Here is a 72089-nt window from a genome sequence, read left to right as displayed (position 1 = left end):
CGAAACAGAAATTATGAAGTGAAAGATTGTTTTACTCTCTTAAGACAGTAAGTGGAAATGATATGAATTTATAGTACTCATAACTTATATATGAAACTAAATAATTCTATGCACTAACAGTTAAAACAATATGAGAAAGAAGAAGAAGAAAGCAACAGAGATCTGCTTCTGAAGTGACAGCCTACTTCTGGAGACACATATATAATATGTATATGAACTTGATGTTAAAAAAATGTTCATGACACTTTATCTAAAGAGATTAGGGAAGATTTCATTCAAGACAAACTACTGCAATGAGGGTTCTTCATTTGAGGAGAGAGAGTGGGCTCAACTCTGAATACAATAAAGACAAGCAGGGATTTACATTCAAGGAGCAAGATAGAGGTCAGTGGATAGAACACATTAGGGATAAGGGAAATTCCTGCTGAAGACTGGCCCTAAAATATCAAGAATGCAGGATGAGGAATTTGATCTGATACAAGGTGATCAGATACCAAAGGTGGAGGACTTTCACTAAACCAATTCAGCAGGATTCTTTGGAAAACTAGACTAAGTGGCCAAGGACTGAGCCCAAAGTCGATTTAGGCTTGGTCAAAGACAGAGTCTTTGGCAGTAGCTGGAATGTTTGTCTCTCAACTGGATGGTTGAAATACCAGCTTTTTCTAGCCTCACACTGAGAAAATCTAAGGTTGCTTCATGTTAACTCACCTTGTTAACCTGAACCAGCAACAATTAAAATTACAGAGTTCAAATTACAGTGTTGAAGCCTAAGATCCAATGTTTGCACTTAACCTTTCAGCAATAATTTTAGTATCTGACAACCACTTCTGACTAGCTCAGGGCACGAAAGTGTAATAAGAACAACTTTGGAAACAATGGAATGACTAAGTTCCAGATAAATTTAATAATACTGGAGTCTTTATCCTTTTATTAGATGTGGGTGTGTTAGAATGAATGACAATGCCTCCAGTTCAGTTCAATCACTCAGTCGTGTCTGACTCTTCGCAACCCCATGAATCACAGCATGCCATGCCTCCCTGTCCATCACCAACTTCCAGAGTTTACTCAAACTCATGTCCATCGAGTCGGTGATGCCATCCAGCCATCTCATCCTCTGTCATCCCCTTCTTCTCCTGCCCCCAATCCCTCCCAGCATCAGTCTTTTCCAATGAGTCAACTCTTCGCATGAAGTGGCCAAAGTATTAGAGTTTCAGCTTTAGCATCAGTCCTTCCAATGAACACCCAGGACTGATCTCCTTTAGAATGGACTGGTTGGATCTCCTTGCAGTCCAAGGGACTCTCAAGAGTCTTCTGCAACACCACAGTTCAAAAGCACCAATTCTTCAGCACTCAGCTTTCTTCACAGTCCAACTCTCACATCCATACATGACCACTGGAAAAACCACAGCCTTGACTAGACGGACCTTTGTTGGCAAAGTAATGTCTCTGCTTTTGAATATGCTATCCAGGTTGGTCATAACTTTCCTTCCAAGGAGTAAGTGTCTTTTAATTTCATGGCTGCAGTCACCATCTGCAGTGATTCTGGAGCCCAAAAAAATAAAGTCTGACACTGTTTCCACTGTTTCCCCATCTATTTGCCATGAAGTGATGGGACCAGGTCTCATGATCTTAGTTTTCTAAATGTTGAGCTTTAAGCCAACTTTTTCACTCTCCTCTTTCACTTTCATTAAGAGGCTTTTTAGTTCCTCTTCACTTTCTGACATAGGGTGGTGTCATCTGCATATCTGAGGTTATTGATATTTCTCCCGGCAATCTTGATTCTAGCTTGTGCTTCTTCCAGCCCAGCATTTCTCATGATGTACTCTGCATACAAGTTAAATACGCAGGGTGACAATATATAGCCTTGACGTACTCCTTTTCCTATTTGGAACCAATCTGTTGTTCCATGGCCAGTTCTAACTGTTGCTTCTTGACCTGCATATAGGTTTCTCAAGAGGCAATGCCTAGGTCTTGCAATAAAACTCAAACAGGTTTGGGCTTGACATCCAAAGAAAACTAACACTTATGCTTCTAAAGCATATAAGAGCATATAAAGTAATGCCTCAAGTAATGCCTTAAGAAAGCTGACCTTTATCTGAAGGTTAAACAATTCCCTTACCCTTCCACCCAGAGGACTTAGATAAGATGCCTACGTGGTTTGTCAATGACAGAGCCACAAAGAAATATCCATTCTTTGCCTCATAAATGAAGAGCTGAACTGTTTTGTCCCCACTGATCAACAGGAAAAAATATTAACCAAATTTTGTTTAAGCTTCTTTCCTTCCTCCAGGATCCTGTACTTGGGCCCACCCTGAGTCCTGAGGCAGCATACAGCCCCTCCTTAAGGGTAGCTCCCTGAGAAGAGGTTGGCCTTAGGGTAAAACACCCTTGACTTACTCTCCCATCACAGGAGGAACTCCTGGTGGCTCAAAAGGTCAACAGGCCTGAAATGCAGTTTGATCCCTGGGTCGGGAAGATCCTGGAAGAAGGAAATGGCAACCCACGTCAGTATTCTTGCCTCTTGCCTGGAAAATTCCATGGATGGAGGAGCCTAGCAGGCTACAGTCCATGGGGCTGCAGAGTCGGACACGACTGTGTGACTAACACAACAACCCATCACACCATCCTTGCATCCCACATCCCTCACCTGGTCCTTTCTATCCTTGCTCACTCCTCTCTACAAAAAAAACCTCTTTTTTGCCCAACTCCTGGCCAAGTCAAATTTTATTTGATTTCTTACATGGCTAGCAAATAAATCTCTGCCAAGATCATGACTCCAGCCTCAGCATGTTTTGCACTCTTTTTGCTCTTTTTCTGGCTCTCTGCTGCCTGAGAATAAAGTCCAAATTCCTTAGTGTAGCTTTTAAGTCTTTCCAAGAGGTCTAACATCTCTTGTTTCTCTCACTGAATGCTTTCAGTGGTTTCTAAAACCTGTCTTGCTTTTTCTAGTCTCCTTGTGTTTAACCATTTTATTTCCTGTGCTTTGAATGCTTTCCTTCCAAAATTACCCCATTTTAATTTTTATCCAACACACATACTATTCCTTCCCTGTTTGGGAATTAATCTCTTCCACTATTATTTCCCTGACACTATCTGTACCTTCATTAAAGTATTTAACATAATTGTCTTTCACTACAGTAGGCTGTCTACAGTTTTTCTCTCTTCTTCTAGAATATAAACTTCTTGAGGGCACAAATGTGCCCATTCCTCTGTGTATTTTCTCTGGCCTATAGCCTAATGCACTGCATTTGGTAAACATTCAATATTTGATCTTGTGATTAAAATGAATGCAGATAAAACATGAGAATTCAGGACTTAGAAGTCAATTGAATATTATTTACAATAAGACAGAAGATGGAATTTCCTAATTAATAATGGTCATAAGAGAATAGCAAGATTGAGCTGGTTATTTTACTACCTCTTGGGAGGCAATGGATGAGATGGTTGGATGGCATCACCGACTCAATGGACATGAGTTTGAGCATGCTCCAGAAGTTGGTGATGGACAGGGAAGCCTGGCGTGCTGCAGTCCATGGGGTCACAAAAAGTCGGACACGACTGAGTGACTGAACTGAACTGAACTGAACTGGGAGGCAATATAACATAATGTGTTACAACTGTGGGCTCTGGGTGTCAGGTGTTTGAAGGCAGGCTCTGCTACTTACCAACTTGGTGACCTTGAGCATTTTCTTTAATCTGTCTATACCTCAATTTTTCATATGTATAATGAAGATAGAAAAAAGATTTACCTTACAGGGTTGTTGTGATTACATTAGTTACTATCAGTAAAGCCTATCAAATAGTACACATCATGTAATAAGACTCAAACATTACTTTTATTATCAAAATTGGGTATCTAAAAAGGAAAAGCTTCACTTTCTTGTTGCCTCTTCGTAATTGTTTGAGTTAAATGATTCCAAGGAATTTGTTACCAAATAGCTACTGGTCACACTGGTTGGGCTTTCCTTGTGGCTCAGCTGGTAAAGAATCAGCTCGCAAAGTGGGAGACCTGGGTTTGGTCCCTGGGTTTGGAAGATCCCCCGGAGAAGGGAAAGGCTGCCCACTCCAGTATTCGGGCCTGGAGAATTCCATGAACTGTATAATCCATGGGGCTGCAAAGAGTCAGACACGACTGAGCGTCTTTCACTTCACTTCACTCACACTGGTTGGAACAGACCTGAGGCATCGCTAAGGATTATTAGGTCTCTCAAAGATTTGTATAAGAAACAACTACAGGTAGGCTGGGAATGAGCCAAAGCCAAATAATCAAGTTTATATACATTTTAACAATTTGTTTAGGCTTCAGAATCTTTCTAGGGGAGTTCTATAGGAATGGATTTCTAAAGCTCATTCACTCATATATTGTTGTTGTTCAGTCATTCAGTAGTGTCCGACTCTTGGCAACCCCACAGACTGTAGCCCACCAGGCTCCTCTGTCCATGGGATTTTCCACGCAGGAATACTGGAGTAGGTTGCCACTTCCTGCTCCAGGGGATCTTCCTGACGCAGGGATCGAACCCACATCTCTTGCATTGGCAGGAGGTTTCTTTACCACTGAGCCACCAGAGAAGCCCATACATATATACTGATTGACAACATTTAGGTGCTAGGTATACAGAAAGATATAGGTAATAATCAAGGATATTATTCCTGTCTTCAATTAATTTACGTTCTAGTGTAGGAGACAATCCTGAAGGACTCAGCCGGGTGAATGATAGAAGGAAGTGAGTTCAAGACAGAAATAATACAAGCTGACACAGAATGGACACAGAGCCCTGACACAGAGGCACAAGGGAGCATGAAATATTCAGAGCAATTCATTTCAGAATAACTAAATATAGAGTGAGGGTAAGAGGATAAGCGAGGCAGTAGTAAAGTAAGAAGGAGAGACAGGAACAGGATGATAATAACCTTGTCTACAAGGCCTGAACCACCTGGCTTCTTTCACTGTGCCTGTTCAAGTTCCCCTAGCTTGCATACCTCATGGGAGGAGGGGAGAAGATAACAAAAAGTCAGGTAGGAGCCAAACAGCCTATGTAAAAACCAAAGTGCTGGACAGACTAGATCTCAATCACCTGGTTTCTCCTCTTATATCCTGAGAGATCTACATTTAGTTCTTTGGAAATGACAAAGTAAAATTTGAATTTTTTATTCTGAAGGGAATGGGGAGACACTGAAGAGTTTTAAGCAGGATAGAACTGTGATCCAGTTTGCCTTTATAAAGCAGTTTTTAAAGCCAGGAAGAGATTTGAGGGGGTGGTGAATAGAGGCGGAGATATGAAGAAGACAATGCATTGTATCTAAATATGCGGAGTTTAAGATAATGATGGATATTTGTATGGTGATGTTAAAATGATAATATACCAAATTCAGACAGGGCTTTAAATAAAATTTCCAATGTATATCCTGCAGTTAACCCATAATAGAGCTAAAAAATTTCTTACTTATATGATGTCATTTTTAGCTTTTCCATAATCCCACGAGGCTCTTGTTCTTTCCATTGTGCTGTGAAGATTTGTACCTAACTGTAAGTGATTTGCCGAGGATCTTACAGGAGGTCAGTGGCAGATCCATGCCCCAAATCTAGGTCTTCCGAATCAAGATAACGTTCTTTCCATAACTGTATATGTTTATAGTAACTCATCTACTTCTTATTCAGTGTCAGTTTTGCTCCCAGCATCTTGTTAGTAGAAATAAAAACGACTTAGAGGCAAAGCACAGGTCCTTGCCTCTGGGGGCCAGCAACAGGTTTTGCAGCAACAAAAACTGTTCATCACCAAAGCTGTAGGTGAGCAATCGGATCTGACTTCTGGTTCTAACTAAGGCTCTAACCACCTGTATGATTTTATTTGAAAATTGCAAAACCTACCTCAAAAAAACCTTAAATAAAAAAGGAATTTATTGGCTTATGAAATCCAAGGAAGAACTGAACACAAGCATCAAGAAAGGCAGAGCAGGGACCTCCCTGGTAGTACAGGGGTTAGGAATCTGCTTGCCAATTTAGGGGTCATGGGTTCAATCTCTGGTCCAGGAAGATTCGACATGCAGCAGAGCAGCTAAGCTCGTGTGCCAACTACTGAGCCCACATGCCACAATTACCGAAGCCCGTGAGCCTAGAGCCCGTGCTCTGCAACAAGAGAAGCCACCACAATGAGAAACTTGTGCACCGCAATGAAGAGGGCCGCCCCCCCCCCCACTCCCTGCAACTGAAGAAAGCCTGCCTGCAGCAACAAAGACGTAGCATAGCCAAAATAAATACATAAATTAAAAAAAAAAAAAAAGGCACTACAGACTTGGGGTAAAATAAAATGGTATAAGTGGTCTGTATTGTAAGGGAAAAAAATTCCATGGTAATCTCAGCCTATGTGGGCCAGAAGTAAAAGTGGGTGAGAGACCATTTATTTTGTTGACTGAGATACTCTTAGACCGTTTTTTTCCCTTAGAATATTTCTTTGGGAGAAAGTGAAAGGCTGGGGCAGAGAAAATGTAGAAGATAAAAAAATGCAACCCTTACTTTTAAAATTTTATCTAAATTTGTCATATATCTTCTTTACATTTGTGCTATGATAAGTATCTTTTTGAGAATTCAGAGGAAATCCTAATTTTGAAAAGTATAAAACTAATCAGAGATGCAGGATAAAAATCACTAGGTTATATGTAAATAATTTAATAAACATGGATTTAATCATTCAAAAATACTCATCAGTTCAGTTCAGTTCAGTTCAGTCGCTCAGTCATGTCCGAGTCTTTGCGACCCCATGAATCGCAGCATGCCAGGCCTCCCTGTCCATCACCAACTCCCGGAGTTCACTCAGACTCATGTTCATCGAGTCCACTTATTGATGCCATAAGTGCTATGTAATGACATTTACATTTCAAAAATATTTTAGTACTAGTAATTTATGGTGACTAGTTTACAACATATAAATTTTGCAGTTTAACAAATAAGAAATTAATTTGAAACAGAAGTAGGCTCACAGACATAGAAAACAAACTTATGGTTACCAAAGGGGAATGCATAAGGGGAGAGAAATTAGGAGCTTGGGATTAACATATACACAATACTGTATACGAAACAGATAAACAACAGGGACCTACTGTATGGCACAAGGAACTAGACTCTCTACCCTGTAATAATCTATAATGGAATAGAATCTGAAAAAGAATATATATGTATATAGACACACAAATACATATATCTATGTATACTTAATGACTGTTGTACACTTAAAACTAATACAATATTGTAAATCAACTATACTTCAATAAAAATATTTAAAAATTCTAAACAAACAAAAAAATAAATTTAGCTGGATTCCAGATAGGCAAAAGAAAATAGATCGATAATAATGAATATTCAGTTTAAAATGAATACTATCATTTTCTTATTAAGTAATATAGTTTCTCCATCCCCTGGAGGGGTTTAAGGAGATATAATTCACATTGAACATTGTATTAGTTTAAGGTGTATAACATAATGATTTAATACATTACTGTAATTTTAGTTAACATCCATCACCTCACATAGTTCTTTTTTTCTTGTGATGAGAACTTTTAAAAAGCTACTCTCTTAGCAACATTCAAATATACAATACAGTATAACATAGTTTTGAACCTAAATTACTCAGAAGGTGCATTTCTATTGATAAAGTTCTTTGAACTCATTGTAAAAGTAGCTGAATCAATGATTTACATGTGTGCTTAGTCGTTCAGTCATGTCCAAGTCTTTGTGATTCCATGGATTGTAGCTCGCCAGGCTCCTCGATTTATGCAATTCTCCAGGCAAGAATACTGGAGTGGGTAGCCATTTCCTTCTCCAGGGGATCTTCCTGACCCCGGGATTGAACATGGGTTTCCTGCATTGCAGGCAGATTCTGAACAACTGAACAACCAGAGAAGCCCGAATCAATGATTTACCACAATTCACTATGATAAATTATCTGCTGAAGGTAGAACGACCAAGGCCAAGACTGTGTATTGTATTTCCCTTCCACTTTAAGGAAAGTTCCATTAGAAGTGACAGCAACATTTCCCCTTTATAGAACATGAGTCTTCAAAATGTTTCAATATTACATGAAATACAAAGAAGTATATCACAAAATTTAACATATCAATTGTAGGACATGGATGAAGACATTTGTTACAATGTAAGTAACATGGAAACTTATGTTACTATGTGTAAAATAGATGGGAATTTGCTGTTATGACTCAGGGAACTCAAACTGGGGCTCTGTAGCAACACAGAGGGGTGGGATGGGGAGGGAGGAGGGAGGAAGATTCGAGAGGGAGGGGACATATGTATATCTATGGCTGATTCATGTTGATGTTTGGCAGAAACCAACAATTCTGTAAAGCAATTATCCTTCAATTAAAAAATAAATTAATTGAAAAAAAAAGACATTTGACTTTGCAGGCAAGACACGGAATCACACCCAGAGAGTCATATCTTTATTTGGCAGAAATATTTTCTTTTAAAAAATGTTTATGCTTTATTTTAAAAATGCTTGCCACAGAATATTTAAATTTGAATTTTTATACAATTAAATTTCCATTAAGTCCTAAGATGTTCTATTATGAAAAGTTTGGAGTGAATGTGAATAGAATCCACCAAAACTACTATTTTTTTTTCACTGTGGTGCTTTGGTTTACAGCTAAGACATTTTCCTTATCATTAACAGATTTACTGCACTAGCAGGAAAGTGCTAGCCCCTTCAAGTTCCGTCAACTTGCGTTCTTTTTCCTCCTTTGTGCAGTCATAGGCCAAATTCCCATTCCCTATCATCTCTGTTTCCATTACCTTTAAAGGGAATACTGCATTCTGACAAAATCTATCAGTGCTGAAGGAGACATAATTCGGCCACGGGGTATACAGACATTCCCTGGTTTGTGATGGATCGATTGAAAATTTTTTGACTATATGATGGTGCAAAGATAGTACACATTTAGTAGACACCATACCTCAAATTCTGAATTTTGATAGTTTCCAGAGCTAAGGATATGCAGTACAAAAGGCTGGGCAGGGCAGGGGAGAGTAGGGAGCTGCAGCTCTCAGTCAGCTACTAGATGACAAAAGTAGATAACTGAGACACTTATAACCATTCTGCATCCACACGGCCATTCTGTTTTTCACTTTCACGGCCAGTATACAATAAATTACATGAGATACTCAACACTTAATTTAAAAACAGGCTTTGTGTTAGGTGATTTTGCCAACTGTATGCTAACCTAAGTGTTCTGAGCATGTTTAAAGGTAGGCTAGGCTAAGCTATGTTGATAAGTAGTTTAGGTATATTAAATGCATTTTTGACCTAGATATTTTCAATTTATGATGGGTTTATCAGGACCACCATTGTAAATTGAAGAAAATCTGTAAAGATCACCTTCTACTTTGTTTTCTATATTTTCTTTTTCCCCTGCTATCTTTATAGACTAATCCCCAGAATCAAAAATTTCTTGGCTGAATCTGAATAATTCCCCTCTGAACAAATTATTTCCATAGAAAAGCATGTGTAAAGTGCCTCACAGACATTTCTCTCTACAAAGCTGCTCCTTGACTTTAAACACCAGCTAATCATCTGTTTGACAGAAGCAGTCAGAGCTAACCCAGTGCCACCTTCCTGCCTCTCACTCCACAGTGATTGCTTGGATCTCACTTCCTAGAACTGTTTATTATGCTTCACTTTACATCTTTGAATATATTTGCATGTTTTCTCTTGTTATGTCTTCCTCATTAAATTAGAAATGTCTCAATATTAGATAATATTTTCCAATCAGGGATGGACTATTGTTTGCCTGCAGAGCTATGAATTTAAATGTAGTGAGTAGTGAAAGTCGCTCAGTCCTGTCTGACTCTTTGCAACACCATGGACTATATATAGCCCACCAGGTTCTTCTGTCCATGGGATTTTCCAGGTAAGAATACTGGAGTAGGTTGCAACGCCCTTCTCCAGGGGATCTTCCTGACCCAGGGATCGAACCGGGGTCTCCTGCATTGCGGGCAGATCCTTTCAAATCCCTTCCTTTCAATTCTCAGAATCTGATTCTAGTTCAGGCAGTCATTCTCTCTCTTGGTTACTGTAATCATCTTCTAATGATTTACCTGGCCTCTGGTCTCCGACCTGTGGCAATTCACCATTGATTCCTTCCTAGTCCTCTTTCTAAGCACAGTTCTAATGGTGTTAGTGGCCAGGCTGAAAGGCCTTTGATGGTCCCACACTGCTTACAAGCACTTCCCAGGTGGTGCTAGTGGTAAAGAACTTGCCTCCCGATGCAGGAGATGTAAGAGACATAGATTTGATTCCTGGGTCAGGAAGATCCTCTGGAGGAAGGCACGGCAAACCCACACCAGTATTCTTACCAGGAGAATCCCATGGACAGAAGAGTCTGGTGGGCTTCAGCCCATAGTGTCACAAACAGTCAGACACGACTGAAGCAACTTAGCATGTATGTACTGCTTGCAAAATAAAATCCCCAGCCTTTACAATCTGGTCCTATCTTCCCTTTCTAACCCCATTACAGTCACTTACCATTCCTACTCTGTATTCTATGAGCTATTAACTGTTTACCAAATATGTCTTTGCACATTTCCATCTGTTTTTATTCATTTTCTCTTTTCCAAAGATGGGCTTCTCCAACTATTCATATCTCACTTTTCAATTATGATCTAGCTTAATATGATCACCTCAACAACTTTTTTGCTGTTCCTAGTCAACTTGTTTCTTCTCCTTTCCAGAACATGTTGTTTATGACTCAGTTTTAGCACTTACCATCTGCTCTATACTCCAGAGGGGGATCTATATCTGTCTCCTATTTATCTTGTGAGCAACTTGAGGGCATGGATGATGGTTTATTCATCTTTCTATGGTCACAGCCTGGCAAGTGGAGTGGGAGGAGGAGAATCATTCTCCCTGGGAAAGAAGAAAATACAATATTTATAATGACATAAAGGAGGGGAATTTCCCAGCCTGTTTCTTGGAAGAAGTTCCAAATTTTAAATTTAGACATTCACTATACCTGAAATAACTTCCTGGAACTAGAGTTCAGGGCCCTTCTTATAAAAACCTCTCTTTCTAGAAGTCAAATTTGTAACTTGTGGGACATGAAAGTTAAGTTTCTAAACCAGCCTTATCAAACTCAGAAATCTACCCCCCTGAGTTCAGCTGCCAATTACATATCTTCTGTGCAACCCTGCTAGCTATTAGAATTTATCAAAAGGAAATTCTATAGGTAGGTTAAGAATAACTGTGATCTGGTAACTTAGACAAAAATATTTGTTAAATTCAAAACCAAACGGAGACCAGTCTTAATTCCTTGGGCAGATGAAACCAACTTAGTCACTTCTTTGGAAATAATAAGCAAAATTTGAACTGCTTCTCAAGGCTGATATGAGGTAACCGCTGAAAATTCTATTATAAACAATCACTATCAAGAAGAAAAAAATCCTACCTTCTCACCATATAAGCTGCTGTATAACAATATACCCCGATGCCTCACTCAGTACCTTGGTTTGAGTGATCCTAGTTGACAAACTGTCTCTTTGGTATGTGCACAATACCCATTTACTAATTACTACTTCAGCGATTTATTGGTTTTACTTCGTCTATTTCTGAGCTTTTGACAATCAATGACACCCTACTGTCCTGGGATCTATATCTTTACTCTCGTCACCACCAGTCAACTGGCACGTGGCTTTAAGGACAGCTCCGTAATTACTTGTAATTCCTTGAGTGCGTGGCAGTTACTTCGCTTTCATTCACCAATCACCATTTGATTCTGTGCCAGCAGGACGTCCGGATGCTTGGCCACTGGCACCGCCGAACCTGGCACCAGGATCGTGGCCTTTCCCAGTCAACGCCGGACCGAGAGAAGCCGGCAACCCCAGCCAGCAGGGAGCGAGGGCTGAAGTTGAAGAGGGGCGCGCAAAGTCCGGCCCGCCAAGCGCCGCGACGCCTGGTGGGTATTAATAAGGAGAACCTCCAGGCCGCCGCTCTGCAGAGCCTAAGCGCCCTCACGCCACCCGGGTGCGCTCGAGGCTGACCCGCGCCGCCGGGCCCCCTTCTCGAGAGGCCGTGGGGGCGGGGCCCGGCGGGGCGCGCGCCGGCGCGTGGAGGCCGGGGCGGTGGCGGAGCGCGCGCGGCGAGGGAGGGGCGAGCGGGGCGGGGGCGCGCGGCAGCCGCTGCGGCCTGTGGCGCCGTCACCCGGCAGAACCCAGCTGGTGGCGGGAGGTGCCGCTCGCCTTGCAGTTGCCGCTGCTGTAGGCGCGCCGAGACGGATCCGGACTGCGCCGGGGGCCGGCCCACCCTCGCGCCGCCGTCCTTCGCCCCGCGGGCCGCGCGGTTCCGTTATCATGTCGGTGGGGCAGTGGCTGGCCCAGCTGATGAGCAGTTTGCAGGACCCGCAGAAAGTGGCCCGTTTCCAGCAGCTGTGCGGGGTGGAAGCGCTGGCGAGCTGCACAGCCGCGGCCGCCGCCGACCCGAGGGAGGATGAGAAAGCGGAGGCGCACCTCACCGGAGAATCCCGGCGCAGAGAGCGGCAGCCGGGGCCGTCCGGAGGCCCTCCGCCGCCCGGGAGCGACCGCAATCAGTGCCCGGCCAAGCTGGGCGACGGCGGCGCCCCCAACGGCGTGCGGAACGGGCGGGCGACCGAGGTGGGCCCAGCCTCGCCGCGGTGCGCGGGGCTTCTGCGCCGCAACTCGCTGACGGACGAGGAGGGCCAGTTGGCCCACGTGAGTAACTGGCCTCTCCACTACCTGTTCTGCTTCGGCACGGAGCTGGGCAATGAACTCTTTTACATACTGTTCTTCCCCTTCTGGATCTGGAACCTGGACGCCTTGGTGGGCCGGAGGCTCGTGGTCATCTGGGTGCTGGTCATGTACCTGGGCCAGTGCACCAAGGACATCATCCGCTGGCCGCGGCCCGCCTCGCCACCCGTGGTCAAGTTGGAGGTTTTCTACAACTCTGAGTACAGCATGCCCTCCACCCATGCCATGTCTGGTACCGCCATCCCCATCTCCATGATCCTCCTCACCTATGGCCGCTGGCAGGTAAGGGTCCCTGTCCTCGCCCCGCACAGCCTCCGAGCCCTCGTTGCTCTCCGCAGTCGTTTGATTTTGGCTATTCCCTTCCCAGACTTCTCTTTCCACAGGTTTTCACGGTACCCGCTAAACAGGCCCTTTCCACCTTAAATAATAATAATGAAACGGTAGGGAAAACCTAAGACTTAGTCATCAAACTCTATTTTAATAGTAATGCTTTTCTTGGAACCTGAAGGAAATACCGTTCGTGGAGTAATACATTATCATCGGGCTTTAGTTGAGTTGATAAAAGGTTTTTAATTCTTATGATGCACAGACTATCATTATGATTAAGTATACCGTGCTTATAATTAATCGTTGGGTGACTAAGATTCACCCGTTTTATACGGTGCCTTTCCCCAGACTGATTTCTGTTTCAGGCGTAGGTAAAGTCATTGACTTTTTCTGGTGACAGTGTTTGTAAAATAAACATGGTCATTCAGGCAATGAAGTAATGAATTTTAAACGAAAGCCACCCTTAGTGGAAGTTAATGGAGCACCGCCTGAGTGCTCTTTTTAAGGGGTGTGGTTGCTAATTTGCTGATAGAGACAGTTTAATTAGCTTTTGGATCACTGATCTGTACTGTCAGTTGTTGAGCTACAGTATGTTGAATTAGCTTTGCAAATGCTTGGTTTTAGTTGGTCTTAAAAGTAGGAATCTTGGTCAGACCAGCGGGCTTGTAAAAATGGTAAATATGACAGCCTGACAGCCAGGGATGAGTGAGTTTTTAAACAGGAAAACTTTTATATTTTGCGTACTACTCCTGGCCTCCCATTTTTCGGTTTTTCGTGGTCTGTAAATGCAGATTTAAAAGTTAGATCTTTTTTATATAGAAGCAAAATTTGTTTTTAGACTGATGTCTGTTTTATCTGGTCACTTTAAAATTCTTATTGAAGTTCAGTTGGTTTACAATGTTGTGTTACCTGTCTTTTAAATTGTAAGGAGCTTTGTTCGTTCTGCAGACCAGTCCCTTAATTTAAGAATAAAGTTAATAACTATGAAGAATCTAAGGAATCAGACTTCTTGATTTCTTTTCCCCCCATTACAGCACAAAATTATCTTCTGAGAAATACACATCCTGTGTAAACTCTGTTACGGTAAAGTTACCTATCTCAGACCTAATTTCAGTATAGATAAACCCTTGTCCTCATAGACACTTCTGGGCAGTGCATCGCTTACAGACCGTGGAAAATGTGTAATGTGTGTAGTAAGAATGGCAGAATTATGAGGGAAGAGCGCCATGAATGTTTTTTCTTTTTCCCTATGCAACCTAAGGAGTTACACAATAATGTTCAGATTGTAAAGTAATGCTGCTTGTTTTGCATAATAGGTAAATGTCTCAAATGCACTTCATCTAAATACTTCAGAGTTTAAGATTGTCATTGAGTTATGATATTTACTGGCTAGCTAATGATGTTTCTCTTATTTTTATGAGATTTTCAGGATTCCGTAATGATAGAGCCTTTTTAAACTCCTCATTGAGTAGCTATGTTGCAAGCAATTAATTTTTAGCAGTCCAAGTAAGAGAAAGTAGTTTTTTTTCTCTTCATTCATTGAGAGCACATGCTAACAGGAAGTCTGAAAACAGTACCACAGGATGCATCTATCAGTATTTTAACACTTTAGGGTTATTTGAATTACCAGAGTATGCTTACAGTATAGTTTTTCAACAACCTAGTATATTTAATTCAAAGTTTGAGGGCTTTATATATCATACAGTTTTAGAATTAGAGCTAGTCAGGACTTCAAACGTCTCCTGGTCTCAAACTGTCACTTTACAGATGTTGAAACTGACCAGTTACAGTAGAATTAATCTTGTAAAAGTTGTTTATTCTTTTACATGTCCATTACAGGTTTGAATAAACTTCCAAAATTTGAGTAATTATTTGCCTTTGATTAGTTGTTTTGGAAAAAAGACTCCCTTACATGAAAGTTCTGTATTTATAAATGCTTGTAATAATTCAGTACAAAAAATCTAAACGACCTTTTACATTTTTTACTTTTTTTGTTTTAAAACCTTGTTATGAATTGAAAACAAAAGTACCTTGCTTTGCTTTAAGGTGTTTTGGTCCTCTTCTCTGCCAATTAGTATTGTAGTACTTAGGAGGCTTTTATTTCCAGAGTGAGTAATGAAAAAATGTATGTATGGCGAAGTGGGATAGGAATTAAACAGTGAAAGTCTAGTGTCATTCTAAGTAATAGCAGTTTTGGCTCACAATCGCTGCCGTCTGCTTGTGCTCCTGCTGCTTGTTCAGGACAGGTGTGTTTGTCTCTAAATGCCTAGGATGCTGAAACTTCTCTGGACACTTGAGTTATCTCCCTTTGGTAGGACATCTGCTTTACTCCTCCCTTCATGCCACTTCCTGTTGCTGCTTAAAATCTGGTCATGGTTCAGTTACATGAAACCTTTCAAATGAAACCTTCATGTTTGATTATTCATGTGTTCTTAAAATAACAGTAAGCCAGAAAAATTATTAGGGGCTTGCATCAACTGCAGTTCTATACTTTACCCCCAGAGATTCTGATCCATTAGATAAGTAAGGGGTATTGTGTTTTATTGAAATTCCCTAAATATTTTGGAGGAAAAAAAATGTACGTTCTTAAGTCCCATCCAGTAAAATTAGTATATTTGATCTTTAGGCTATATTTTATATTTCTCCAACATTGCTGTTCTTTTGCAGTTCTTTTAAAGGTATGTTAATAATACAAAAAGGTAAATTGAAACAGTATGGCTCCAAACAATTATTTGATATGCTGGAAGAATTTTTTCCAGTAATGCAGGATAAAAAGTGTTATGGCATTTCTCCAGGTATTAAATAGCTTGATCATATTTGTTGGAGTTTTTTGTAGCTGCATTGAGAAAAAGTAAGAAATAAGGAACATTAGATCTTAAAAACATAGTCTTTTGAAGAATAATATAAAAAGTAAAGCACTCCTTTTATATTTATTTCTGCATGTTCTTTCCAGAAATAAAAAGTCTTAATTTTTAAATAATATGGCATATATGAGTTCAAATTTTATACTTGACTTAATAACATTAAACCATTTTTAGATGAATTTCATTTTTAAAAAATTAGTGACATCACATGCTTTATAGCCTAACCCATTCCCAACTAGTCCATATGCTTTCACTACTTTTAAAATTATTATTAAAATAAATTATATTATTATCTTTATTAATATTTATTAAGGCTTTACTATGGGTCAGACATTGTTTGAAATGTTTATTACCTTATATAGTCTGCTCTTAAAACATGCCAGTGTTCGGTCTTACTGGTAATACAAGCTTACAAATTATGAAACTGAGATAGGGGAAGAATAACTTACTCAAAGTTATATAGCTAGTGAGTCACAGGCTGACTGTAAACTTATAAACAGACTCCAGAGCTTACAGAGAAAACTCTTCACATCATGCTTTGTCAATTTTAAATTGACTTTGCAGTAATAAAATTTTTGAAATAGATATGTGTCCTTACAATACAAAAGGGCAATACAGCTTTGATATGCCTTGACATACAATACATGTACAATAGTCACAAATATTTCTTTTAAACATAAGTTGTTGACTGAAACTAAATGCTGATTTAATTACCCTTCCTTTTTTCTATTTTCCTAATATGAATTTTAAAAATTAAGCATAATGAAGGCTTTGGGGAAAAAACATAAGATATTTATCATAATATCATTTATTGTAGATAATAAAGGAAACTATTTATGAGATCATGAAATGATAAAAGGCAAAGAAGTAAGAGTTAGAAGAGTTAGAAAAGTAGGTCACAAATGACAAAGACCAGAAAAGGCTTTAGGAGCCACAGGGAACTGATCATGATAGTAATTCTGGGAAGAAATACAGTTTATTAAAAAATGAAATTGGCTTGCTACTTTATTTCTTTTTACCTAGCCGATACTTGTGTTTGAAATGCACATTTTTCTGATTTTATACATGCTTATTAATAAATCTCAATTTTAAATTTATTTATTTGAATGGATAATAGATTGTTGAAAATCCAATGTTTACATAACAAATGTGAAGAGAAGAGTAGGGCTTCCCTCGTGGCTCAGCAGTAAAGAATTTGTCTGCGATGGAGGAGACTTGGGTTGCGACACAGAAGACTTGGATTCGATCCCTGTGTCGGAAGATCCCCCGGAGGCAGGCCTGGCAACCCAGTTCCGTATTCTTGCCTGGAGAATTCCGTGGACCGAGGAGCCTGATGGACTTACACAGTCTATGGGGTCGCAGAAAGTTGGACACGACTTTAAGCTACTGAGCACATACAGTTTTTCTTTTTGTTGTCACAGCTAGGAGGCTCTTTTCCAGAAGGTTTCATCGTTAGAAATTTCTGATTTAATCCTCTGGAGATAATCTTTACTTTGGTAGTGGTATATTTATATAGTTTGTTCTTCCTACAGATGGCAACATACTATACTGTTCTGGACCTAGCTTTTTTCACTTAGAAATATATTGTGAAGGTTTTCCTCTTCTTTTACCCAGCAGTTAATGAATACTAATTTTGTGCTTGTGATTGTTTTAAATGCCTTACGTGACTTTCAATCCCCAGAAAATCCCATGAGTATTGTCACTGGTTTGCAGAAGAAACTGAGGCAGAGGAAGTTAAGTAACTTGCCCAAAATGACTCTACAGGTACCTAACAGAGCCTGGATTTCAGATTCAGGCAGTCTGCCTCTGAAGTGACCCCATGCTGCTGTGTTATACTGTATCTCTGAATTAGCATTTTCCGTTGAGAGAGCAATCTGATTTTTGCACATGTGCGTGATGTCCCAGTATGTTAACAGCATAATTTATTCAGAACTTGACTATTCCATTACTGCCAATTCAAAGACATTCTCTATTCTTTTCCTACTAGATTGTTGGTATTTTACTAATTTTTAAAAACTATACCTCTTTGGTTTTCTTTTGTTTTTTTTTTTTTCCAAGTCCTTGCTCTACCTTCAAATAATGTTATACCAGTTCAGGTACAGCAATAGCATGCTTTATTTTCCCCTTTTCCCTCCTTTGTATTGTTGTCATACATTTTACATCTATGTTATAATACTCAGAGTACATTGGTATTATTTTTGTATAGTGTTCCAGGATTATTTCTAGAAACAGTTTTTCCTCCCCTCTTCCCTAACATCCTCCCCTTCTGGAATTTGTCTCGCATATGTTAGATTTGTTAAACACTGGTCACTGTAGATCACTAGTGCTTTGATGATGACGATGATGATGACTGCAGTGCTTTTGCTCTCTGCTTCATTTTGGATAATTTCTATTGCTATGACTTCAGATTCACTGGTTTTCTGCAGTGTCTAATTTTCTGGTAAACATCATGTAGAATGGGGTATGATTTTAGATACTGTATACTTTTATATCTGAAAGTTCCTATTGGATCTTTGGTCTAGTGTACAATTAATTACTTGTCAGTTTACTCCTTATAGGCTCACTGGAGTGAATCAGGAATAACCATAGTCTAGAGCTAAGTTAGCCTGACTGACTTACAGTGATAACCTTCTGAAGACTACCCAGTTCCCTCAGCTCTCTGCCTGATGGGAAAGCGGTTGCAGGCCTGTGTAAGCTCTGGGAATTGCATGGTCGTCTACTACTTTCCAGTAGCTTTCCCCCAGCCTGGTGGACTTTTGTCCCCTGTGTGCACAAGGTGGTTCACAGCCGGCCATTTGCAGAGACCCCCCTCACCTCCACGGAGTTCTTGCTCCATGCAGAGTCCTGTTTCCAGTACACTCTTGAAAATTATTGCTGCTTCGGTCCCTGGGAACTTCTGTTTCTCCCTCTGTAGCTCAGTAAGACTGTTGGACTTTGTTTTGGTTCCTCTTCTCATGCAACAGCCTGGAAACTCCCTCTAGCAACAAGCCAGGGCAATCAGAGGGCTCTTTGCATTTGTTTTCCCTTTTCTTATGAATCACAGTCCTGTACTATTTGTTTCCAATATCTGAAAACAGTTCTTTCATATAATTTGTCTAGGTTTTTGGTTGTTTTTAGTGCAACAGCTTTTCCTACAACAGTTAATTGTTTATGGGCAGAAACAGATATCTTTTTACCTCTACTGTTTTGTGGTGTTTTTTTTTTTTTTTAATGTATATAAAATACAACAGCTTCAGTTCAGTTCAGTTCAGTCGCTCAGTCGTGTCCGACTCTGCGACCCCATGAACCGCAGCACGCCAGGCCTCCCTGTCCATCGCCAACTCCCAGAGTCCACCCAAACTCATGTCCGTTGAGTCAGTGATGCCATCCAACCATCTCATCCTCTGTTGTCCCCTTCTCCTCCTGCTCTCAATCTTTCCCAGCATCAGGATCTTTTCAAATGAGTCAGCTCTTCGCATGAGGTGGCCAAAGTATTGGAGTTTCAGCTTCAACATCAGTCCTTCCAATGAACACCCGGGACTGATCTCCTTCAGAATGGACTGGTTGGATCTCCTTGCAGTCCAACGGACTCACCCTCAAGAGTCTTCTCCAACACAACAGCTTACTGAGATGTAATTCATGTACCATACAATTCACCCATTTAAAGTATACAAGTCAGTGGCTTTCAGTATATTCATAGTATTGTGCAGCCATCACCACAGTCAACTTTGGAACATTTTCTTCATCCCCCAAAGAAACCCCATCCCCATAGTCATTGCTCCCTATTTCCCCCCAATCTCTCGGCACCTCTAGACAATCACTAATCTACTCCATAGATTTGCCTACTGTTGTCATCTTGTATAAATAGTATGTAGTCTGTTGTGAATAGCTTTTTTCACATGGCGTAATGTATTAAGATTCATCCATTTTGTAGCATGTGTCGGTACTTCATTTTTATTGCTGAGTAATATGCCAGTGGTAAAGAATCCACCTGCCAGTGTAGGAGACAAAGGAGAAGTGAGTTTAATCCCTTGGTCAGGAAGATCCCCTGGAGGAGGAAATAGCAGCCCACTCCAGTATACTTGCCTGGAAAACTCCGTGGACAGAGGAGCCTGGCGGGCTGCAGTCCATGGGGTCACAAAGAGTTAAGACACGTCTTAACCGAGCACGCATGCATGCAGGCCAATGGATGAATATACTGCTGTTGTATGTGTCTTTTCATCTGCTCATGGACATTCGAGTTCACTTTTTATGCTGTGGTGTGTGCTTAGTTGCTCAGGCTTGTCCGACTCTTTGTGATCCTGTGGACTGTAATCTGCCAGACTTCCCTGTCCATGGGGATTCTCCAGGCAAGAATACTGAAGTAGGTTGCCATGCCGTCATCCAGGGGATCTTCCCAACCCAGGGGTCTAACCCAGGTCTCCCACACTGCAGGTGGATTCTTTAACAGCCGAGCCACAAGGGAAGCCCAAGAACACTGGAGTGGGTGTACTATCCCTTCTCCAGGGGAACTTCTGACCCAGAGATGGAAGCGGGATCTCCTGCATTGCAGGCGGTATTCTTTACTTGCTGAGATACCAGGGAAGATTACCTTCATTAGTCTACCAGTGGAAAGTACCATGAAGGAAAACATGCTAATTTAATTACTTTTTTGATTATTTTTCTTTTTAGTATAGAAAATATAGTTTATAATGTGCTATTGAATGAAGAGGATTTTATATTTCTATGCAACTTGAATTGCTTTGTATGAAAAAGTATATATTACTTTTAAAAGCTTAAGCTTCAGAATCCTTACCTAATAATATTTGTTCTAAAACAAGTATTGGAAATTCCTTTTCCTGAGTTTTGTTAGTTAAGTTACTCAGTCATGTCTCTTTGCGAGCCCATGGACTGCAGCAGGCCAGGCTTCCCTGTCCATCTGTCACCAACTCCCGAAACTTGCTCAAGCTCATGTCCAGTGAGTTGGTGATGCCATCCAACCATCTCATTCTCTGTCATCCTCTTCTCCTCCTGCCTTCAATCTTTCCCAGCATCAGGGTCTTTTCCAATGAGTCAGTTCTTCGCATAAGGTGGCCAAACTATTGGAGCTTCATTTTCAGCATCAGTCCTTCCAATGAATATTCAGGACTGATTTCCTTTTGGATGGACTGGTTTGATCTCCTTGCAGTCCAGGGGACTGTCAAGAGTCTTCTCCAACACCACAGTTCAAAAGCATCAATTCTTCAGCGCTCAGCTTTCTTTATAGTCCAACTCTCACATCCATACATGCTGCTGCTGCTGCTGCTAAGTCGCTTCAGTCGTGTCCGACTCTGTGCGACCCCATAGACGGCAGCCCACCAGGCTCCCCCGTCCCTAGGATTCTCCAGGCAAGAACACTGGAGTGGGTTGCCATTTCCTTCTCCAGTGCATGAAAGTGAAAAGTGAAAGTGAAGTTGCTCAGTCATATCTGACTCTTAGCAACCCCATGGACTGCAGCCCCAGGCTCCTCTGTCCATGGGATTTTCCAGGCAAGAGTACTGGAGTGGGGCATCCATACATGACTACTGGAAAAACCATAGCTTTGACTAGATGGACTTTTGTTGGCAAAGTAATGTCTCTGCTTTTTAATATGCTGTCTAGGTTGGTCATAGTTTTTCTTCCAAGTAAGAAGTGTCTTTTAATTTCATGGCTGCAGTCACCATCTACAGTGATTTTGGAGCCCAAGAAAATAAATTCTGTCACTGTTTCCCCATCTGTTTGCCATGGTTGATGGGACCAGATGCCATAATCTTCATTTTTTGAATGTTGAGTTTTAAGCTCCCTTTTTCACTCTCCTCTTTCAGTTTCATCAAGAGGCTCTTTAGTTCTTCTTCGCTTTCTGCCATAAGGCTGGTGTCATCTGCGTATCTGAGGTTATTGATATTTCTCTCAGCAGTCTTGATTCCAGCTTGTGCTTCATCCAGCCTGCTATTTCATATGATATACTCTGCATATTAGTTAAGTAAGCAGGGTGACAATATACAACCTTGACCTACTCCTTTTCCTATTTGGAACCAGTAAACCTGAGTTTACTCAACAGGATTTTCAGATTTCGGTTTATCATGGTGAATTCCAGAGATGCTCTTATTAGAAATAATGTTTGACATAGCCCAGGTTTGGGGACAGAACCGAGTGATACCATGGCTTTTGACCCCAGGTTATCTTGAATGAGATACTGTAAGTGGCTAAAGCCTTATGTTTACTTCATTCAGCAAGTATTTACTGACTGCCTTATCATGTAGACACTAGACAATAGTGAAAATAAATACTATTATTTTAAGTACATATAAGTATTTGTAGTATATATGTATATAGAGAATGTATACAGAATATATCTTAATGCATAAATGTAGCCTGTGTCAAAGATAAGGGTTGTTCATTTCTTTCAGTAAAGTGTTGTAGCTATTTTATTCTTTTGGGTGTATTATAAGTTAAATTGTTTTCTTACTTTCCTTTTCAGACTGCTTACACTGATGTGTAGAAATAAAACTCTTTTTTGTGCATTGATCTTGTTGTACCTTGCAACTTTGTTGAATTCATTTCTCAACTCCAGTAGTTTTTTTGGATTCTTTAGGATTTTCTGTTTCTAAGGTCCTGTCTTTGTGAATAGAGATAGTTTTGAAGTGAAGTCGCTCAGTCGTGTCCGACTCTTTGTGACCCCATGGACTGTAGCAAACCACGTTCCTCCGGCAACTGGATTTTCCAGGCAAGAGTACTGGAGTGGGTTGCCATTTCCTTCTCCAGAGGATCTTCCCGACGCAGGAATTGAACCCGGGTCTCCCAAATTGTAGAGATAGTTTTACTTCTTCCTAATTTAGATATTTTAAAATTTCTTTTCCTTGCCTAACTGCTCTGGTTAGAACCTACAATACAATGTTAGATAGCATTGGTGAGAGGTAAACATCCTTATCTTGTTCCTAATCTTGGCAGGCAAGCTGGGTGGGACCTTTCAGCCATTGAACGTAATAGTATCTGTGGATTTTTCGTAAGTGCCCTGTATCATGTTTAGGAAATTTCCTCTGTTCCTAGTTTTTGAGATCTTTCATTGTGAGGGAGTGTTGATTTTGTCAAATGCTTTTTCTATATCCGTTGAGATGATCATGTGTTTATTTTGCTTTGTTTTTACTTCCTTCTGTTAATGTGTATGACACTTAATTTTTTTGTTGAACTACCCTTGTATTTCTGAGGTAAATAACCATTTGATCATGGTGTGTAATACTTTTAATGTGCTGTTAGATTTTGTTTGCTAATACTTTGTAGAAGATTTTTGCTTTAGTATTCACAAGGGCTAGTGGTCTGTAGTTTTCTTGTGCTGTCGTTTTCTGGTTTTGCTATCAGAGTAATAAAAGCCTCGTTGCATGTGAGGAAATATTCTCTGTGCTTCTGTTTTTTGGAAGAACTTGAGAAATATTGACACCGAATCTTTTTTAAATAAATGTTTGGTGGAATTCACCAGTAAAACTGTTTGAACTTAGGTTTTTCTTCGGAGGTTTTTGATTGCTGATTCAGTTTCTTTACTTGTTTAGATTATATTTCTTCTTGAGTCAGTTTTGGTAATTTGTGTTTCTCTAGGAATTTGAATTTCATCTAGGTTATCTTAATTTGTTAGCATATTAACTGTTAATAGTTTTCTCTTATAATCCTTTCTATTGCTGTAAGATCGGTAGTAATGTTTCCACTTTGATTTCTGGTTTTAGTTATTTGCATCTTCTTTTTTTTTTTGTCCGCCAGGCTGTAGTTTTGTCAGTCTTGTTCTTTTTAAAGAAACAACTTTCAGTTTTGTCGATTCTCTTGTTTTACTACCCTGTATTTTGTATTTTTCCACTCTTATCATTTTATTACTTCCCTCTGTTGCTCACTTTGCATTTAGTTAGCTCTTCTTTTTCTAGTCCTCACTGTAGAGTTGTGAATGGTTTCTTTTGTTTTAATGCAGGGCTCCACTGCTATACATTTCCCTCTGAGGGCTGCTTTCATTGTATTACATGACTTGTATTATATGTGTTTAGTTTCTGTTTGTCCCTATTTTATAATTTCCCTGTGATTTCTTATTTGGCCTATGGTTATTTAAGAGTAATTTAATTTTTTCATATAGTTGATCTTCATTATTCATGGATTGTTTGTAAACTTAGCCCATGCAATAAAATTTGTTACCCAAGAATCAGTACATTCAGACTTGCAGAATGTGAAAAATTTGAGTCAGCTGGCATACATGTTCCCAGGCAAGGATGAACAAGGCAACAATCTGCTTTCTTGTTTCAACCATTATTTACTGTGGACGGTCCTATTTGCTCTGTTCAGTGCAGTGTTTTTCAAGTGTTCATGCTTTTTGTTGATGGTTTTACTATTTAAAGTCAAGTGAAAGTCACTCAGTTGTGTCCCACTCTTTGCTATTCCATGAACTGTAGCCTGTGCATGGAATTCTCCAGGCTAGAATACTGGAGTGGATAGCTGTTCCCTTCTCCAGGGGATCTTCCCATCCCAGGGATCGAACCCAGGTCTCCCGCACTGCGGGCAGATTCTTTACCAGTTGAGCCACCAGGGGATGGTCCCCAAACTACAGTGCTATTTCAGTTCAGTTGCTCAGTCATGTCCAGCTCTTTGCGACCCCATGGACTGCAGCAGGCCAGGCTTCCCTGTCCCATCACAAACTCCTGAAGCTTACTCAAACTCATGTCCATTGAGTCGGTGATGCCATCCAGCCATCTCATCCTCTGTCGTCCCCTTCTCCTCCTGCCTTCAATCTTTCCCAGCATCAGGGTCTTTTCCAGTGAGTCAGTTCTTCCCATCAGGTGGCCAAAGTAATGAAGTTTCAGCTTCAGCATCAGTCCTTCCAATGAATATTCAGGACTAATTTCCTTTAGGATTGACCGGTTTGATCTCCTTACAGTCCAAGGGACTCTCAAGAGTTTTCTCCAACACAGCAGTTCAGAAGCATCAATTCTTGAGCACTCAGCTTTCTTTATAGTCCAACTCTCACATCCATACATGACTGCTGGAAAAACCTTAGCTTTCACTAGATGGAACTTTGTTGGCAAAGTTATGTCTCTGCTTTTTAATATGCTGTCTAGGTTGGTCATAGCTTTTTTTCCAAGGAGCAAGTGTCTTTTAATTTCATGGTTGCAATCACCATCTGCAGTGATTTTGGAGCCCAAGAAAATAAAGTCTGTCACTGTTTCCATTGTTTCCCCATCTATTTGCCAGGAAGTGATGGGACCAGAGGCCATAGTCTTCATTTTTTGAATGTTGAGTTTTAAGCTCCCTTTTTCACTCTCCTCTTTCAGTTTCATCAAGAGGCTCTTTAATTCTTCTTTGCTTTCTGCCATAAGGCTAGTGTCATCTGAAGTTATTGATATTTCTCCTGGCAGTCTTGATTCCAGCTTGTGCTTCATCCAGCCCAGCATTTCACATGATGTCTTCTGGATATAAGTTAAATAAATAGGGTGACAATATACAGTCTTGACGTACTCCTTTCCAAATTTATAACCAGTCTGTCATTCCATGTCTAGTTCTATTACTTCTTGACCTGCATACAGATTTCTCAGGAGGGCAGGTATGGTGACCTGGTATTCTGGTATAAAGTGCTGTTTAATGTCCCTAAACACAAGAAGCCTGTGATCTACTTTACAAAGAAAATATACATGTGTGAGCTAAGATTCATTCAGGCATCAGTTACAGTTCTTTTGGCCATGAGTTCAATGTTAATGTATCAATAATATAGTACATCCAGAAAAGAGAAGAGGAAATTCACCCATGTGTGTGTAAGGCCACTCTGGAAGTGCAAAAGTAGTATTTGTAGTGTCTGATGAAGTTTTGGAAAACTTGGGAAAGTGGCTGAATTTGTGGATTCATGAGATGATAACCAGTTAAAAAAAAAAAAAAAAGAAAGAAACCATAGTAGACAGCATTGATCTGAGACCGAAAGCCAATGAAACCATGTTACACAGAGCAAGGAAAATATTAAATTCTTCTCTTATAGTGCTGACTGGCCTGCACATTTCAAAACACTACACAATATTAAAAATGTTAAACTTTCAATAATCCTGAATCAAGATCAAGAGGCTGTGGGCTGTTCTTTAGATTATCTGCCAAGTGTTAGGAAAAAGGCTATGTGGAAAAGCAGGTTTTCAGTGCTAATGAGACTGGCTTGTAGAACTAGTTCTCCAATTCTGTGTTTGCTTCAGTTGTTTTGGGGCTTTGGTGCAAGTATGTTTATAATTGTTAAATCTTCTTAATGAGTTGATCCTTTTATCAGTGCACATTGTCTGTCCTTTTGTCTTTGGTAACAATTTTTGACTTGAAGTCTATCTCGTCTGATTTTAGTAGAGACACTTAGCTCTCCCTTTGGATACTGTTTGTGTGAAATGTTTTTCCATTTGTTCACTTTCAACCTATTTGTGTCTTTGGATCCAAAGTGAGTCTCTTAAGCCACATAGAGTTGGAGCAATGTTTTCTTATCTATCCTACCAATCTCTGCCTTTCATTGGAGAGTTTATACCATTTCTATCTAAAGGAATTAACCTGTAAGGAGTAACTTTTGGTATTTTGCTATTTATTTTTATGTGTCTTTTGCCTCTTTTTGCTTATAATTTCCTACATTGCTGTTTTCTTTTGCATTTGAGTTTTTTCTTTCTACAGTGTACCATTTTTATTCCCTTATTTTATGTGTATATTTTTTGATACTTTGTGGTTACCATGGGAATTATAATTAATAACTAGATATATTTTTGAAGGTATAACTGACACTTAGTGAACTCCGGGAGTTGGTGATGGAAAGGGAGGCCTGGTGTGCTGCAATTGATAGGGTCGCAGAGTCGGACACGACTGAGTGACTGAACTGAACTGAACTGATGATGGATACGAATGGGGAAGCCAAGATTAACAACAAGGTATTGGGCCTGAGGATTGAAACTGTGGGGAAGTCTTTTAGCGGGAAGGAGATAACCAGCTGGTCAGAGGTGGAGATAGATTGGGGATATCAGATTTAGTCCTTTTACACTGGAGATGCCTTTTAGACACTGATCACATAAGCAGTTGGATACAGAAGTCTGAGGTTCAGTAGAAATGTCCCAGCTAGAGGTGGAAATTTGAGTCATGAAAGTATAACTTGTATATAAATCCTTGGGACTGGATGAAAATAAGGAAGTGAGCATAGATTGTGAATTGGGCTTACTGATACTGAGTTGTGAATTAAGCGGGGAACTAACAAAGATGCCTGAAAAGGAGTAGTCTATGTATATTTTATATATTTCTAATAAATTCTGTCATTTTTTAGGAAAGGATAATTCCACATGAATCTGTTTTCTTTCCAGTTATGTCTAATCGAGAACAGTAGTCCCTAAAATAATCAGTTCAGTTTGGTCACTCGGTCATGTCCGACTCTTTGCGATCCCATGAATCACAGCACACCAGGCCTCCCTGTCCATCACCAACTCCCGGAGTTCACTCAAACTCATGTCCGTCAAGTCGGTGATGCCATCCAGCCATCTCATCCTCCCTCGTCCCCTTCTCCTCCTGCCCCCAATCCCTCCCAGCATCAGGGTCTTTTCCAATGAGTCAACTCTTCGCATGAGGTGGCCAAAGTATTGGAGTTTCAGCTTCAAAATCAGTCCTTCCAATGAACACCCAGGACTGACCTTCTTTAGGATGGACTGGCTGGATCTCTGTGCCGTCCAAGGGACTCTCAAGAGTCTTCTCCAACACCACAGTTCAAAAGCATCAATTCTTCAGCACTCAGCTTTCTTCACAGCCCAACTCTCACATCCATACATGACCACAGGAAAAACCATAGCCTTGACTAGATGAACCTTTGTTGGCAAAGTAATGTCTCTGCTTTTGAATATGCTATCTAGGTTGGTCATAACTTTCCTTCCAAGGAGTAAGCGTCTTTTAATTTCATGGTTGCAATCACCATCTGCAGTGATTTTGGAGCCCCCCCAAAAAAGTCTGACACTGTGTCCACTGTTTGCCCATCTATTTCCCATGAAGTGATGGGACCGGATGCCATGATATTCGTTTTCTGAATGTTGAGCTTTAAGCCAACTTTTTCACTCTCCTCTTTCACTTTCATCAAGAGGCTTTTTAGTTCTTTTTCACTTTCTGCCATAAGGGTAGTGTCATGTGCATATCTGAGGTTATTGACATTTCTCCTGGCAATCTTGATTCCATCTTGTGCTTCTTCCAGCCCAGCATTAGTAGTCCTAATTTTAGAGACAGTTCAATATAAAATTAAAAGGTAGTTTTAATTTGGATATTCTTAAATATTAAATAAATCTGCCAGATGAATTGGTTATTATGCATCATCTTCCTCCCCCAACACAATCCCACTTTAGGAGTATTAGTTTTATCTAGTTTAGTTTTTATTGTCATTAAGACATGTGGTATTTCTTTTATCTGGTTAAAAGATTACTTGATAAGGTACTTCTTTGCTTTGATACTGTAATTATACTGAATTCTGTTATTCTCTGGGGAATAAATGTGAAAGTCATGTAATCAAAACTGGATCAGGTCTTCCCCCAAATATGTTTCTTTCCACAAAAGAAATCTAGGGAAAATATTCTGAAGATGGAGACTAATGGTTAAAAAAACATCAACCAATCAATGAAAATAAAAGTGACTTGTTCTTTTCCCAAGTAATCAAGCTGGTTTTAGAAAAGGCAGAGGAATCAGAGATCAAATTGCCAACATCCGCTGGATCATAGAAAAAGCAAGAGAGTTCCAGAAAAACATCTATTTCTGCTTTATTGACTATGCCAAAGCCTTTGACTGTGTGGATCACAATCAACTGTGGAAAATTCTGAAAGAGATGAGAATACCAGACCACCTGATCTGCCTCTTGAGAAATTTGTATGCAGGTCAGGAAGCAACAGTTAGAACTGGACATGGAACAACAGACTGCTTCCAAATAGGAAGAGGAGTTCATCAAGGCTGTATATTGTCACCCCGTTTATTTAACTTATATGCAGAGTACATCATGAGAAACGCTGGACTGGAAGAAACACAAGCTGGAATCAAGATTGCTGGGAGAAATATCAATGACCTCAGATATGCAGATGACACCACCCTTATGGCAGAAAGTGAAGAGGAACTAAAAAGCCTCTTGATGAAAGTGAAAGAGGAGAGTGAAAAAGTTGGCTTAAAGCTCAACATTCAGAAAATGAAGATCATGGCATCTGGCCCCACCACTTCATGGGAAATAGATGTGGAAACAGTGTCAGACTTTATTTTTGGTGGCTCCAAAATCACTACAGTTGGTGACTGTAGCCATGAAATTAAAAGACGCTTACTCCTTGGAAGGAAAGTTATGACCAACCTAGATAGCATATTCAAAAGCAGAGACATTACTTTGCCAACAAAGGTTCGTCTAGTCAAGGCTATGGTTTTTCCTGTGGTCATATATGGATGTGAGTTGGACTGTGAAAAAGGCTGAGCACCGAAGAATTGTTGCTTTTGAACTGTGGTGTTGGAGAAGACTCTTGAGAGTCCCTTGGACTGCAAGGAGATCCAACCAGTCCATTCTAAAGGAAATCAATCCTGGGTGTTCTTTGGAAGGAATGATGCTAAAGCTGAAACTCCAGTACTTTGGCCACCTCATGCGAAGAGTTGACTCATTGGAAAAGACTCTGATGCTGGAAGGGATTGGGGGCAGGAGGAGAAGGGGACGACAGAGGATGAGATGGCTGAATGGCATCACTGACTCGATGGACGTGAGTCTGAGTGAACTCCAGGAGTTGGTGATGGACAGGGAGGCCTGGTGTGCTGTGATTCATGGGATCGCAAAGAGTCGGACACGACTGAGCGACTGATCTGATCTGATCTGATCTGAAAGGTACACTGGAATGGGAGAAATGCCTCTGCATCTAGCTTGATTGCATTCCTCACTCCATTTAAATACCTTGGAGATAGTAAACCTAAATAAATGTGGATTCAGTTCAGTTCAGTTCAGGTCAGTCACTCAGTCGTGTCCAACTCTTTGTGACCCCATGGATTGCAGTACACCAGGCTTCCCTGTCCATCACCAACTCCCAGAGCTTACTCAAACTCATGTCCATTGAGTCGGTCATACCATCCAACTATCTCGTCCTTTGTTGTCCCCTTCTCCTCCCGCCTTCAGTCATTACCAGTATCAGGGTCTTTTCAAGTGAGTCAGTTCTTCGCATTAGGTGGCCAAAGTAGTGGAGTCTCAGCTTCAGTATCAGTCCTTCCAATGAATATTGAGGACTGATTTCCTTCAAATGTGGATTGAGTTAAGTTAAATTCAGTTTCATTGTTCCCATTAAATAATGCTCCTTATCCCCTACCTTCAGTCCTAGCTTTTGAGAATCAATAAATTAATTTTTCTTCTATCTGTCATGTACAGAGAATTCCCATTAATAACTTTGTACATTTTTTAATTCCTTATGGGATCTAAGTAAAAAAAGAGAAAGAAGAAAGAATCATAGGAGACTTGTATGGTGGTTGTGGTGGTAGTTTTTACTTCTTTGACCCTCCCTGGCTAGTGAAGAAAAAAAAAAACAAGACCTGAGTACCTGCTCCAGAGACTGAAGCCACTGTCATGGTCTCTCACCCAGAATATAGCAACAGCTTCCTAACTGGCCTTCCTGCTTCCACCCTTGCTCCCTTATTGTCCAGTCTCAGGACACTGCTCTGCTCAGGACCCTGCAGCGTGGCTCCCCAAGGTCACATTTCTTACACAGGCCTCTCAGGCTCTTCTTGGTCTGGTTGCCAGGACCTCTCTCACCTCTCCTCCTACCTGTTCCGGCCACACAAGCCTCCTTGCTTGTTATGTTTCCTCATTAGAGACTTTGTTCTTCTTGCTTCCACTTCCTCGTGTATATTCTTTCCTCAGATATCTGGTTGATCAGTTCACTTCCATCCAGTCTTGCCTCAAATCTTAGTTTGTCAATATAAAGCCTACAATGGCTATCTTCTAAAACTTTAAACTGCCCCCCCCATAGACTCCCATACTATTACTTATCCTTATCCTATTACTGTTTTACTTACTATAAGTGTGGTTATGCTGTACTAATGATTTAACCCTGAAAACACCTTAACAACAAAAGCTTCTTTCTCATCTGTGCTTCGTATCCATTATGGGTTAGCAAACAACTCTGATCCACTTAGAACCTCAGAGACCCGGGGTGAGGGAAGTTTGCCCATCTGGTGATACACGTCAGCATACAGCCTCCAGTATCACACCTGTAGGAAAGAGAGCATTCATAGGATGATTAAAAGTGGCACACGTCACCTTTTTTCCCAGTTCATTGGTCAAACCAGGCACATGGCCCCAGTCTAATTGCAAGAAGAGCACAAGGAATATTTGATGAACATTACTGTTTCAGCTCTGTATGTGTGTGTGTGTGCGCGCGTGCTCAGCTCTGTATGTGTATGTGTGTGCATGCGTGTGCGTGTGCATACTCAGCTCTGTATGTGCGTGTGCACGTGTGTGTGCGTACTCAGTTGCTCAGTTGTATCTGACTCTGTGACCCTGTGGACTAGTGCCCACCAGGCTCCTCTGTCCATGGAATTTTCCAGGCAAGAATACTGGAGTGAGTTGCCATTTCGTACTCCAGGGGACTGTTTTAGCACCTGTTCCCTTTTCATTTCTCCATAGTACTTACTATTTTTAACTATATAATTTGTATATTCTATATAAAGTATCATTTATATATTTACATATTGTATAATTTGCATATTTTATGTTTATGATTAAGTTGCCTTTCCTCAGTAAGAATTTAAGCTTATGCTCCTAGAAAACCTCACTACTTACAACTTCTTGGACATAACCGTTCTTCATTCACTCCTACTGTTTGTAATGTCCTCTATCATTTTTACCCTGTGCTCTTTTTTTCTGTAAAGATTAAATCCTACTCATCTTTTGAGACAATTTGAATCATACTTAGTTTGGGAGACTTTAAAGTTCCGTGCCTTAGACTCCCTCTATCATGGCCCTTACCCTCTTTACAGGATTACTTGTCTGACTGCATCATTAACCAGGTTCCTCATGCGTATTGGAAAACGTCTGAAGGAATACCTGGAGCCTAGAAAAGGATCTATGAGGATCTGAAAAGGATAATATAAGTAGGATGAAGAGATGACAAATCAAGAAATATTCAGAAAGTAAAATCAGTAAGACTTCATTATTGGTTGAATATGAGCGATAAGGAAGAAATCAAGGATAATTCATGCTTCTCATTTAGATTATGATGCTTCCAAATGAAATAGGGAAAATGAGAGGAGGAGCAAGTCTAGTTGGTAGGGTGATGAGCAGGGTTTGAGGTATAATGGGTTTAACTCTGTAAGGATCTCAAGTTGGAGATATGTGCAGAGGCTGGCTAAATGGTTCTTAATCCAAGGACATACATAGGTCTTCAGCATGCTGAGTAGTAGAAGAAAAGGTGAAACTGCCAATAACTACCGAGGCCAGAACCCTTAGTTATACTAATGTTTAAGGAACAATGAAGAATGTTTTCTTGTGTGGAAAACACAGAAAAAAATAGATGGTGAAAGGGGCACGAGAGTGTGATGCTGTCAAAATCAAGGTATTTAGACATTCAAGAAAAAATATTTGGGCCATAGTAAATGCAGTGTGAGTGAGCTAAGTTGCTTCAGTTGTGTCCGACTCTTTGTGACCTTATGGACTGTAGCCTGTCATACTCCTCTATCCATGGGATTCTCCAGGCAAGAATACCAGAAGTGGGTTGCCATGCCCTCCTCCAGGGGATCTTCCCAATCCAGGGATCGAACCTGCATCTCTTATGTCTCCTATACTGGCAGGCAAGTTCTTTATCACTAGCACCACCTGGGAATCCCCTAGAGAAATCAAATCAAAACAACTATGTACTAAATCTTGACTTCTCTTGCAGCATTAATTAATTCCTTTCTTTTAACCTCACTTTTTATTGAACCACTTTGAATACTTAATGAATTGAACCATCTTGGCTTCAGTTTCATTGGGAGATTTGAAGTAATCAGGCACAAACTGTCTCAAATGTGCCCCTTCTTCTTCATTTACAAACTTAAGACACGCCCAACCATCAGTCATTTCCTTTTTCCCTCTAGTATTAGGAGCTTCAAAGTCACCTCTAGTTAGTACTAGAGGCGTGCCACTGATACTGAAGTGAAAGCGAAGGTCACTCAGTCGTGTCCGCCTCTTTGTGACCCAATGGACTATACAGTCCCTAGAATTCTCCAGGCCAGAATACTGGAGTGGGAAAGATCCCCCTTTCCCTTCTCCAGGGGATCTTCCCAACCCAGGGATCGAACCCAGGTGTCCCGCATTCTGGCCAGATTCTTTAACAACTGAGCCACAAGGGAAGCCCAAGAATACTGGAGTGGGTAGCCTATCCCTTCTCCAATGGATCTTCCTGACCCAGGAATTGAACTGGGGTCTCCTGCATTGCAGGCAGATTCTTTACCAACTGAGCTCTCAGGGAAGCCCAAGTGATACTAAAAGTCATCTGCATTTTAAGTTTTTTCCCTCTTTATGGCTTCCTGCTTCCAATATCCCACCAAAATTTTTCGCACTATAGTTGCTATTTGAAAGTATTAATGGACAACAAATTACATGATGTTGAACATTGAAGAAGATGGGGAAATGGCAAACAGTAGTAGTCACTGATGGAAGTGAGAGGGAAATAATGCCTCCTCCCCAGGGAAGCAGTGACACTAAGCTGGGCCAGAGTCAGGTGCTTTTCCAGAGCCACTTTCATTTTGTAGTTATAGTAAAAGTATGTCTTTTATTTGTTTTTCTTCTGTAGCAGGCCAGTGATTGAGTCTTTACTGTAGAAGCAAAAATGAGCCAGTTCCCACAATAAAGATGTCGAAACATTAGATTTATTTGTTCATTCATGCAAAAGTATTTCTTGAATGTCCGCTATGTGCCATGCTTAGGCTTAGGTGCTGGAAATATAACAGAAAGTAAACACCATACTTCTTGTTCTCCTTGAGTTTTTATCTGCTTGTTTATATTTAACCTGATTTATCTAACTAATTTTACTTTTTTTTTTCCCCTTCAGTATCCTCTCACCTATGGACTGATTCTTATTCCCTGCTGGTGTTCTCTAGTTTGCATAAGTAGAATTTACATGGGAATGCACTCCATTCTGGTAAGGAAAATGTTGTGTTCATATTGCTTTGTTTTTTTCTAAAATCAACATGCAATTTTATAATTTTTAGTCATTTTTAAACTTCCTGGAAACTTAAGTGAGAAAATATAGTTATTGTAAATGTTTTTTTCTTGCAAAAATAGCAACAGGATGTTTTGCAAAGTTTTAAAGTAGTTATAATATATATATTTAATATATATAATATATATATATTTCATAGAAACAGTTCCCAGCAATCACAAGAACCAAGTATTGTTCAGGATAACATTTCTCCCTCCGTCCAGGTTCACTGTTATCTTCTTATTCATTTTCTTCTATGCCTTTCCTACTGCTGAGTCAAAACTGACAATGTAAATTCAGACACCAAGGAGCATTACTTGTAAGTGAAAACCTAGTGAATAGAAATTAGGTGAACTAAAACTCTCCTGGTGCCACTTGTTTTTTAATATTAAACTCTAGTTTTCTTCTTGCCCAACAGTATTTTAGGGCTTATATCAGATATTTTATTTTGAGAATGCAGTTCAGTTTCAAAAGCAGTGGCGCAGGAACGCTGTATCTTTCAGCTATACCTCCTCACTTCCCTTCCTGTTCATCTGATTGACATTCCCTAATTCTGGCCCGCACCATCTCTAACTAGGGTACTGCAGCAGCGTCTTAATTAGTAGCTCCACTTCAAGTGTGACGCTGCTCCATACAGTGTTCAGCCTCCTATTGTAGTTTACTGTTCAGAACGCAAATATGATACTATATTGAATGACCTATGTTTGTTCAAATGTGAAGGGTGTTTCTTTATCTTCACATTGTTAGGAATGCCTTAACCTCCACATGGAATGCTGTTTTCACTTTCTTTGCCTAACTATCAAATCCATTGTTCATGATTCACCAGAAAATATTATCTCCTAAAGCCTTGTTACCTTCTCCATCTTTCTTTCTCAAGACTGGTTAGGTGGCCTTTCTCCCAGAACATCTTGAGCATAATTCTGGCATAGCACTTATGCTGAATTGCAGTTGCTTTTTTATTTATCTGTCATCCCCACTAGACAACAAGCAATATGAGAAAAATAACTCTACCCTCATGTATAGTGTGGTGTCTCTTAGAACACTCTGTGAAGGTATTATGTATTATATTATAAAGAATCAGAAGAAAGATGGAGAGAGAGGGACGAATTCACGGAATCCAAAAATTTATAAAGGGTTATATCAAATTTTTCTTGTCCTTAACAAATGAACACTTTTAGAATTTTCTACTCAAAAATGTCTCATTTCATAGCTGAAAAATATTGGATTTCTGTTTCTTCCTCAGATTACTTACCTCCAGCAGCTGCCCCTTCACTAGTAAATTTACGAAAGTCCCAAATGCTATGTTAGGAAGCAAACTATTTGTGTTTTATTTTTTATAATTATTTATATTAAGGCAAATTATGAATTGACATATAATTTTATCTTTCTGACTAGTCTGTAATAATTTTATAATAGACCAATTATCACCTTTTTATATCAAATCTAATATTAGTCACAAGAAAATGTTTGCCATCTCTGTGCCTCATTAAAGTTATTCCCTTCCACTCTCAACTAACAATATCGCACCTGAAAAACTACCAAAAGATTATGAACTAAGAATGATAATATTATCCCTAGATTCATTATCATCGTAAAAGAAGAATTAGAATCTTACTATATTGAAAATATATAATCTCAAACATGCTGTTGTTCAAAGGAAATATATAGTGGATTGATTATTCAAGCTGAGTTCAGTTCATGTTTTTGATACTGGATAACATCTGTGCTTGAATCAACTGAAGTAAAAACAATACTGATGTATTATTAAATTGTAAGTCTGATAACCTAGTCTTCTTTTTCTTGTTCTTTTGGCCATACTGCATGACTTGCAGGATCTTAGTTCCCAGACCAGGGATTGAACCTGGGCCTGGGCAGTGAAAGCATGGAGTCCTTATCACTGGATCACCAGGGAATTCCCCAACCATAGTCATTTAATTATTCAAAAGCATCCTGTCCCATAGAATATCTTTATCAGTTTTATTCTGACTAGCTACTCAATTTTATTATGTGCATTATTACAAGTTGTTTTTCTTTTTCAAAAGTAAAATCACAGATGACTTGCAAACATTGTAAATTATGTGCCTGTGTTATAACCTTTATTAACATTAAGAAGAAAGTTCCAGTAATGTAGTCTAAATAATTTATAAGGAACATTTTATTATTTCCCATATGCTTTGTTTTTATTATTACAACACAAAGAGCAACACTTAATTTATTTTTAATGCCTACTTTACTGAATAGCTTCCCAGATGGTGCAGTAGTAAAGAATCCTCCTGCCAATGCAGAAGATATGGGTTTAGTCCTAGGGTTGGGAAGATCCCCTGGAGAAGGAAATGGCAACCTACTCCAGTATTCTTGCCTGGAAAATTCCATGGACAGAGGAGCCTGGCAGGCTATAGTCCATGGGGTTGAAAGAGTTGGACATGACTGAGCAACTGAGCATGCACACACTTTCCTAGATAGATTTCCTTAATCTCCAGAAAAGTAGAGGAGTTACTTCTTCCATTTTTCCTTTATTTTCTATCAGACCTAGCTCTGAAAATGTCTTAAAACACAAGCCATTTAAAAATTACCAGACTAAGTACTTGTCAGATTACTAGTTTACTTCTACATTAGTAAAATTATGAATATTTTGTAATTACATTTACCTAAAATTGTACTAAGTTTGTCTATATGTGGAAAGTTTTTTTAGAAAAGTATTATGAGATCCTCAAGTAGCATGTACTCCAGAACACATTTTTATAACAAGATATAAGAATCAAACTAATCAAACAACAGCAAAAGTCCTGAAAACATGTTATAGAGAAAGATCCAGAACAGTAAACACTAAGAGTTTTAATAGTAGTTATTTCTGAGTAATAATTACTTGTTATTTTTTATCCATATTTTCTAGATTTTCTGTACTGAACATGTATTAAATGAATTTTAAAGATAAAAATTTCAAAATACATCCTTATTAGTTGTTTGTAATGAAGAATGATTCATTCCAGTAATATATTTTGTTGTTAGAAACGCTGTTGGCCTCACTGACATGTTGAATTAGAATCAGGACACCTGAAGTAAAAACAGCACTAGGAGCGGACAGAAGTCTTGAATTCTAGTCTCAGCCAATCACTAGCCTCTCTAGTTCTGTATACTGATGGGGAGAAATGAAAAGAAGGCAATTCCAGATTTGATATGTGATAAATCTTTATTGAATTTATGGTATTTGATATCCTCTACCATAAATTTGATAACTGTGAATATTCCATTCATATGTGTAATTATTAACTTTTACAGCAGATTTGTTATCTATAATTAATTTAAGTATCTAAAGTTATTTGTTTTCTTTTTGGAAAATTTGCTACTTTGAATTCTTTGTTACCTTTAACATCAACTTTTCTTTATCGTATATTTTGTGCTGTAACGCTTAAAATCACTTAGTTACACATTTTAATGTTGTACATTAAATTGGTATCACAGTGACAGTCACCATGTTTATGTCCTGAATTCAGTCATTCTTCTTTTTGGTTCTGTAGCACGGAGATTAAATATGCCCTTTTTATCCAGGGTGATATGGTAAATAATTAATGACAAATAGAAAAGGAGGCAGATTTGTATAGTCTTAAGGAAATGGCAACCCACTCCAGTATCCTTGCTTGGAGAATCCCATGGACAGAGGAGCCTGGTAGGCTACAGTCCATGGGGTCGCAAAGAGTCCGACATGACTGAGCGACTTTTTACTTTACTTTACAGCAATTAAATTTAATATTCATAGAGCTATACAAAAAAAGTAGAGACAACAAGATTGGATGTTTTATGTCATACTGAAATATACTTCCAAAAATATAATTGCTATCATACAATCTAAAGAAATCATGTTAATCAACAAGAAAAAGAAAATCCAAAGTAACAGTTGCCCTAAAGACACAAATATATCTTGCATATAAAAGGACTAGCCCATGGACTTATGAAATAATGCTTAATTAATAATCACGGAAATGGAAATTAAACATCAAGAAATACCAACAACTGATGGAACCTGAATTTCTGTAAACATTTTGGAGATTATTTTATTGGCTTATAAAATTGAACATGCACATATACTTTGATTCTGCCTTTCCATTCCTAGGCACATGTCCTGGAAAAACTTTTGTAGACCCATACAGGGAACATCAAAAGAAAGAATATAGTAGCATTGTTTAAATTCCTGGTTGGTTTAAGAGTATATACCAATTAAGAAAGCATTCAAGCTCAGCCGTAACCAATGAACTAATCCAAAACCTGAAAACTACCTAAGTGATTGTCAGTGGGAAAAACAGATAAATAAGTTACATAATCACACAAAATATTACATATTTGGGAAAGTGAATGACCTATAAACCACATATGATGAATGAATCTTAAGATTTGAATGTTAAGTGTGAAAAGCAAATCAGAGGAGACTACATATTGCCTAACACTTTTATAAAGCTCAGAAAGAAGCAACACCTGGTAATGTTTTGTTTGGAGATATGTGCTAAAACAGTTTTTATTTATATTTTTAATTGGGGTATAATTGTTTTACACTGCTTTACAATGTTGTGTTAGTACAGCAAAGTAAATCAGCTGTAAGTATACATAGATCCCCTCCCTCTTGAGCCTCCTTCCCACCCCAGCCAGCATCCCACCGCTCTAAGTCATCACAGCACTGAGCTGAGCTCCCTGTGCTCTACAGCAGCTTCCCACTAGCTATCTGTTTGACACATGGGAATGTATATATGTCAGTCCTACTCAGAGCAGGTATCTGTTCAGTCAGTACTCAGGTTTATGCAGAGTGATAGAACTATTAACCAGCATACCAATAGATTCAAAGTACTTTTATAATTTCAGGTACACTCTACATATCTGATTTCTATGTACCAAATGTTACATTATAACCAATAATTAAAAAATATTAGAACAGAAAAACATTAAGCCACTACTGTGTTGCTTAACTGTATTGAATGCTATTGAGAAGTAACCATTGTTTTTGGCAGCATAAAGATCACTAGAATCTAGAAAAGAATGGTTTCAATGCAGTGATGAGTTTAGGAAAAAATAAGGAAGTGCAGAAGTGGAGACAGTGAATGTATGCAATTTTTTGGATAAATTTTTCAGTGATAGTTAATCCCTATAGGGTTTGGTTTTATTTGTTTTAAGATGAAAATTTTGGAATAGTTTTGTTCATGTCAGGAATTATTTGAAAAGGAAGATTCTTTTAATAACAGCTTTTTTTCCTCCAATAAACCATCTTCTGTCATACATAAAACTAGATGTCATTTTTGATCCCCTTTGCTTCTCTCTTACATTCAGATGATCACTAAGTCGAAGTTAGTCAACTCTAATTTTAAAATATTCTACTAGATCCATCTACGCATGTCTCTCTATATGGACCAATCTCGAGTGAGCCACTGTAGTCGCCTCTCACTTGTGTCTCTAGTGGTCTCTTGTCTTCCATACTTTACCCCTGTCATCTATTCTCTACACAGTGGATGGAGTGTTCTTTTATAAACATCAATCAGATTTTACTACACTCCTACTTGGGAATCTGTCTTTCAGGCCTCCTGTCGCTTTTGAAATAAAATGTGAAGTTCTTACCTAACCTACATGGGCCCTCCCTACGTGATTTGACCTCTGCCTGTCTCTTGGACCTCACGGCACATCTCTCTTTCTTACTGTTTGAGACACACTGGATTTCTCTCAGTTCCTTGAACTCACTAGGTTCTTTTCTGCCTCAGTACCTTGGCACTTGGTTATTTCTTCTACCTGGGACACTTTTTCTTAGGTCTAAAGATAGGGCTGACTCTTTTTTGGAATCAGATCTCTGCTCAAGTGTCACCTCCTCAGACAGGTTTCCCTAATCACTCTTAATAGGGCCTATCCCATTGTCTTGTTTTAGTTTCTTTATAATAACCCGAAATGGTAATATTTATCTGCTTTTTACTTACATGGTTATTGTCAGTCATCCCCACTAAAACATAAGCTCTATGGCAGTAGGTATCTTCTCAGTTTTTAAGCAATATATCCTTAGCCCCTAAAATAGTGTCAGGCACATATAGGTACTCAATAAGTATTTGTTTAGTGAATTAAGAAAAAATAGGCTTTGTATCCTCTTTAGTCATGGAAATAATTATGTGTTTAGGTGTGTAATTATTAAATACATGAAGATGAAGTCTTAAAATAAGTCTGGTTGATCCTTGAACAATTTAGATGTCAGTGTAGTCAAAAATCCACCAATAATTATAGTGTGCCCTTCATATACTTGGTTCCTTCATATCCACAGTTTCTTCATATCAGGGCTTCTGCATCCTCAGATTAACCAACCAGGGATCATGTAGCACTGTACTACTGTTTACTACTGAAAAGAATCAGCTACCTAGTGGATCCACACAGTTCAAATCTGGGTTGTTCAAGGGTCAGCTAGCTGTATATTGCTTTTCTCAGAAATCACAACTACATACTTTAAGCTAGTTTATTGTTGAGGATTTGAATATAAATTTGTGTATAGCATATCTATATTAACTTATAAAAGGGCAGAACTATAAAAACATAATTTTATTATTATCAATAAATCTTTTAGTGTAATGGTTTTAGTACCTACTATATATTATATAAAGTTTAATAATGTGACATTTTAAAATACATGTTAACATTTGAAATGTGAAATATATACTTATTTCTTTAAATGCCAAACAAAAATATTATACTAAACAGCTGTGCTTTTTTCTTTTCTTAGGATGTTATTGCTGGATTCCTATATACCATTTTAATCTTGGTTATCTTCTATCCATTTGTGGACGTGATTGACAACTTCAACCAAACTCACAGATATGCTCCATTAATCATCATCGGGCTTCATTTAGCCTTGGGGATCTTTTCTTTCACTCTTGACACCTGGAGTACATCCAGAGGAGACACAGCTGAGATTCTGGGAAGTGGTGCAGGGATTGCATGTGGATCTCATTTTACCTATAAAATGGGTCTACTCTTAGATCCTCCTCTGGATATATTACCTTTAGCTAGGCACCCCATTTCAATGACTCTGTTTGGAAAAGCCATATTGCGGATATTCATAGGGATGTTATTTGTACTAGTGGTCAGAGATATAATGAAAAGGATCACTGTTCCTTTAGCCTGTAAAATCTTCAGTATACCTTGTGATGATATTCGAAAAGCAAGGCAGCACATGGAAGTTGAACTTCCTTATCGGTATATTACCTATGGAATGGTTGGTTTCTCTATCACATTTTTGATTCCTTACATATTTTTCTTTATTGGTATCTCTTGATGGAAAAATACTGTTTATGATAAGAAAGGAGGGTATCAGTTACTGATATCTAAAAACCATATTCTAGGTAAAAGCCAAATCAGAGTTAGGCTTTTGCAGGAATTTAACTTAAATAATTATTTAAGTAAATTCTTAAGAGTCAGTGCATTTTATCACTGCACATCCAGTTATTGTTTTAGGTGAGCTGAGCTATTACAACATTGAGAAAATGATAAATACCATTTGGAGTGTTCATGTAATATTTGGAGAGTTTTGTGGTGTTACAGATTCAAGTTATATAATATATATTAAGGAACATAATATAAAATTATGTATCTAATATATATTATATATAAAATAATATACCTAAGTTTTTTTGAACCATGGGGGTGTATTATAAAATCAGTAATAATATGCAAACAGTTGTGCCTGTGTATTTGGATTTAATACAGGTATGTTATTAACTGATAAATTTAATTTTAATTTACAATGGGAACCATTTCCTAATCTAATTGTGTAATTACTAGACCAGAATTCATATGTTACCACATGTTAATTTACTGCCTCTTTTTACACTGCCATCATCTTTCATGTTATCCATGATGTTGAACATAGGAGGCATTTTTAATGGACCAAATTTTCCGAAAAATTAGTTTTTGAATTCCTTTTTTTTTGTTTTCCAGTTCTGTGCACTGTGTTGAATGTATTTTATTTGCAGTTGTTCTGGACATTAGTTTAATGTCAGGTACTGAATTTTATTGCTTGCTAATTGTGCCTTTCTGTTGCTGAATTAAGAAATGCCATGTATACTGTGATATAAAAATAAGGCTAACTTTATCTTAAGTTACATATAATCAGACAAATATTTTTAAAAATATCTGTCAAGCTAACAGGGCTAGAAGTAAACCACCTTCAATTCTTTAGCCTTTGTTTAGAAAGAAACGTGGAACGGGCTAAATTTTCTCACTAATTTATTGGGAACCTAAATGGATAAATATTCCATTTTTATAGGTATTTTTCTGTGCATTGTAAGTTATAGGAACAAGATATATTTTTTGTACATTGTCTTGATCGTTTATACTACAGGTAGATAATTCCAATGAATGGAAATGTAATTGAACTTTATAGATGGGACAATGCACATGTTTCATATATAAACAAACCATTTTTCTAAATTATTTGGAAGGGATTGGATTTAGCACTGTTAACTTTTAATACCCATTTAGTAGCTACTTAATGGTAAATTATAAAATTTAAAAGTATCAGAATTTTAGATCTTATTTTTTTCAACCTTTTATTATTTTCACAGTGGAAAATTTGAGTATAAATATTAAACTATTCTTTATTCTGTCCGTGCCTTTATATTTTGAAGTGTAATTGTAATTAGGTTAACATTAAATTTATTTCTATTAAGTTTTTCATAAAGAGAATTAACTTTCCATGTAAATGAGCATCGGGTATGGAATTACTGACTTAGTGCAATATCTGTCTGATTATCCAGAGATATCAACTTAAGATGTTTCTATTTTGGGCAACATAACTATTTGAGCTCATATTTTTATAACTCTGAGAATTTAAAGACATGGTAATTTTTGACAATAGTGCATCTGATAATTGTAAGTAAAGTAACTAAATTTACAGCCTTTACCTATTAGTTAACAGAAAACCAAGGCACTTAGGAACATACTGGTACGTTGGAAAATGCGCAAAGAACTTTTCTTTCAAAATGTGTTTACTGAATTGTATTTTAGGGACTATTTCCTATAATTTGGGTCTATGCTATCTTATTAATTTTTATATCTAGCTTAAAAGTATTTGAAAATATTCCATTTCTTTGTGATTTATTATTTTCTGTCCTATGGTAGTTACATGCTAAATGTATTTTAAAATAAAAGCCAAATTCAAGATTGGAGGGTGTTTTGTTTGCCTTCTATGCATTTGTTTCTGTATTTCCTGGTAGAAATTTGTGAAATATATCTAGTATTTTCATTCTAGCAGTCTTTTTCTGTGAAGCATTTCATTCAATGTAAGTACTGTTTTTAGTAATAGAAGACATTGAAGAAATTCTTTATGGTTCATACTGACTTTGGGCTCTATATATGATCATTTTGACATTGAACTTTCAATGAAAATTTTCATAACTTTATTTTTAAAACTTATGCCTAAAACGTGTTTCAATAACACCCATGATTAAGTATTGCAGGTATTTAGCTGACTGCTAATCCATTAATTCAGGCTCACAATACTAGGAACAGGTACCTTTTCAAGTAGAATAAACATATGAACACTTCATTTTTTAATTATGAACTGTCATAACATGAATTGTAAAATCTAGGGCTGCCCATAGGTTTTTACAATCTAATTTTAAAAACCTAATATAAAGTGGTACTACTATAGTAGATTTACATTAATTTTACTTATTGCTGCTGCTGCTGCTAAGTCACTTCAGTCATGCCCAACTCTGTGCGACCCCATAGACGGCAGCCCACCAGGCTCCCCGTCCCTGGGATTCTCCAGGCAAGAACACTGGAGTGGGTTGCCATTTCCTTCTCCAATGCATCAAAGTGAAAAGTGAAAGTGAAGGCGCTCAGTCGTGTCCAACTCTTAGCGACCCCATGGACTGCAACCCACCAGGCTCCTCCATCCATGGGATTTTCCAGGCAAGAGTACTGGAGTGGGTTGCCATTGCTGTCTCCGAATTTTACTTATTAGCTTTCTTTATAAGTAATGTTTATTAAATGTATCTTTCAAAGAATATAAATATTAATTCAGTGATGTGAGTATAATTTAAAGCAAATTTTCATAAAATGTTTGACAAAGATGAATAAATACTAAAATGTTTTTGAGTGTTTTAGTAAATAAATACTTAAATGTTTTTATTTTTGTAATCACAGAATTTTATGTGGCAAAGACTTTTTATTACTAAAGCAATTTTATTCTTGTTAGCAAAGAATATTTACTCTTAAATTTAAAACCAGCTGTTTAATCTGGACATCAATAAGGGTCAATTTTAAAAATTCAACTTTATAGTTGAATTAGTTTTTCTGAAAGGAGTTTTTGTTGTTTGCTGTGGAGATTATTTTGAGAAAGGGCAGCAGCAATGGTTTGAGAAAGAGTAATTGGATGTGGTGAATGTTACTGTGTTGATTATTTTGTTAAATTTTGATCATGTTCTTCCAGTTTTTGCTCTTGTACATAAGTTAAAAAGAAGACTTTTAAACTTGAATTTTAAGTAACATTTACAGTTGAATTTTAATGGTGGTTACATAAGCTATACACCTAATCCTTCTCTGGGGAATCTTCCTGACCCAGGAATCCAACTGGGGTCTCCTACATTGCAGGCAGATTCTTTACCAGCTGAGCTACCAGGAAAACCCTGAAGCTATAAATAGCACAATAAAAAAAAGTTTCAACATGCTAACTACAAAGGACATTTTAGAATGCTCTTCATTTTTAAACATACCAGACCACTTCAAATTTTATAAACAGAGCATTCCACACCTTCCTTGTGAGACATACATGAGGGAAAATTCAAAGAAAAATAAAATAAATTTTTTAATAAAAATGTTTACAGAAATAAATGCTAACTTTTTAACCTCAGCTAGCTGGTATTTCCTAATTTGTTCTTTTTTCCTTTCACCATGTTTTGTCTTGGTGTATTTCCCATGGATGGCTAAAAAGCCCAGCTCCTACTACTGTAATCGGATGTGACAGGAATCTAATGGATAATTTTAGGAGTATTTTCCTGTCAGTTTCTGAAAACCAAATGAACTTTAAGATTGCTTTATGACCTATACTAACAGACTGTATCATGATTGTCTACAGCATCATTGGGTTTATTTTCAGTCTCAAATATCAGAGTTCATTATCTCAGCTTTTAAAAATTCATACATTTACCTATTATGCTGTTTGCAATATTTGTTTGATTTAATAAGTATTTTTAAAATTTCTTTTGTTACATAATAACATTTTCTTATGAGATGTAAAATGGATTCTTTTTAAAAAATAGTTACTACAGTAATATTACCTCATGTTGCATGAGTGCCCAGTCTCTAGATAGGTATGTGCATTTTCCAGGCAAAAAATCTCATAAGTTTTCATCAGCTTCTCAGAGAGATTGGTGATCTAAAAAAGTTTAAAAATATGTAACAGTCTACATTTTACTTCTTGTTCTGTTTTAAAGGTTTATGTTGTAAATAAATGCTTCCAATTCATCTAGTAAGAATTTTGTCACTTTTCATGCAAATATTTAAAGGATAATGATTTAGAGTCTTGAAATGTTTTGCATGTAATTACTAGAATACGCCATTAATGTATAGAATAGAGTGTGATTTGTATCCAGATAAGTTTTAAGATGTATTTTCTTTCAAGTTAAAATAAAATCTGAGAAGAAAATATTCTGTATATGTGGGGATATAACTTTAGTTTCCAGTAATAAGCTATATAAATATGTTCTTGAGAATGTCACTTTGTACAGTTTGATGTTTAATCTTTCACATAACCAACTAATTCACAATCTGTGATTTTTATAATTAAAGTGATATTTATAATCAAAATGTAGATGAGATACAGTTGGGGCTTAAATGTAAATTTTTTAACTTAAGCACAAAGACTCCCCTTGCAGAGTCTACAGGCCTTCATGTGTTCTGCAACAAGGACTGCCTCCCAGGGGATGCGCTGGGATTTCTAGACATGCTCTGGGAGGGAACGTTGTGTTCTTCAATTTATTTCCTAACCTGCTATGCTTGAGACCGGACTTCCTTCTGTAGGTTGAAGTCAGAAACTATCACACATCTGAACAACCCCAGCTGCTTAAGACATGGTTTATAAGGGTGAGGGTAGGAAGGGGTTTGCCAGTAGAATCAGAATTGTTGTTCATTTGCTACCTTGCGTCTGACACTTTGCAACACCATGGACTGCAGCACGGCAAACCACTCCAGTATCCTTGCTGCAAGAACCCCATAAACAGTATAAAAAGGCAAAAAGAATCAGAGAAACACGGTCAATATGTTCTGTACCTGCCAGGTAATTCACAATACACCCATGAGCACCTAAGTTTTCTGTTTCAACATTATTCTTCCAGAGAGCTCTTGGCTTCCTCATTAGAACTGTATATGTGTGTCTGTTACTTATTTTAAAAGGATGTAATAGGTATATTGTCTTATTTTTACCTTACGATTAGCCCTTAAACATGTTACTAGACAGCACAGATCTGCAAGGGTAACCATTCCATATTATTCACTTGAAACTCATTCAAAGAAAATTTTGGTGATTTTCCATGAGATGGTTTCATAGCTAGAATGGAAAGATTATAGAATTTCGCTTAGGGAGCTTTGAGGTGTTCCATGTTGCAGTCGGTTCAGTTCAGTTCAGTTCACTCGCTCAGTCATGCCTGGCTCTTTGTGACCCCATGGACTGCAGCACGTCAGGCTTCCCTGTCCATCACCAGCTCTAGCAGTTTACTCAAACTCATGACCATTGAGTCGGTGATGCCATCCAACCATCTCATCCTCTGTCGTCCCCTTCTACGCTCGCCTTCAATCTTTCCAAGCATGAGGGTCTTTTCAAATGAGTTAGCTCTTCACCTCAGGTGGCCAAGGTACTGGAGTTTCAGCCTTCCAATCTACATTCAGGACTGATCTCCTTTAGGATGGACTGGTTGGATCTCCTTGCACTCCAAGGGACTCTCAAGAGTCTTCTCCAACACCACTGTTCAAAAGCATCTATTCTTCAGCGCTCAGCTTTTCTTTATAGTCCAACTCTCACATCCACACATGACTACTGGAAAAACCATAGCCTTGACTAGATGGACCTTTGTTGGCAAAGTAATGTCTCTGCTTTTTTAATGTGCTGTCTAGGTTGGTCATAGCTTTCCTTCCAAGGAGTAAGCGTCTTTTAATTTCATGGCTGCAGTCACCATCTGCAGTCATTTTGGGGCCCCCCAAAATAAAAGTCAGCCACTGTGTCCACTGTTTCTCCATCTATTTGCCATGAAGTGGTGTGACCGTATGCCATGGCCTTAATTTTCTGAATGTTGAGCTTTAAGCCAACTTTTTCACTCTCCTCTTTCACTTTCATCAAGAGGCTCTGTAGTTCCTCTTCACTTTCTGCCATAAGGGTGGTGTCATCTGCATATCTGAGGTTATTGATATTTCTCCCAGCAATCTTGATTCCAGCTTGTGTTTCCTCCAGCCCAGCGTTTCTCATGATGTGCCCTGCATAGAACTTAAATAAGCAGGTTGGGTGACGATACACAGCCTTGACGAACTCTTTTTCCTGTTTGGAACCAGTCGTTCCATGTGCAATTCTAACTGTTGCTTCCTGACCTGCATACAGGTTTCTCAAGAGACAGGTCAGGTGGTCTGGTATTCCCATCTCTTTCAGGATTTTCCACAGTTTATTGTGATCCACATAGTCAAAGGCTTTGGCATAGTCAAGAAACCAGACACAGATGTTTTTCTGAAACACTCTTGCTTTATGGATGATCCAGCTGATGTTGGCAATTTGATCTCTGATTCCTCTGCCTTTTCTAAAACCAGCTTGAACATCAGGAAGTTCATGGTTCATGTATTGCTGAAGCCTGGCTTGGAGAATTTTGAGCATTACTTTCTAGTGTGTGAGATGAGTGCAGTTTTGCAGTAGTTTGAGCATTCTTTGGCATTGCCTTTCTTTGGGATTGGAATGAAAACTGACCTTTTCCAGTCCTGTGGCCACTGCTGAGTTTTCCAAATTTGCTGGCATATTGAGTGCAGCACTTTCACAGCATCATCTTTTAGGATTTGAAATAGCTCAACTGGAATTCCATCACCTCCACTAGCTTTGTTCATAGTGATGCTTCCTAAGGCCTACTTGACTTCACATTCCAGGATGTCTGGCTCTAGGTGAGTGATCACACCATTGTGATTATCTGGGTCATGAAGATTTTTTTTAACAGTTCTTCTGTGTATTCTTGCCATCTCTTCTTAATATCTTCTGCTTCTGTTAGGTCTATACCATTTCTGTCCTTTATCAAGCCCATCTTTGCATGAAATGTTCCCTTGGTATCTCTAATTTTCTTGAAGACATCTCTAGTCTTTCTCTATTTCTTTGCACTGAAGGCTTTCTTATCTTCCCTTGTTATTCTTTGGAACTCTGAATTCAAATGGGTAGATCTTCCTTTTCTCCTTTGCTTTTGGCTTCTCTTCTCTTCACAAGCTATTTGTAAGGCCTCCCCAGACAGCCATTTTGCTTTTTTGCATTTCTTTTTCTTGGGGATGGTCTTGATCCCTGTTTCCTGTACAATGTCATGGACCTCCATCCATAGTTGGTCAGGGACTCTGTCTATCAGACCTAGTCCCTTAAATCTATTTCTAACTTCCACTGTATAATCATAAGGGATTTGATTTAGGTCATACCTGAATAGCCTAGTGGTTTTCCCTACTTTCTTCAATTTCAGTCTGAATTTGGAAATAAGGAGTTCATGGTCTGAGCCACAGTCAGCTCCTGGTCTTGTTTTTGCTGACTGTGTAGAGCTTCTCCATCTTTGGCTGCAAAGAATATAATCAATCTGATTTCAGTATTGACCATCTGATAATGTCCACGTGTAGACTCTTCTCTTGTGTTGTTCGAAGAGACTGTTAGCTATGACCAGTGCATTCTCTTGGCAGAACTCTGTTAGCCTTTGCCCTGCTTCATTCTGTACTCCAAGGCCAAACTTGCCTGTTACTCCAGGTGTTTCTTGACTTCATACTTTAGCATTCCAGTCCCTATCATGGAAAGGACATTTTTTTGGGTATTAATTCTAGAAGGTCTTACAGGTCTTCATAGAACAATTCAACTTCAGCTTCTTTAGCATTACCGGTCAGGGCATCAACTTGGAGTACCATGATATTGAATGGTTTGCCTTAGAGACGAACAGAGATCATTCTGTAGTGAGATCGCATCCAAGTACTGCATTTTGGACTCTTTTATTGATTATTATGGCTACTCCCTTTCTTCTAGGGATTCTTGCCCACAGTAGTAGATATAATGGTCATCTGAGTTAAATTCACCCATTCTAGTCCATTTTAGTTCGCTGATTCCTAGAATGTTGATGTTCACTCTTGCCATCTCGTTTGATCACTTCCAGTTTGCCTTGATTCATGGACTTAACATTCCAGGTTCCTATACAATATTGCTCTTTACAGCATCGGACCTTGCTTCTATCACCAGTCACATCCACAACTGGGTGCTTTTTTTTTGGTTTGGCTCCATCTCTTCATTCTTTTTGGAGTTATTTCTCCACTGTTCTCCAGTAGTATATTGGGCACATACTGACCTGGGGAGTTCGTCTTTCAGTGTCCTATCTTTTCCCTTTTCATACTGTTCATGGGGTTCTCAAGGCAGGAATACTGAAGTGGTTTTCCATTCCCTTCTCCAGTGGACCACGTTTTGTCAGAACTGTCCACCATGACCTGTCTGTCTTGGGAGGTCCTACACGGCATGGCTTATAGTTTCATCGAGTTAGACAAGGCTCTGGTCCATGTGATTGGATTGGTTAGTTTTCTGTGATTGTGCTTTTCAGTCTGTCTGCCCTCTGTTGGAGGATAAAGTGAAGTCTCAGTCGTGTCTGACTCTTTGTACCGGTACCTTCCAGGCTTCTCCATCCATGGGATTTTCTAGGCAAGATTACTGGAGTGGGTTGCCATTTCCTTCTCCAGGGGATCGTCCCAACCGAGGGGTAGAACCCGGGTATCCTGCATTGCAGGCAGACTGTTTACCCTCTGAGCCACAAGAGGACTTGGAGAAAGATAAGAGGCTTATGAAAGCTTCCTAATGAGATAGACTGACTGAGATGGATACTTGCTCTTGTTAAGAAGAGGTGCCAAGAATACGCAGAAGAACTGTACAAAAAAGATCTTCATGACCCAGATAATCACAATGGTGTGATCACTGACCTAGAGCCAGACATCCTGGAATGTGAAGTCAAGTGCGCCTTAGAGAGCATCACTATGAACAAAGCTAGTGGAGGTGATGGAATGCCAGTGGAGCTATTCCAAATCCTAAAAGATGATGCTGTGAAAGTGCTGCACTCAATATGCCAGCAAATTTGGAAAACTCAGCAGTGGCCACAGGACTGGAAAAGGTCAGTTTTCATTGAATCCCAAAGAAAGGCAATGCCAAAGAATGCTCAAACTATCACACAATTGCACTCATCTCACATGTTAGTAAAGTAATGCTCAAAATTCTCCAAGCCAGGCTTCAGCAATACGTGAACCATGAACTTCCTGATGTTCAAGCTGGTTTTAGAAAAGGCAGAGGAATCAGAGATCAAATTGCCAACATCCGCTGGATCATGGAAAAACCAAGAGAGTTCCAGAAAAACATCTATTTCTGCTTTATTGACTATGCCAAAGCCTTTGACTGTGTGGATCACAATAAACTGTGGGAAATTCTGAAAGAGATGGGAATACCAGACCACCTGACCTGCCTCTTGAGAAATCTGTATGCAGGTCAGGAAGCAACAGTTAGAACTGGACATGGAACAACAGACTGGTTCCAAATAGGAAAAGGAGTCCGTTAAGGCTGTATATTGTCACCCTGCTTATTTAACTTATATGCAGAGCACATCATGAGAAACGCTGGACTGGAAGAAACACAAGCTGGAATCAAGATTGCCGGGAGAAATATCAATAACCTCAGATATGCAGATGACACCACCTTTAGGGCAGAAAGTGAAGAGGAACTAAAAAGCCTCTTGATGAAAGTGAAAGAGGAGAGTGAAAAAGTTGGCTTAAAGCTCAACATTCAGAAAACGAAGATCCTGGCATCCGGTCCCATCACTTCATGGGAAATAAATGGGGAAACAGTGGAAACAGTGTCAGACTTTATTTGGGGGGGCTCCAAAATCACTGCAGATGGTGACTTCAGCCATGAAATTAAAAGACGCTTACTCCTTGGAAGGAAAGTTATGACCAACCTAGATAGCATATTGAAAAGCAGAGACATCACTTTGCCAACAAAGGTCCGTCTAGTCAAGGCTATGGTTTTTCCTCTGGTCATGTATGGATGTGAGAGTTGGGCTGTGAAGAAGGTTGAGGGCCGAAGAATTGTTGCTTTTGAACTGTGGTGTTGGAGAAGACTCTTGAGAGTCCCGTGGACTGCAAGGAGATCCAACCAGTCCATTCTGAAGGAGATCAGCCCTGGGATTTCTTTGGAAGGACTGATGCTAAAGCTGAAACTCCAGTACTTTGGCCACCTCATGCGAAGCATTGACTCATTGGAAAAGACTCTGATGCTGGGAGGGATTGGGGGCAGGAGGAGAAGGGGACGACAGAGGATGAGATGGCTGGATGGCATCACTGACTTGATGGACGTGAGTCTGAGTGAACTCCAGGAGTTGGTGATGGACAGGGAGGCCTGGTGTGCTGTGATTCATGGGGTCGCAAAGTGTCGGCCACGACTGAGTCATTGAACTGAACTGAACTGAAACTATGGTGGTGGACTTCCCTGGTGGCTCAGATGGTAAAGCGTCTGTCTACAATGTGGGAGACCTGGGTTCAATCCCTGGGTCGGGTAGATCTACTGAAACAGGAATGGCAACCCACTCCAGTATTCTTGCCTGGAAAATCCCATGGATGGAGGAATCTGGTAGGCTACACTTCATGGGGTCACAAAGAGTTAGACATGACTGAGCGACTTGACTCACTCAAACTATGGTGGTACATTCCAAACTAGGGCTTCCCTGATGACTCAGATGGTAAAATGTCTGCTTGCAATGTGGGAGACCAGAGTTCAGTCCCTGGGTTGGGAAGATCCCCTGGAGAAGGAAATGGCAACCCGCTCCAGTATTCTTGCCTCCCATGGACAGAGGAGCCTGGTAGGATACATTTCAGGGGGTCGCAAAGAGTTAGACACGACTGAGGGACTTCACTATACTGTGGTGGAGGTAATGAAGATAATGGTGACCTCCTTCAAAAGATCCCAGGCATGTACTGATACAGTCTGTGCCTCCAACCCTGCAGCAGGCCACCCCCGAGCCACGCCTTCACTGGAGACTCCCGGACACCCACAGGCAAGTCTCCTGTGGGGTCACTGTTCCTTTCTCCTGTGTCCTGGTGCACAAGGTTCATGTTGAGGCCATGCTCAGTGAAACTTTAATCCAATTTTCTGGTGAAGGGCGGGGCTGTGTAGCCTCCTGTTTTGGCCTGTGGCAACCTCCTTGAAAAAGACTTATGCCAGCACACCCTTGCAAGTGTATCATTAAGTTGGTTTCAGATTCCCAGGTTGCAAGCAGTGATTTCTCTCAAATCCTGACCCTGATACAGAGCTCCTCATTTTTTACAGAACTCTTGTTCAATCTTGTGAAAGTTTTTTTGTATGAATTCCATTCTGTGTGAAGATGCTAGTCAAACTGGAATTGACTTTTGTGTTTCCGTTCCAAGTTTTCTCCAATAAATATAGTGATAAAACAAGTGTGTTGAATAAAAGAAACAAACTCAAGCCAGTATGTTACGGATGATGCCAGAAGAGCAGAATTTTTGTTTTGACTTTGTCTTTGACTATAATTTGCTATATACCTTTAGGCACAAGCTCCATCTTCCATGAGACACTATGTCCTCACATAAAATGAAGAGGTTGGACTTGATGTTTTCTGGGATCCCTTTCAACATTAACATTTATTAAACTGTACTAGACCAAGCATGCAAAAACAAAGGGAATAGCTCTACTGTTTTTATTAGGGTACTGAAATTTAACAGAAGAAAAATTAACCCCTTTTGACTGAGGGAATAGAGTTGAAGGAGCCTATCTTGTCCTGTCTGTAAATGGTTTGTAGACACCCCTCTAAGAAAGTTTTAAGTTTCTCCAAAGAGAAACAATGAGTTAATAGCTTTAGAAGTGCCATAATAGGAGGTTTTAAGTCTCAATCATAATTTTTGTTTTGAATCACAAGGTTTAAAGTGACTGCTAGGTGTTACCCAATCCAACCTACTATCCAAATAGTTCTAAACTGAAATAACCTGAAAGAGATAGTTCTTTGTTTAAAAAATAAAGTGGGGTGGGTTGGAGGCAGGGACAGGGTAGACACTGAATTACCTGTGTAGTTCCATAATTCATTCAACATATTTTGCTAGCTATCAAGATGAACATTTAAGTGAAAAAGAAAAAGAAAATTCCCTCTGGGATGCTCAATCAGAACTGAAACAAAAAACAAGAGAATATTTTTTTTAATGTAAAACTACCTCATTACAAGCATAGACCTCATATGAACCTTGAAGATTCATATTGTATTGAAAATAAGACCCTTGTAATAAATTCAAGCCATTTAAAAATTGCAGAGTGCATTATCAATTTAAATTTTTAAAAAATAGAGTAAGCAGAACATAAAACACTACCTTTGTTCATTAGAACATTTCTAAAATTCAACAGTGCTCACTGCCGTAAGGCATTCTTAAAAATATTTCAAAAGTTCTGTTAGAAAACAAGATAAACAAATATCTGTCAGCTGTTCTTACAGTGAAATTTTTTCACAGAAATGAGAAGTTACTTGCCACAAAAGAATTACATGAGATATATATGGATACATTCATGTTGTAAAAACAACCTCAAATACAAGAAAAGCAGAAGTCCTATTTTGACCATTATAATGTGATGCAATGTAATGTGCTCAGTTCAGTTCAGTTCAGTTGCTCAGTTGTGTCCGACTCTTTGTGACCACGTGAATCACAACATGCCAGGCCTCCCTGTCCATCACCAACTCCCAGAGTTCACCCAAACTCATGTGCATTGAGTCGGTGAGGCCATCCAGCCATCTCATCCTCTGTCGTCCCCTTCTCCTCCTGCCCCCTATCCCTCCCAGCATTAGGGTCTTTTCCAATGAGTCAACTCTTCACATGAGGTGGCCAAAGTATTGGAGTTTCAGCTTTAGCATCAGTCCTTCCAATGAACACCCAGGACTGATCTCCCTTAGGATGGACTGGTTGACCTCCTTGCAGTCCAAGGGACTCTCAAGAGACTTCTCCAACACCACAGCTCAAAAGCATCAATTCTTTGGCACTCAGCTTTCTTCACAATCCAACTCTCACGTCCATACATGACCACTGGAAAAACCATAGCCTTGACTAGATGGACCTTTGTTGGCAAAGTAATGTCTCTGCTTTTCAATATGCTATCTAGGTTGGTCATAACTTTCCTTCCAAGGAGTGTCTTCTAATTTCATGCTTACAATCACCATCTGCAGTGATTTTGGAGCCCAGAAAATAAAGTCTGACACTGTTTCTACTGTTTCCCCATCTATTTCCCATGAAGTGATGGGACCAGATGCCATGATCTTCATTTTCTGAATGTTGGACTCTAAGCCAACTTTTTCACTCTCCTCTTTCACTTTCATCAAGAGGCTTTTTAGTTCCTCTTCACTTTCTGCCATAAGGGTGGTGTCATCTGCATATCTGAGGTTATGTACTCAGTCATGTCCGGTTCTTTATGACCTTATGGACTAGCCCACAAGGCTCCTCTGTCCATGGGATTTTCCAGCAAGAATGCTGGAGTGGGTTGCTATTTCCTTCATAAGAGGATCTTCCCAATCCAGGGATCAAACTAGCATCTCATGCATCATAGGTGAATTCCTTACCATTAGCATCACAATAACATCTGCATTCTCCTCCCAGAAATAATCACTGTTGCCATTTGGAGGATTTTTTTCCTTTGTATGTATATATTCACATACATTGAAATATAAAATTGTGGGTTTTTTTTTCATAATAACATTTTATAAAGGTTGGATTTTCTATGAAAAACAGGATGTTGTACATATTGTTCTGCAAATTGCTCCCCTCTTTTCCTTCAAATTAATTATATATATTGGAGTTCATATAGACTTTCTCTCCTAGAGTTATCTTTTTTATCCTGAAACACTAACTTTTTCCTGACTACTACTAAATCTCTGCCAAGAGCATACACAAACATGCTGTCCCATGTCTGTTCTCTACTTCTTAAGAACTGACTGTATATTCTGTCTCTACTTTCTCACCACCTATTCCCTGTTTTACTTTAGAATTTAATAGTTACAGAAAAGTTAAAAGAATATAATATCTGTATTCCCATTATATTAGTTTTGTGTGTACACTTGATTTGATATATGTATATATTATGGAAGGGTCACCCTAATATGCCTAGTTAACATCCATCACTACACAGTCACAATTTTTTTCCTATGATAATATCTTGTAAGATTTATTCTCAGCAACTTTCAAGTATATAATACAGTAGAATTAACCACTGTCACTATACTGCACATTACGTGCCATGACCTATTTATTCTATAACTGGAAGTTTGTATCTTTTGTCCCCTTCACCCATTTTGCTCACTCTTCACTCTCCACCTCTGGCAACCACCAATCTTTTCTCTGTATTTAAGAGTTTTCTTGTTTGTTTTTTAGATTGCATATATAAATGAGATCATATGGTATTCACCCTTCTCTGTCTGACTTATTTCACTTAGCATAATGCCTTTTAGCTCTAACCATGTCGTTGTAACTGGAGACATTTCATTCTTTTATATGGGTAATATTGATACTATTTCACTGTGTGTATATACACACACACCACATTTCCTTTATCCATTCATCCACTGATGGGCTCTTAGGTTGCTTCATGTCTTGACTTACAAACAATGCTACAGTGAACATGGAAGTGCAGACACCTTTTCAAGTAAATGATTTTGTTTTCTTCAGATAAATATCCAGACACAGAACTGCTAGATCATATAGTACTCCTTTTTAAAACTTTTGAACAACTGGCGTGGGTTGTCAGTTCCTTCTCCAGGGGATCTTTCTGACCCAGGGATTGAACCTGGGTCTCCCACTGTGCAGGCAGATTCTTTACCATCTGAGCCACCAGGGAAGCCCTTTGTACAACTAACATACTTCTTTCTGTAGTGGCTACTACAATTTACAAATTACTACAATGTAAATTTACCCAATTTACATGCCCACCAACATTGTACAAAGATCCCCTTTTCTGCACATCTTTGTCTTTTTGATAATAGCGATTCTAACAGGTGTGAGGTGATGTATTAGTCGCTCAGTCGTGTCTAACTCTGCTACTCCATGGATTGGGGCCCACCAGGCTCTTCCGCCCACGGGATTTTCCAGGCAAGAATACTGGAGTGTGTTGCCATTCCCTTCTCCAGGAGATCTTCCCAACGAAGGAATCAAACCAGGATCTCCTGCATTGCAGGCAGACTCTTTACCATCTGAGCCATTAGGGAAGAGTTTTGAGTCACTATCTGTGAGATGATATTTCATTGTAATTTTGATTTGCATTTCACTGACTGAACTGAATTGAACTGATGATTAGTAATTCAGTCTATTTTTTTTAATTCAGTCTATTTTTAAAGAAGTAAAATGTTACAGATGAAGTGAAAACATCTTTTAATTATTGCCATATTCCCATCTCATGATTTGCAGAGGCAATTATAGTAATGAGTCCTTCCAGTTCATTTTTTTACTTTTATGCACTTACTTGTACATCTGTAACCAAATGTACAATATTTTATGTGTTATTTTAAATGTACATCAATTCAACAGTTGCTTTCCTTTGATTCAGCATTACATTTTTGAAATATATCCATGTTTGTAATTTATAGATTTAATTCATTTGTTACCTACTGTATGGTATTTAGGGGCTTCCCTGATAGCTCAGTTGGTAAAGAATCTGCCTGCAATGCAGGATACTGTGGTTCGATTCTTGGGTTGAGAAGATGCTCTGAAGAAGGGACTGGCTACCCACTCCAGTATTGTTAACTATACCACAGTTGATGTATTTATTCCTCTAGAATGGATAGTTAAATTATCAATGCTTCATTAAAAATATAATAGACTTCTTAAGGGCAGTTTTGATTTCATAGTAAAATTGAGTTAAAAGTATAGAGAGTTCTGACATTCTACCACCTGCGGCTCACAGCCCCCACCACCATCAATGTCCTGCACCTGTGCAGTACATTTGTTACAATAGAGAAACCAACACTGATACACCATCATTAACCAAAGCCCATAGTTTACATTAGGGTTCTCTCTTTGTGTTGTATACTCTATGGACTTGACGTATATCCACAATTAGAGCACCATACAAAATAATTTCATTGTCCTAAAAATCCCCTTGCTCTACCTATACCTCCCCCTAAAGCTTTGGCAACCACTGATCTTTTCACTTTCCCCACAGTTTTGTCTTTTCCAGAACGTCATATAGTTGGAATCATACAATAATAGACTTTTCAGATTAGCTTCTTTCACATATTAATATGCAATTTTACATTAAAATAATGTACTTTGATGTACAACACAAAGAGTGGGCCCTAATGTAAACTATGGAGTTTTTGTTCATAATAATGTATCAGTGTTGGCTTGTCAACTGTAACAAATAGATCATACTGATGCAAAAATTAATCAAAGTTGGGTAGGGGACTAATCCAAACTGCTCAAAAAAATCTCAAGTTAAAAAAATAGGCTTATAAATATTAACTCAAAATGGATCAAATTAAGAGTTAAAACTATAAAATTCTTAGAATGAAACATAGAAATAAAAATAAATATTTGTGACTTTGGATTAGGCAATAATTTCTTATTTAAATTTATTTTTTAATTGAAGGATAATTGCTTTACAGAATTGCACTGGTTTCAGCCAAACATGAATCAGCCATAGGTACACATATGTCCCCTCCCTCTTGAACCTCCCTCCTATCTCCCTCCCCACCCAACCTCTCTAGTTTGTTACAGAGCCCTGGTTGGAGTTCCCTGAGTCATACAGCAAATTGCCATTGGCTATCTATTTTACATATGGTAATATAAGTTTCTGTGTCTAAGAAGGGCGTTGGTGAGGAGATAACCCTCGTCCAAGGTAAGGAGCAATGGCTGCGCTTTGCTGGAGCAGCCGTGAAGAGATACCCCACACCCAAGGTAAGAGAAACCCAAGTAAGACGGTAGGTGTTGCAAGAGGGCATCAGAGGGCAGACACACTGAAACGATACTCACAGAAAACTAGTCAATCTAATCACACTAGGACCACAGCCTTGTCTAACTCAATGAAACTAAGCCATGCCCGTGGGGCAACCCAAGATGGGCAGGTCGTGGTGGAGAGATCTGACAGAATGTGGTCCACTGGAGAAGGGAATGGCAAACCACTTCAGTATTCTTGCCTTGAGAACCGCATGAACAGTATGAAAAGGCAAGATGATAGGATACTAAAAGAGAAACTCCCCAGGTCAGGAGGTGCCCAATATGCTACTGGAGATCAGTGGAGAAATAACTCCAGAAAGAATGAAGGGATGGAGCCAAAGCAAAAACAATACCCAGCTGTGGATGTGACTGGTGATAGAAGCAAGGTCCGATGCTGTAAAGAGCAATATTGCATAGGAACCTGGAATGTCAGGTCCATGAATCAAGGCAAATAGGAAGTGGTCAAACAAGAGATGGCAAGAGTGAATATCGACATTCTAGGAATCAGCAAACTGAAATGGACTGGAATGGGTGAATTTAACTCAGATGACCATTATATCTACTACTGCAGACAGGAATCCCTCAGAAGAAATGGAGTGGCCATCATGGTCAACAAAAGAGTCCGAAATGCAGTACTTGGATACAATCTCAAAAACAACAGAATGATCTCTGTTCGTTTCCAAGGCAAACCATTCAATATCACAGTAATCCAAGTCTATGCCCCAACGAGTAACGCTGAAGAAGCTGAAGTTGAATGGTTCTATGAAGACCTACAGGACCTTTTAGAACTAACAAACAAAAAAGCTGTCCTTTTCATTATAGGGGACTGGAATGCAAAAGTAGGAAGTCAAGAAACACCTGGGGTAACAGGCAAATTTGGCCTTGGAATACAGAATGAAGCAGGGCAAAGACTAATAGAGTTTTGCCAAGAAAATGCACTGGTCATAACAAACACCCTCTTCCAACAACACAAGAGAAGACTCTACACATGGACATCACCAGATGGTCAACACTGAAATCAGATTGATTATATTCTTTGCAGCCAAAGATGGAGAAGCTCTATACAGTCAGCAAAAACAAGACCAGGAGCTGACTGTGGCTCAGACCATGAACTCCTTATTGCCAAATTCAGACTTAAATTGAAGAAAGTAGGGAAAACCACTAGACCATTCAGGTATGACCTAAATCAAATCCCTTATGATTATACAGTGGAAGTGAGAAATAGATTGAAGGGACTAGATCTGATAGATAGAGTACCTGATGAACTATGGACTGAGGTTCGTGACATTGTACAGGAGACAGGGATCAAGACCATCCCCATGGAAAAGAAATGCAAAAAAGCAAAATGGCTGTCTGGGGAGGCCTTACAAATGGCTGTGAAAAGAAGAGAAGCGAAAAGCAAAGGAGAAAAGGAAAGATATAAACATCTGAATGCAGAGTTCCAAAGAACAGCAAGAAGAGATAAGAAAGCCTTCTTCAGCGATCAGTGCAAAGAAATAGAGGAAAACAACAGAATGGGAAAGACTAGGGATCTCTTCAAGAAAATCAGAGATGCCAAAGGAATATTTCATGCAAAGATAGGCTCGATAAAGGATAGAAATGGTATGGACCTAACAGAAGCAGAAGATATTAAGAAGAGATGGCAAGAATACACAGAAGAACTGTGCAAAAAAGATTTTCACAACCCAGATAATCACGATGGTGTGATCACTGACCTAGAGCCAGACATCCTGGAATGTGAAGTCAAGTGGGCCTTAGAAAGTATCACTACGAACAAAGCTAATGGAGGTGATGGGATTCCAGTTGAGCTATTTCAAATCCTGAAAGATGATGCTGTGAAAGTGCTGCACTCAATATGCCAGTAAATTTGGAAAACTCAGCAGTGGCCACAGGACTGGAAAAGGTCAGTTTTCATTGAATCCCAAAGAAAGGCAATGCCAAAGAATGCTCAAACTATCACACAATTGCACTCATCTCACATGCTAGTAAAGTAATGCTCAAAATTCTCCAAGCCAGGCTTCAGCAATACGTGAACTGTGAACTTCCTGATGTTCAAGCTGGTTTTAGAAAAGGCAGAGGAACCAGAGATCAAATTGCCAACATCCGCTGGATTGTGGAAAAAGCAAGAGAGTTCCAGAAAAACATCTATTTCTGCTTTATTGACTATGCCAAAGCCTTTGACTGTGTGGATCACAACAAACTGTGGAAAATTCTGAAAGAGATGGGAATACCAGACCACCTGATCTGCCTCTTGAGAAATTTGTATGCAGGTCAGGAAGCAACAGTTAGAACTGGACATGGAATAACAGACTGGTTCCAAATAGGAAAAGGAGTTCATCAAGGCTGTATCTTGTCACCCTGTTTATTTAACTTATATGTAGAATACATCATGAGAAACGCTGGACTGGAAGAAACACAAGCTGGAATCAAGATTGCTGGAAGAAATATCAGTAACCTCAGATATGCAAATGATACCACCCTTATGGCCGAAAGTGAAGAGGAACTAAAAAGCCTCTTGATGAAAGTGAAAGTGGAGAGTGAAAAAGTTGGCTTAAAGCTCAACATTCAGAAAACGAAGATCATGGCATCTGGTCCCATCACTTCATGGCAAATAGATGGGAAACAGTGGAAACAGTGTCAGACTTTATTTTTCTGGGCTCCAAAATCACTGCAGATGGTGACTGCAGCCATGAAATTAAAAGACACTTACTCCTTGGAAGGAAAGTTATGACCAACCTAGATAGCATATTCAAAAGCAGAGACATTACTTTGCCAACAAAGGTCCGTCTAGTCAAGGCTATTGTTTTTCCTGTGGTCATGTATGGATGTGAGAGTTGGACTGTGAAGAAGGGTGAGCGCCGAAGAACTGATGCTTTTGAACTGTGGTATTGGAGAAGACTCTTGAGAGTCCCTTTCACTGCAAGGAGATCCAACCAGTCCATTCTGAAGGAGATCAGCCCTGGGATTTCTTTGGAAGGAATGATGCTAAAGCTGAAACTCCAGTACTTTGGCCACCTCATGTGAAGCATTGACTCATTGGAAAAGACTCTGATGCTGGGAGGGATTGGGGGCAGGAGGAGAAGGGGACGACAGAGGATGAGATGGATGGATGGCATCACTGATTCGATGGACGTGAGTCTGAGTGAACTCCGGGAGTTGGTGATGGACAGGGAGGCCTGGCATGCTGTGATTCATGGGGTCACAAAGAGTCGGACACAACTAAGCGACTGATCTGATCTGATCTGAATATAAGTTTCTATGGTTCTCTCTCCATGCATCCCACTCTCTCCTTCCTCCCCCTACCCTGTGTCATTAAGTCTGTTCTCTGTGCCTCTCCACTGCTGCCCTGCAAAACAATTTCATTAGTACCATCTTTCTAGATTCTACATGTATGTGTTAGTATATGATGTTTTTCTCTTCCTGACTTACTTCACTCTGTATAATTGGTTCTAGGTTCATCCACCTCATTAGAACTGACTCAAGTGCATTTCTTTTTATGGCTGTGATATTCCATTGTATTCCACAGCTTCTTTACCATTCATCCTTCGATGGACATCTAGGTTGCTTCCATGTTCTAGCTATTGTAAATAGTGCTGCAATGAACATTGAGGTACATGTGTCTTTTTCAATTTTGGTTTCCTCAGGGTATATGCCTAAAGGATTAGGCAATAATTTCTTATATATGACACCAAAAGCACAAACAATAAAAGAAAAAAGATAAAATGGACTTCATCAAAATCAAAAACTTTTATGCCTCAAAGGATATACCATCAAAAAAGGAAAAAAGACAATCTGCAGAATGGAATGAAAATATTTGTGTCATATATTTGATAAGGATCAAGTATCTAGATTATGTAGCGATCTTGTAATTTAATAACCAAAGATTAAGAGCCCAAGTTTTAAAATAGGCAATGGATTTGAATGACATTTCTCCAAAGAAGATATACAAGTGACCTAGAAGCACATGAAAAGATGCTCATCATCATCTGTCATCAGAGAACAGCAAATCAAAACCACAGTGAGATATCATTTCACACACTAGGATGACTATAATAAAAAGAGATGGACAGTAGCAAGTATTGGCCAGGATATGGAGAAATTGGAGTTCTCAAACATTGCTGATGGGAATGTAAAATGTTGCAGTGACTTTGGAAAACAGTTTGGCACTTCTTCAAAATATAAGCAGAGTTATTATAAGGTCCCACAATTTCACTCTTGGGTATTTACCCAAGAGAATTAAAAACATATGTCCATTGTCTGAGAGTTTATTTCTGTACAGAAAGCAAACTTATGGTTACAAAATGGGATAGGGAGGAAGAGAGGGACAAATTTGGAGTATGATGTTAACAGATATTAACTATTATACATAAAATAAAAAAGCAACAAGGATTTACTGTATAGCACAGGAAATTATATTCAATATCTTGTAATAACCCATATGATATATAATCTGCAAAAAAAAAAAAATTTCACTAGCCTGGAAGCTCCATGAGGGCAGAGACCCTCTATCATATTCTCCGCATTATTCTCAGCACCTAGGATTAGTAGAGACTTAATATTGGTCCTATTGAATGACTGAATGGATCTGCCTTTTTAAACTATACTGCTGCATGGTATAATTACATATGTCTATCACAGTTTACTTAAAGACTACCCTTTTGATGGACTTTCCGATTGTTCTTTTGCTATAACAATGCTATTCTAAAGATTCTTGCATGTGTCTGTATTTTTTTGTCATTGCATGTGACTGTGAATAGGCAGAGAGCCAACAAGAAATGAATAAATAAGACGATATCCTGTCCTTTTTCCTGACAGCATTTCTATTTCCTTTTCCCACTGAGATTTAAAGTGCCCTTGTACACAAAGTAATTTTCAAATATAAAGAAAGCTTGTTTCTTTTAGTAGCTCAGATTCTAAGAGAAAGTTTCTGCTTTATCATCCAGATTGTATTCTCTGTCCCAGTCTAGTTAGATTTAACATTCTCTTTTATCTCAGAAATCAGCATGGGATTAAAAGAAGATAGAATGAGACCCTTACGATTACCTCTGCAAATAATTTTCAGTTTGATCTTTTGTCACCTTATTCATCTCTGTTGGCTCCCTGCCTGTACAGGTCTTCAACAACTTATACTAAAATGTTAAAAAGTCCAATACTAAAGATATTTATTGGTATTTGTATGTACTAAAATGTAAAAAAAAAAAAAAAAAAGTCCAATACTGAAGATATTTATTGGTATTTGTATTCATTTTATATTTAATAACTTGGTATATTGACGTAAACAAGTAAGATTAATTTAAGAAAATTAGAGGTTAAAATCTGCTTCTGGAGGGAGTCTTCACAACACGTTTCACCTCAAGGACAAAAACCGATCAACTAAGAGTGTTTATGGGCTGTGTTGTGAAGAATTATTCAAATTCTTTTGATAGGATTTGCTTGGTTTAGTCGCTAAGTCATGTCCGACTCTTTGCGACCCCATGGACTGTAGCCTGCCGGCCTCCTCTGCCCGTGGGATTCTCCAGGCAAGAATACTGAAGTGGGTAGCCATTCCCTTCTCCAAGGGATCTTCCCAACCCGAATTGAACCTGGGTCTCCTGCATTGCAGGCAGATTCTTTACCAACTGAGCTATGAGGAAAGTTCTTGATAGGAGTGCTACAGTCAATTACTGATGTCTGCAAATGGCAAAGGAGAGGAGGGGTGGAAGATGAGAAGTCAATGAAAAGGACACTAAAAAGGGAGGAGAGCGTTCCCAGAAAAACAAAGAGATCCACAGTGTCAAATGCTAGTGGAAGGATTCAGGATGAGGGTAAAGAAAACCCATGGGTTTCTTGTTTAACATTTAAGAAAGCAAATTAAATACTATATGTGATAAGGTTAGTGGTCAAATTATAGTGAGTTGGGGGGATTAAGGAATGAGGCAGTAAGTATATTTCTGAGGTTTTTTGATTTGTGAAATTGTTAGGGACTACATGCTAGAACTGATTTTATTATATATAGTTTTTAAATCTACATTAAATCTAAGATTAGACTGCATCTGAATCAACACAAAACCTAAAGCTAAGGATATCCATCAAATGACTTTGTAGCACCTGATCTTAAGCAGTAAGTTTTAGTACCATTAATCTAGATTTTATCTCACATTTGTCAAACAAAGAGACACAAGGGAACCACGTCAAGGGTATTAGCTAAACCACCTGGAACAGTGCTTTCTCAGTGTGCAATGCCCTGACCAGTAGTTTCGACATCACCCGGCAGCTTGTTACAAATGCAAAGTCCCAGGCCCCATCTCAGACTTACCAAATCAAAAAAGCTGGGAGCCTGAACCCAGCCATTTGTTTAACAAGCTCAAAAGGTAACTTGGTTGCACACTTGAGTTATTGTATTATAATGGCACTTTCTTCTTAAATAAGACACATAGTTATTAAGTTACTAATCTACTTGGTGGGCTTGACCTAGATTCTGTACTGCCAAACCCTTTCTAGGGGTTAGAGTCAACTGAAAGTCTTTTAAGGATATTATGGTCTATTGGCCAGCCATGATATAGTAAGAAAGCTCAGAACTGAAGAAAAGATGCTCACTCACATTGGGCACCAGTGATCTTACAAGTGGGAGAAGTGTTTCTCCTTAAACTCCCTGGAGCTTAAGTAGAAGTCTCAGGTACCTAGAGCCAATTCCTAACACCTCAAAACTACATACAGTCATTTTTGACCTATTTGTCTATGAAGAACGTGCTCTTTATTGAATTTTTGCCTCACTACCCATATGTAACATGTGCCCTGCAAAAATTCTCCCCACCTCCCCTCCTTCACCTTTTTTAAAAAGTTTGGTATATTCTGTGTGGAAGAGGATGTGGCAGGTTTTTTGTTTCGTTTTGTTTTTGTTTAGCTGCCCTGAGTCTTACTTGTGGTACGTGGGATCTTTTGTTGCAGCACACGAATCCCTAGCTGTGGAGTGTGGGCTCAGGAGCTGTGGCTCCTGGGCTTAGTTACCCTGCAGCATGTGAGATCCCAGTTCCCTGCCAAAGGGGTTGAATGGGGTGACCTTTCCCTTTCCTTTTTTTTTTTTTTACAACAGTTTATTTGTATATCTATTATATTGCTGTATTACATATATTACATAATAGTATAATTTTATACTGCATTTCAAAATAATAAGATCCTTTAAAAAGATCCCTTCTTCTATAAAGTGTGCTTCTCCTTCTGAGTTCTGCCTTGTAATTATTGAAGGTCTTTCCTAAGGTAATTAAAACCTGGCTTCTTTGTATATCAACCCAGTGTCAGAAAATCGATTATCTAGCCAGTATTTATAGGCAGTGTTGACTCCGCTGAACTTGTGCTCACTACTCAAGGCCCTCTCTTACTTTCTTACTGTGGTTTGGTCCTGATTACCTCCACTGGCCAATCTGTACTATGGGCATGAGGCTTGAAGTGGCAGCCTCACATTTTCCAGCCCTGTATATGCCAGGGAAGGTCTAAGACCAAACCCCACCATTTAGAGCAATAATTGTGTGATTCATATTTGTAAAAACTGGCCAAGAAGATTTATTTTCAGTGGTTTTTTTTTAAAATAAAAAATTGCAAATGCCCTTTACTAATTTCATTTATAGCAAAACTTATAGTACGAGTTTAATGGATATCTGCATCATCAGTTTCAAAGCATTTTAAAACTAATTTTATTTATTTATTTTTGACTGTACTGGGTCTTTGTTGCTGCTCGAGCTTTTCTCTAGTTGTGGCAAGCCTCTCTAGTTGTGGTGCAGAGGACTCTCATTGTGATGGCTTTTCTTGTTGCAGACGTGGGCTCCAGGCTGCACGGGCTTCAGTAATTGCAGTGTTGAGGTTCAATCATTGCAGCTCCCAGGCTTTAGAGCACAGGCTCAATAGTTGTGGTGCACAGGCTTAGTTGCTCTGCAGCATGTGGGACCTTCCCAGACCAGGGATCAAACTCGTGTCTCTTGCATTGGCAGGCAGATCCTTAATCTCTGAGCCATCAGGGAAGCCTTCAAAGCATTTTTTACCAATAACCTTAAGAGTGACATCTTTGTTTCTCCTTCTGAACTCTGTCCTTAGTTTATCTCGTAAATATACAAATCTCTAAACAATCTGTGCTTCAGAATTATCATGTTACCTTGAAATGACTGATCATGTTTATGATTGTTTTAAATTCATATATTCAGCATCTTTGTAATTCATTGAAAAGTTTTTCAAATTTTGAATTCATTGCTACCAAACAAATGCAGGTGCATTATTATCCTCTATTAATCTACATTTCAATTAGTGCAATGAAAAAATCTCATATCACTAATGTTTATTAATAATCATGCAATAGCATTAATGACCATGTTTCAAATATCTTTGAAACATTTGTCAGCATTTAAATTGACAGTATTTTGTTGAAAAACTGTTGAAATGAAAATAATTTCTTCTGCCTCAAAAATAATATTCCTTATAAATCATGCTTTGGTTTGAAAGGAAAAAGGAAGAACATTTATGAAAGTTCATATAAAGATACATCTAGTACATTCTATAATGTGTATTTAATAAACTCAGTTTCTTCAAGAGTAAGTTGAACTGAAATTTCTGACTACTGCCTTAAGTTTATCCGGATTTTGAAATGAACATTTTATTTTCTGTTATGCAAACTTTCCATAAAATCCTAAATTTGAAATACTTCACTTAAAGACATTTCTATTGCAGGGGAGAAAACCCATAAATTAGCACCGTAATAATTATAAAAGTGTAAAACATCTGGAAAGAAATCCATACCTCTTTTGCTATTGGAGTAGAGGTGAGGAATGGTTTTCCAGGTCTAAAGCAAATCAACAACAAGGTGAAAAGTTCCCAGTTGGTAATAATTACCAATTCAAACTATAAAAGGCTAATATGTATTATCACCAGCTTGGAAATCTTCATTGCCAGACTTACACAGATCTTCCTGTGCATATTCAAAGGAGAGTAAGATAGTGATTTCCAATATTATATACATATTAATGTATCATTAATAATGTCAGGAATATTATTAACCTACATATGCTACATTTTCCAAGGTTCTCAATATATAAATGTTTCAAGTAAGTATTCAATATAAATTCTGATGATATAGGTTGGCATTTCGTAAAAAGATTCTACTTCTGTATTGTGGTATTTCAAGAACAGTATTCACAGTATTTTTATGTTACAGAGAGTACTCTCATTAGAATTAAAATTACATTTATATTTCAAAATTTAGTAATATGTAGAACCACAGGAGAGAGGAACAGTAGTTTTTTCTTCAAGAGAAAGAAGTTCCCTATTTCTGGTTGTTATTTAAAACAATGTATTAGAGTTTTGCATAATCAGGGTTAACATTAATGATTTACTCTTGCTGTCTTTGATAAAGTCCTAAAACTAACCAGCAGAAAGTTGTAAATTTTAGTATTATCTATAAAATGTATTATTTTACACCTAAATGTCAAGTAAACAAAATTCACCCTAATGCTTTCAGATGAACTATTTAATTAAAAAAAAAAATTAGTTGGATATTTAAAAGAAAGCCCTTTTTGATGCAAGTTTTAAAATTTACACATAAATTACTTCTATGACTTTGTAACTACATTTTAATTTTCCTTTAACAATGCTGTAGGGAGGCATAACTTCCTCCTACAGTCAATATCTGGAAGAGCAAGTTTTCATGTGCTATTGCTGTCAATACAGACACTCTGTTCTTGGAGTTTAGAGGCTGCTTTTTTCTAAAACGGAGATTGCAGCAAAGGTTTCTAAATGGGTACAAGACATTTTAATGTAGCCATTTTAAGTGGCCATTTTGGTACTTTGATTTTTTTTTTAAGTTTATCACAACTTAATAAAACTTATGAAGGAGGAAACAGAACAGGCTCCATCTTGAAAGCAGGACTCCATCTTGGGCCGGACTGTGGACTTTGAGCTATATGCCCAGTATCTATGGAAATGATATACCAACTGGAAAACCAGGCCCCCCAGATGGAAGAACCCCAGGGCTCATACCTAGACTCTCCATTGCCTAAAAGAATACCCTAATTATCTACGTCACCAAATAGAATCATAAATTCTATTATGCTTATTGGGGTATGACCACAGGCCTATTGATAATTGTCCACTGTTAACTACCTAGGCTTAAGGTATATGAATCACGGGTTAACTTTGATTGTATCTTTCTCTTCCTTTGTTCAGACTAGTTTCAGGGAATTTGGAGAGGTGGGTTTGGGCACGTACACTTATGGTATATAAGGTTTTCACAAAAACTTGTTGGGGTCCTTGGCTAAGAGGAGACCCTGCCTCGGGCCTGCCGGTGTAATAAACTGCACTCCACTATTTGCATTGTCCTTCTGAGTGAGTTTGTTTCCCGGAACGCATGGCTACAACACTTACTCCTAGTTTCATGAAAAATTAAAATATAACAGATACAAAGGGAAGAACAGAAGTCTTCCTCCCCGTCAAATAATTTCACTCCTCAGAAATAACCATTGTTAAAAAAAAAAAAAAAGAAAGAACCATTGTTGACCCTGTAGACTTTTTTTTAAATGTATACAGTAGCATAAAAATCCCTTTGACAATTAAATAAAAATGAGCTTTATATACGGTTCTGTACAGTTTCTTCATTTAAAAATGTGTATGAAGGATCTACCTAATTTTAATAGCTACATATTATAGTACTCGTCTAAAAAGTATTTATTTGGCTAAAATTAATTAGTTGCAGCAGGCAGGATCTTCCATTGCAATACACATGCTCTCCAGTTGTGATGTGCAGGCTTAGTTTCTTGGTGGCATGTGTGGTCATAGTTCCCAGACCAGGGATGGAACTCATGTCCTCAGCACTGGAAGAAGAATTCTTAACCACTGGACCACCAGGAAAAAAATCCCATATTATTGTATTCTTGTAGCATAGTTTAACCAGTGTTCTATTTACAAATATATTGTTAGATTTTTAAAAATTACAGATACAGTGACTATCCTTGTAGACACATTTTAATGCTTTTATGCAAAGTATAATTGACAAGTCAAAGTTTCTGTGAATTTTTTTGTTGATGTCAAACTGCCCTTCAGATAGGTTATATAAATTCATAGCACCACTAATAGTATATGCGAGTACCTGCTTCATCTTCACTTTATAATGTATATACTTTTGTTCTGTTTCAATATTTTATCACAAATGTGAATCACCTTTTCAAAGTTTATAATTTTTCTAAAGAAGTGAGATAATTTAAATTCAGTCCTTTTCTTTTATGGCTATACTGTTTTTCTAAAACTATTGCTGAATCTACCATCTTTTATTCATTATTCTGAAATGTCATCTTTGTCATATACTAGATTCCCTTATAAATATTTGTCTCTTTCTGGATTCTTTATTCAGCTTCATTGACTTATCTGATTGCTAAGAGTTTCAAGTACTGAGGCTCTAACAGTTTAAAATTCTTGTAAAACTAATCCTTTATTAGTTCTTAAAAAATTTTTTTCCATCTACTCTCATATTTCTGGAAGAATTTTGGGAGGCAGTCGGGTCTCTTTATTGTGGTAAGCTATATATAGAGTTTACCATTTTAACTGTTTTTAAGTGTATGGTTTTGTTTGTGTATATTCACATTGTTGTGCAACCATCAACACCATTCATCCTCAGAATCTAGGCACATTCTAATAACACTTGTTCAAGTTCCAAAACATAATGCTGTTGATATTCTGGTTGTTATTATACTCAATGTATAGATTCATTTACATAGAAACACTATTTTTACAACATTAAGTGTTTCTAACCAAGCACAGTGTTTTTCCATCTCATTCACTCATTAAACACTAACTTAAACATCTATGGAGTGCCTATTCCACCAGGAATTCTACTAGGCACTAGAGATACAAATATAACTACAATACTGTATCTTTTATCATGTTGGTTGGTTGAGTGACTAAGTCGTGTCTGACTCTTTCAACCCCATGGACTGTAGTCCTTCAGGCTCCTCTGTCAAGGGGGTTAAATCCAGTAGGAGAGAGAGAGACTAAGCAAACAATTGCACATGTAAAATTGTGCAATTTTAAGCTTTAAAGGAGAGATACATAGTGGGCCTCTATTAAATGATTTGATCTAAACTTGGGGGTCTGGGCTGTCTTCCCTGAAGACGTGACAATCAAGCTCACTCAGATCATACTCAAATATACTCAAATCATCTTCAATATCCTCCAACTGGCTTCAAATAAGCGCAGCACATTTCTTAGTGTCAGGCGAGTGTATGCTTCTCGGTTCTTGTCTCATCACTATGATTTGGAGCAATGGACATTAAAGCCCTTGGCACGTCACAGCTCTTGGGTCTTGAACAAACCGTGTCATAGCTCTTAGACAAATCAGTGTTGCAGCTCTATTTTATTTAGAAGATAGCAGGAGAATCCAGCCTCGAAGAAGAGCAGAGAATGGAAGAGCCGTGCCCGTGCACACGTGGGGTGGGGGTGGGGGTTGAGAGAAAGAAAGAGCGTAGACACGGGGCGGGGCGGGGTTGGGTAGAGAGCACGCGCTTGGCTCCTCCTTTTATGTTTTCTTCCCCCTGGGCCTGTCCTATGCAAATTGGGCTCAGCCAGGAGAGCTGTTCTACCTGAAGTCCTCACTCTGGTCCTCGAACCTTTCTTTGACCTTCCTTTGTTCTATTTTCACGGGCTTTTCCCTTCCTCGTCTTTTAGCCACCGCCATTTTGGACTCCTTTTCCCTATTCTACCTACCTAACATTCCCCCCTCAAGAGATGGGAGGCCCAATTTTTCAGGAATAGGGGCGTTGAGATCTTTCTGGCTACTTCCTGCTGAACTGTAAGGAGACAAAAACCGAGGAGCATACACTCGCCTAAAATTAGGTTTTCCCCTGAGTATAAAATCTCTTAAATGGTATTACATGGTATCTTTTCGTTTTCTTTTCTTTAATTGGAGTGTAATTCTTCACAATGTTGTGTAAGTTTCTGTTTACACAGTAAATTACACAGTAAGTTAACGAAGTTACTTTCTAACTGCGTCTTTTCTATTTATGGGAAAGCTATTGAACTTGTATATTAAATTTGTAAATAGCTGCCTTTGGGATTTTCAACTGTTTTTGAGGGAACTCATTCTCTTTTTCTTGTACATTTTGCCTCAGCCAGTAAGATAGGAATGTCTGCCAAAACTTTGATTCTTTGGGAAGTTTTAGGCACATGCTGCTGTCTTCTCTTCACCTCTGTGAATGCAAGAATGATTTATCTATTTGGTGAGATGGTGAGAATATGACATCGGGATTGAATAGAATTAATAAGTGAAAGGTGACCCATCTCCCTTGGCTCTTGATAGTCAATGAGAAAGGCAGATCCACGTCTACTCTGCAGCAGGACTGTTTCACATGTTTGCTTTGTTGACATAGCTCTCCTGCTATAAACAGGATGCTTGAATTCCACATACTGTGTAACTTCACTGTGTAAAACTGTTAGGCCAAGAGAAAAATTGGAAATTATTTTTTCATTCTTACATCTTGTATTTTCATCTATTTTAAAATGCAATTAAATACTTAATGGAAAATAAAATACTTAATGGTGTCAGCCTGGAGAGTTTGATTAAAGAGCATTCTTTCCGTGAAGTACTTATTACTCACCAGATCCAACAATCACCAAACTTGATTGCACATTCATTATAAAAAATTTTTAAGTATCTATTGCTAAACTTTACTTAATTATCCACTATTATATGTACTATTATATAATTATATGTACTTATATATATATTAATTATACATATATTATTATATG

General features: G+C 38.6%; 1 protein-coding gene across 1 annotated transcript; it reads left to right on the top strand.

Moving 5' to 3' along the window:
- The first annotated feature begins 12163 nt into the window (after positions 1 to 12163).
- SGPP1 (sphingosine-1-phosphate phosphatase 1) lies at positions 12164 to 43289 on the top strand. Its single transcript, XM_061429079.1, has 3 exons — positions 12164 to 13042; positions 33963 to 34052; positions 40849 to 43289. The coding sequence occupies exons 1-3, from the start codon at positions 12347 to 12349 to the stop codon at positions 41398 to 41400; spliced, it is 1338 nt and encodes a 445-aa protein (XP_061285063.1). The 5' UTR covers positions 12164 to 12346; the 3' UTR covers positions 41401 to 43289.
- The last annotated feature ends 28800 nt before the right edge of the window (positions 43290 to 72089 follow it).

Source organism: Bos javanicus, chromosome 10 (assembly GCF_032452875.1).
Source record: "Bos javanicus breed banteng chromosome 10, ARS-OSU_banteng_1.0, whole genome shotgun sequence".
Classification (NCBI taxonomy): domain Eukaryota; kingdom Metazoa; phylum Chordata; class Mammalia; order Artiodactyla; family Bovidae; genus Bos; species Bos javanicus.
This window is presented reverse-complemented; position numbering and strand designations above follow the sequence as displayed.

What these genes read in the sequence shown, in the direction of transcription:
- SGPP1 (XM_061429079.1), top strand. Translation starts at nt 12,347, where the DNA reads ATGTCGGTGGGGCAGTGGCTGGCCCAGCTGATGAGCAGTTTGCAGGAC. An exon ending in TCACCTATGGCCGCTGGCAG is followed by an intron (nt 13,043 to 33,962) that starts GTAAGGGTCCCT and finishes TTTCCCCTTCAG; the next exon opens with TATCCTCTCACCTATGGACT. An exon ending in TGGGAATGCACTCCATTCTG is followed by an intron (nt 34,053 to 40,848) that starts GTAAGGAAAATG and finishes TTCTTTTCTTAG; the next exon opens with GATGTTATTGCTGGATTCCT.